At 40.2% G+C, this 72,089-nt stretch overlaps 1 long non-coding RNA gene across 1 annotated transcript; it reads right to left on the reverse strand.

Annotated features, from left to right (window-relative positions):
• Positions 1-11,358: 11,358 nt before the first annotated feature.
• On the reverse strand, positions 11,359-46,174 carry LOC114032861. The gene is made up of 3 exons (XR_003567878.1): positions 46,023-46,174; positions 13,259-13,318; positions 11,359-11,625 (listed from the first exon to the last, which is right to left on the reverse strand). It is a non-coding gene; the product is annotated as an uncharacterized LOC114032861 (long non-coding RNA).
• Between the last annotated feature and the right edge of the window lie 25,915 nt (positions 46,175-72,089).

Consider the following 72,089-nt stretch of genomic DNA (forward strand, 5'->3'; position numbering starts at 1 on the left):
AGAAAGGAATTTAATTTTTTAAAAAAGAGGTAAGGGAATCCTTTTGGCCTGCAGAGTAGTTTAGTGAGCAGAACGCTAAACTGTGAGTTGGAAGACCAGACTTCTAACCCAGCTCTGTTGCTAAGTTGCTCTTTGACCTTAGGTAAATAGACTTCCCTCCCTAGACCTCGGTTTTCCCCATGTGAAATGTTAAAATTCAGGTTCCCTCATTAATTGACTGTCTGGCTCTCTGAAGAATATTCTCTTATTTATCATAGAGCTAAGATCCTAAAAGCTATAGGGGCAGTGATTTTTCACCCCTGGTTACTTGGGTTTTCAGTTTCCAGAGGTGTTGATAATGGGCTTGTTTGTTGAAGATGCTTTGTTCGGTGCGACCAGCTTTGAGGGAGGAGGGGGATGGTGGTTAAGAAACAAGCTAGATATCAGGAGGGGCAGCTAGATGGTACAGTGGATTGAATGCTGGGCCTGGAGTCAGGAAGACCTGAGTTCAAATCCAGCCTCAGACACTGGCTAGCTATGTGACCCTGGGCAAGTCATTTTACTTCTGTTTGCCTTAATCCACTGAAGAAAGAAACGGCAAACCAATTCAGTATCTTTGCCAAGAAAACCCCACAGACAGTATGATCCACAGGGTCACGAAGAGTCATCACGATTGAATAACAAAAAGATCAGGAAACTTCATAAGCAAGCAGGGTTTGGGGGAGCTGTCAGGGATCAGCAGCTAAGAATCAGAGAATTACATACTTGTTATAAAAAAATACCTAGCATCCATTGTATCCCCCCTTATTATAGAATCATAGTTGTAGAATCCTAGATTTTAAGCTGGAAGGGATGTTGAAGGTCATCAAATTCAACCCCCTTATTGAGTGAAGAATGTTATAATGAGGTTAAGTAACTTACCAGGGGACATAGCTAGTAAGGGCTGAGGTGGGGTTCAAACTCAGGTCTTCCCAACTTGAAGTCCGCTGTCTACTCTGTTGCTCTGAATTTCATTGTACTACAAACATTCTCTTCCCTCCTCTCTCTCAGCAGATGACCTTACCTCCTACTGTATTAAAGCCATCTTCCCTGAGCTCCCTTTTTTCTTATCCTGCACATCTCAAAGTCCTTCAATGCTATCCCTCTATTTTCGCTCCTTTGTTAAGGTTTCCAAAGAAGAGGTGGCTCCTTTCTTTGCTAAGGCCAGTCCCTCTGTTTGTGCCATTGGACACATCCCTCAACTTTCTTGAATCTCCTTATCCCACTTCTTCCCTACTGTTTACTAACAAGCCACAGTCCCCTCCTCTGATCCTTAAAAACCTTGACTTGACCCTGCTGTCACCTATAACTTCTACCAGTCTATATCTCTTCTCCTTTTCACAGGTAAAGTCCTATAAAAAGCCATCTACACTTCTTGACTTCCCAGTTATTTCTCAAGCCTCTGCAATCTGGCTTCTGAACTTAATATTTGGCTGGAATTATTCTATTCAAGTCTGCCAACAATCTTGTAACTTTTAATGAAATCATCCTTTGTTTATTCGTCTATGTGCATTCTCTTGATGTAAGGGAAAAAAACTTTCTAACATCAAAAAGTTCCTAATAAGATGGCCTTTCAGTTCCCTTCCAAAGTGGAATGGATTCCTAGAGAGACAATAACTTCTTCCTCACTGGAGATTATGAAGCAAACACGAGATAACACAAGGCCACATTGGTAATAAGTAGTAGAATTTGCACCCTTTGAGGCAGTTAGGTGGCACCATAGGTAGAGTGTTGGGTTGGGAGTCAAGAAGACCTGAATTCAAATCTATTTACAGACATTTCCTAACTCTGTGACCTTGGGGAAGTCACTTAATCACTGTCTGCCTCAATTTCCTCAACTGCAAAATGCCTCACAGGACTGTTTTGAGGACTAAATTAGATAATATTTATAAAACACTCAACACAGTGCCTGGCACATAGGAGAATCTCAATAAATGCTTTTTCCCTTCCCCTTCTAATGAAATGCCATTTTTGCTACTATATGTTTGCCTCTCACTGGAGGTTATCAAGCAGAGGCTGTAATAGCAAACCTGTAAAAGGTTTGCAGAGCATTTCACCCATGTTATCTTATTTGATCCTCATAGCATACCCTGGGAGGGTGCTTGTCAGAGATGTCACGGGGGAATTCCTGTTCAGGTATAGGGTGGACGAGATGACCCCTGAGGTCTCTTCCAACAGAAATTCTGTGCTTCTGTGAAATGAGTTTGCTGCCAATCTGTTCATCCTATAGCTGCAGAAACAAATTGGTTTTCCGAAAGCATCCCAGGAAAAGAAATAAGTCTGCACATGGAGCCTTAAACTGACTTAAAGACTGGAATAAAATAGGGGAAATCATTCACCATTTGAATAGGTTTCCAGAATGAAAGTGGGGCAGCCATGGGGGGAGCCAAAAGGAGTCACCGACTCTATGGGCTCCGATTTGAAAGAGGATTTTGAAATTTCAATTGGCAGGCCATTCAAATGAGAATGGCATTGAAGAGCAAGAAATTAGATATCCCATTAAAAGGCAAGAGCCATGAGAGGCACTCTTCCCCTCCAGAGTAATGAGTGACGCCTTCTTGCCTCTTTCAAGAATGGAGAAAACTTATTTGAATCGGAAAGGATTTGCTCTTCACCTATTCCTCTGATGAATTTATTCAATGTAATGCTAAGGTGGGCTCTATTGGAAAATGAATTTTATTTGGGAGAAAAAAATCAAGGAGATTTTTCTTCAAGCTGGATTCTAAAAAATCACCCCTCTCATTTTCCAGCTATCATGTTTTAGACACACCGTGTATGCGCATGTGGATACACACACAAACACTTGCTGTTTGTATGGCACTTTTTACTGACTAGTTTCACATCTACCATCTCATTTTATCTGACCCTTCCATAAGCCCTGTGACATCTTAAGGGAGAATAATAATGATCCCAGTACAAACTCCAGTAGCATCACACTAGAGGCAATGTGGCAGAGTCGAAAGAGCACTAGATTTTGAGTCCTGAGCACCTGAATTCAAATCCCAACTCTGACACTTAATACCTGGGTGGTCTTGGGTAAGTTGTTTTATCTCTCTGGGCTACAATTTCCTCTCCTGGAAACTGAAAGGGGCGGGGTGGTGGGAGAGAGGAAAATGAACTTTGAGGTCCGGTTTAGACTTAGAAAGCAATAAATAGTCCTATGAAGCCATGTCCTTTAATATGTATGGTCCCATCCAGTACTCAAAAAACAAAAACCTTGTGAGATAGGTAGAACACAGTGAATGGAGTGTTGGACTTGGAGTTGGTAAGACCCCAAGTTCAAATTCTACCATAGGTACTAACTAGCTCTGTGATCCTGGCCAAGTTAATTTAACCTTTCTCAGCCTCAGTTTCCTCATTTGTAAATGGGGATAATAAAGCATTTACCTGATAGCATTGTTGTGAAGATCAAAGGAGATTATACACACATATACACATATGTATATGTGTATGAATGTATGTATATAAACCTGGGTAAATCAATTTAACTTTTCTCAGCCTCAGTTTCCTCATTTGTAAAATTGGGGTAATAAAACACCTGATAGGGTTATTGTGAGGATCAAAGGAGATTACACATACATATACACATATGTGTATGTTATAGCTATAATATGTATATATGTAAACATATATATAAATTTTGCAAACTTAAAAGTTCTATATAAGTGCTAACTCTAATTGTTATTGTTATTATTTTAAAGAAGAGAAAAAATGATTTTAAGTAAGCTCAGCTCTCCTGACTCTAAGTCACATGTGCTTTATAAACATGAACACACAGACACACTTTCTGTTATAATAAAATGAGGGTTCTCTGGAGAGCCCCTTAACTCACAGACATGCTTGCCTCACATCTGGATAGGCTTCTGGATTCATTTTAGTGGAATTTACTGTACTTTAACAAATCAATAAACCCTACTGCTTGACCAAAAAAAAAGTTTTATAAGAATGGAGGAAATGTCTCCTTTAAGGTCCAAGCTCTATTTTTTTTTTGGACAATTCCTATCTCTTCATCTTTGATAGCAATCTTTGGAAAACATGAATTTGATCAGTCTAAGGGAAGGTTAGTTTAAGTCTCATCAGCCAATCAGATTGTTCTTCAGGCAGACTGGCCAATATTAAGACTAGTTGTCAATCATATTAGCAGAAAGTACCATTGTATCATGGAAAATAATTAAGCTGGGAGTTCTGGAACATGGATTCTTTCTAGACCACATTTAGTCTCGAACTAGCTGTGACACTTTGAGTAAGGGACTTCATCTTTCTGAGTCCTCATTCTCTTTTCCTGTAAAATGAGAACATAGGTCTAAAGAATCCAAATGTCCCTTCCAGTTCTGGTTGAAAGGCCTTTCCAAGTCTGACCTCCAAAGTTCTAACAGTTTTTGTTCTAGGGGTCCTTTAGCTCTGACACTGAGTGTCCTCAGCTCAGCTAGCTCTAAATGTGTAGATTCTGTGTTCTAACAGGCTATGTTATACAATAAGGAGTCTTTGAGTTCTCCCATTGTATGGTCTTATGTTCCTTCTAGCTCCAATATTGTGTGTTTTAAGGTTCATCCAGTTCTGACATTCTATGCTGTTCCTGCCAGCAGAAATACATGATTTTCTAAAATTATTCTCAGCCTTTCTATAATTTTATCATGAGTTTTATGTAATGGGACTACACTATAAGGAAAACCATAGATGGGGTACAAAGTACACCCACATTACATTGGGTTCTTGTCATCAACTTACCAAAAGACCTTAATTAAGCAAGTAATTCAATCTCTTTCTCCATGCTACCTTTGGTCAACGCATCCTTTATCTACATTACTGCTCTGAGACTCAAATGGAATATTGTTGGTGAAAGTATATGAGAAGATATCAAGCACTCTATGTTGAGTTAATTTTATATGTTACTATGGTAGGATTACAGTATCCCAACATTAATAACAACTTTTTTTAAAACTATGTCTCTCAGAGGTATCTTTAATTCTGACTTCTTGTATTGCTGAGATATTTATCCCCTGCCCCTTCCTATGGAATGAGATCTAACAGAACCATGGCCCTAAAAACCACATTTGTTTTGTGCCTTTTCTTGTAGATCAGGGAGATGACATGTCTGCCATATTAGTCTTCCTAATGTACTGTGCCAAGCAGGAGACCATCTAGCATGCTCAAATACCTATGGTAGTTCCCTATGATAGTGCCCCTTTAGCTGGCATTTAAGTTCTTTCACAGCTAGAGCCCAACCCACTTTTCTAGGCTTATGTCATACTAGTCTCTTTCATGTAACCTACATTCTAGCCAACCTGGACTATTGGCCATCTTTCAAAATTGTTCCCACACTCTCCCACCTCCTTCCTCAAGCCAATTACATTCATTAAGAATTCTCCTTCTGCAATTTTTTTTCTTGTCACAACCACAACCATCCTTCATAACCCATCTCAAATGCCACCTCCTCCACGAAACTTGCTCTCATCATTTTAGGTGGAGTTGATCTCTCCTTCCTCAGATCTCATCAACTACTTTGGTCCTCTTCTGTATTTATATGTTATTTTATATTATACTTATTTATGTGCTGGTCTTATCAGCAGACTTTAGTTGCTCCACCATGGGTGAGCAGACCACTTTTCTTTCCAGTTTCCCCATTTGTGAAATTAAGGAATATAATTAAATGATCTCAAGTTCTTTCCACTTGAGTTTTTTTTCCTTAATTTTACTATTCCTTTGTCTCTGTTCTAACATTCCATGTTCTGAAGTTCTTTCTTGCTCTAATACATTATGTTCTGGGGGCCCTTCCAGCCCTAACATTCCGTGCTTTGAAATTCTCTCTTCTATGTCCTATCTCTGTTCCAACCTTCTTTCAAGGGTTTAGATGGTAATGAAATATTTTAAAGCTCCTCCTTTATACATTCTGTGAATACATTCCAATTTACTTGAAGATCAGGATCTCTTATTGGTCTGTGCTTTCCTAAGTGCTATCCAAAGAACTTTGCTTTATTATGTAATTTTACTTAATAAATGAAGGTTTGTTGATTGGCATTAGCAGGAGCCAAAGCTCCCTCCTCAGAAAGTCTACTTTCTTCTGCAAGTTTCAAAGGGCCCAACAGAGTCCTTCCCCAGTCATTGCATGGGTCTTACAAATCCTTTCCAAGAAGTCCTGAGAGCTTCAAAGAGGGAAGATCTCAGGTTCTATTTTCTGATCCCATTAATTACCCAACATATCAAATGCAAATCTCAGCCAGATCAGTTCCAAATTCCGAGCAGTTTTCATCGAATGGTGTAATAAGCAGGAGAGGATAATTCTTTCATTTGTTGCACACATGCGACTTTCTTTCACATCAGCTCCACATATCACTCACCTAGTGCTGTCTGTGACTCTCTCACTATTGACCCCCACTCTAATTTATGGTCCTTTTAAAGGAAAATTTATTCCCCTTTGAGTCCAGTGCTTTAAGTAAGCTTTTGTAGGCAAGACTGGCTCCGCAGTCCACTTTCCCCTTCATGAGTGGCCATCAAGAAAGTAGCAGCAACATCTTTACTGAACATGAAGGGAACCTGCTGAGTCCAGTGAGAGATGGGGGTCAGAGGGAGGATGGGATAACTCCCTCAGGATCAGGCAGGGGCATTCCCTGGGATGCTCAGGCATTGGGGAGTTTCCAAAGGAACACAAGCTGTTTCTTCAGTCCCTTCCTTCACACCCCTGCCAGGACACATCTTTGCTCACTTGCACCAATATAACAGCCCCCTAACTGGTTTCCCTATCTTCTCTCCCCGCCTCTGCAATCCATCCTTCACTTTGCTGTCTAAATAATTTCCATTATCTATGGGAAAATGGTGGTGGTAGTGGTAGTGTAGTTGTTGTTGTTTGTTGTTTGGTCATTTCAGTCATGTCTGACTCTTCCTGACCCCATTCGGGGTTTTCTTGGTAGAGATACTGGAATGGTTTGCCATTTCCTTCTCCAACTCATTTTACAGATGAGGAAACTGAGGCAAATGGGATTAAGTGACTTGCCCAGGGTCACACAGCTAGAAAGTGTCTGAGGCCAGAGCTGAACTCGAGAAGATGAGTCTTTCTGACTCCAGGCCCGTCACTCTATCGCTGTACCACATTGTGCACTCCTTAGCCTGGTATTCACTGTCTTTCAAATAACTTTTCCAACCTTATAACATACCATTCCTATTTTGTTCATTCTACTTTCTGCCAATCTGGACTACTGGTTGTTCCTCAGTCTCACTCTGGCTTTTCTTGGCTTTATGTAGTTTCTCACTTAGCTCCCTATGCTTAGAATGAAATCTTCTCCACGCCGTGTCTGTTGAAATTCTCTCCTTCCTTCAAAGTCCAGCTCAGGTACTACCTGCTCCAGGAATCCTACCATGTTCTCCCTCATTCTAAATTTCAAATTTCTTCATACCTTTTGGGGAAACCCATGGTAGGATTCCTGGAGGAGGTGGCACCTGGGCTGGGCTTTGAAGGAAAAAGAGAATTTCAACAGATACGGCCTGGTGAGGTTTCCATTCCAAAGTTTTTCTAAACCTGCTCTCCACTCCCTCACTCCTTTGATGGCTATTTTCTTTACATTTATCACACTCAATTATGTTGAAGTCATTTGTATATTTGTCTCACCCTCCCTCCATGCCCAGGGTATAAACTCCTCAAGAGTAGATGTTAGGTCATTTTTCATCTTTGTGTATTCTCTAGCATCTCACATAGGACTTTGCATGTAGGAGATGCTTAATAAATGTTTGTTGAATAAAATGCATAGTGGACCCATGGACAGATGCCTGGCTCTTTCCCTTAGAGAAGTGAGTTGTTCTTTAAATGTCAGCCTTCTCAAATTCAAAGATCTAAATGCTTCCCAAATTCTTGCTGGCGTGAAATCTGTGACTCTTTTTATGTATGCTACTCATTAGTGAAGCTAGATCCCAATCCTGGCCCTCTCCCTCCTCTCTCTCTGCTTCTCTCTCTTCTCTCCTCTTTCTGTGTCTGTCTTTCTCTTCTTCTCCTCTCCCAAAACAGCTTGCTACCTAGGTGATGGCAGGGCACTTGCCCTCTCCTGAACTCCATTTCCCCAAATTTAAGATGAAGGAATTAGACTAGATGTTTCCTAGGGTCCTTTCCAGCTCAAAGACCTTTGATTTTGTGAACTCCAATTTCACACAGTATCTGTATAAGAGTTCCCACTTCTCTAGGGCTTTGGAGATTATAAGGCATTTTCCTTACAAAAATTAGGTTATAAGGCATTTTCCTTACAAAAATTAATACCAGTAAGGACATGTTACATTATGTCATGGGAGTAATGCCAGGCTCAGTGTGCTAGCCCTGGTACTGAATGCATGACTTTAGGCAAGTCACTTAACATTTTTCTCCCTTATTTGTAAAATGGGAGTAACTCTGCTTGTATTTCCCATATCATAGTGCTCTTGTAAGGAAAACAGTTTGTAAACCTTAAGCTGACATAGAAATGTGAGTAATTATTATTGTCCTCATTTTCCTCCTCTAAGCATGAGGCAAATGGGGATGCATTACGTTGGCCCCATCTATCTGCCATATTTCACCCAATGTCTCATTTAATGGCAATTCAGATACAAAGAGTTTTTGTTGACTTGGCCAAGTAGACCAAAACAAGATGTGATATTGATTCTCCAAATGTGACAAAAAGAAAAAGGAAAACAAAACCTGAGAACTTGAAAAATTCAACTTGTCAATTCAATAAACATTTACTATGTGCAGAGTAGTGAGCTAAGCACTAGGACATTTTCAGATTTAAGAAAGATAAGTCACTGCCCTCAGCTGAATTTCATTAGTGGAATAAGACTCAGACATAGATAATTCTAATAAAAATAATAAAACAAATTAACTTCACTAGCATAATAGAATGTTAGGGCAGTGAGATGGTGCAGTAGATAGAACACTGGGCTTGGAATTGGGAAGACTTGTCTTCTTGAGTTCAAATCTGGCCTTAGACACTTACTAGCTGTGTAACTGTGGCCAAGTCACTTAATCCTGTTTGCCTCAGTTTCCTCATCTGTAAAATGAGCTGGAGAAGAAAATGGCAGACCACTTCAGTATCATTGCCAAGAAAACCCCAAAACGGGGTCATGAAGAGTTAGATAGGACTTAACTCAAGAACAAAAATTAAGATGTTAAAGTTGGAAAAAACTTTAGAAGACTGAATGTCAGAACTATAAGAGACCTTTTAGAACATAGAACTTCAGAACCTAGAACACAGAATTCTAAATATCAGAATTTTATGGCACCTTAGAAATTGATTCCAACCCCTTAGTTTTGTAGAAAAGTAAAGTATAGAAAAGTGACCCAGATAATAAGTTGGACAGAGGGCTCCTTGACAGCAATTGAGTAATTCTTTTGTTACACCACTCCTATTAAAGATCCTGGGAGAAAGGAAAAGACAAAATCATCACCAATGGGGGAGTATGAAAGGGTTCTTAGAGAAGAGTCATGAATATACAATGAATTATCATGACTACAATAAAAATGGAAGGAACGAAAAATGAAATCAAACACCATGTGATTATAGTGACCCAGAAGCCTGGCTCTAGAGTAGAATGAAAGAAATTCATCTCCCTTTCTTGCAGAGGTGGGGAACCATAAGTGTAGAATATCATATGTATTGTAAAACTCAGCTAATCTGTTGGTTTTGCTGAAATACTTTTTTTTCTCTTTTTTAATTCTTTGTTACAATGATAGGGAAACAGGAAGGGATGTACTCAGAATTGAAGATAATATTAAAACAAAAGATGTCCAATCCTATTTTTTCCCTAAATTCTATCAGGGGCATCATTTTGAACTAGACCTGTTATTTCACTTGTGAAGGAAGTAGTCAGTAATGAAACTCCCTCTCCCAAGGCAGATCAATAGTTTGTCAGCTATTTATAGTCCTAGAGTTACCTAGAGCACTAGAAGCTTAAATGACATGTCCAGGACCATACAAGCTATATGTGTCAGGTAAAGGACTTGAACCCTGTGTCCTTCTGACCCATGGTCAGCTCTCTATTCACTGTATCATGGTGAGGACATGTCAGGGGTATATCACCAAATGTCCTGACTAAACGCCTTCAGCCTAGAGGAAGACCAGAAGATAATGTATTCCATGAGTATAGTGACATGGGATGGACATAGGAGCCAAGTACCCTTAGGAATTCTGAATAATTAAATTCTTGAGTCAAAGCCAAATGATCGTAATACCACATGTCCAACTAAATGGATAGAGAATGGAGGCCATCTCCCAAATACCAAGAGAAACACTAGGGAGCCTAGTTTATAAGCCAGAACAAAGAATCAAATGTCCCTAAGCTTCAGTCAGGAAAAGTGGGATGTATAGGCCAAAGGCCAGTTTGGGGGAGTCAACAGAGAAGAACAAGTGGAGGAGAAACCCAGCCATTGAGTTCCTGAACCCCAAAGAGACTTAAAGACCCAATTTACCAAGTCTGTGCTAAAACTAAGAAATGTCTTGGGCTCCTACAATCAAGGAATGTTTTGAAATGTTTTTTAGTAGGCAAAGAAGATTGGAGATGGTAAGGATAATACAGATAAAAATTCCACTATAATCTTAGCACTTGGAGGTTTAACAAAGCACTTTCCTCACCATATCCTTATGGAATCCTTTTATGGATGAGGAAAGTGAGGCCCAGTATTTGTGACTTGCTGATGGTCTTATAACTGAGAAGTGTGGGAGTCAGGATTACAAGCCAAATGACCTGACCTCATGTCCAGCTCAATTTTCACTATATATCATACTATAATGTCTACAAGTCATGTCCATTTGTGCTGCAATGAACCTGAACTCCTTTCTAGAAGCAATATCCACAGGCTACAGACTTTGGTGATGAAACAGATCCCCTCTGGAACACATAAACTAGCAACAAAAATAAAATTCTCTAAACCCAATAGGGGAAAAGGGGAGGTGATGTAAATGTGAGTTATTATCATGGAGCACTTTTGAGCTCACAAAGCATTTTCTTCATTCCTCTTTGAGAAGGAAGTACAAATATCCTTATTTCCTCTTTAGTGATAAGGAAACTGTAGCTAGCTAAGGTTTCATGACATGCAGCTTCAGAGCAACCATATCTCTGGTTTAGAAGGAACATCCTAGATGTGATCAAGAATGCTATGTACAACGTGATATGGCATGGTTGTTCAGTTCTTGCTTGAAGACATCCAGTGAAGGAGAACTTGTGGGCTCCCTTAACCGTCTGTGGGTTGTGCAAGTGGGCTGAGTCAGGAATCAAAGTCAATAGCTATCACTTGGGAATTACTTAATTTGAAAAGATTCCTCCCAAGGCCGACCCAAATAGCTTTATTTGAGTTGTCCTCATATTAGAAGGATGGTGGTTGGGAGATATGTCATATCTCCCAATAGAGGTAAGGAAATAGCTTAGTTATAAAGAGTACTTCTTTGTAATGGTATACAGTGAGTTTCTTGGCATGAGAGGTATTCAAGCAAGGTTGAACCACCAATTGAGATGTTGTAAGAGGGGATTTCTGCTTCTGGCAGGGAAGTGGACAAGATGACCTCTGAGATCCATTCCAATGCAGAAATTCTAAGTCTCTGAGAGTGGAAATGGAATTGTTGTCATAACCTTCCAAGAGCCTGTCCAGCCAGCTTTCTGCAGAAGAAAAAGCATCAGGTTTACAATCAATTCAGGAAGACCCTGGGTTCAAATCCTGCCTCAGACTCTTATTAGTAGAGTGACTCTAGCCAAGTCCCTTAATCTTTCTGGGCCTCAGTTTCCTTGTTTCTAAAATGAGTGGATTGGTCTTACTGACCCTCCAAGTCTCCTCCAACTCAGAATCTTTGATACTGTGACCTGGCTCTAATACTCAGCACAGTACAGTGAAAAGTGCATTGAGTCTGAAGACATAAGACCTGAATTCCGGTATTGGCTCTGCTACATACTGCCAGCGTGACATTAGGAAAAATTCATCTGTAAAATGAGGCGATTAAGTTAGATGGCCTTTAAGGTCCCTCCTAACCCTAACTCTGTAGCCCTGTAGTGTTCTGTCTGAGCCCATTTCCTGCTCTGTGACATGGGAATGAGATCATAGATAGGATTACTGATCTAGAGCTGAAAGGAATCTTAGTCTAACCCTCTCATTTTATAGGTAAGGAAACACAGGTCCACAGAAATTTAATGACTTGCTCAGACACACAGCTAGTTAGGGAGGATCAAAACTCAAGTCTTTTTGATTCCAAATCTACAACTCTGCCTTTACTCTCTACTTTCCATGGCAGTGGAGAGAAAAATACTTACAGACTACTTTGCAAAGTGTAAAGCAATGTGTCCTGTTATTATCAAAAAAGACCGATAAGAACGAGGCAAGCTCTTTGAAATGGAAGCAGCTTTTGTTGTTGTTGCTGTTGTTTACTTCAAAGCTAGCCCCTGTACCAGCCTACCACTCCTCAAGTAAGTGCTTGCTGTGTTGGACATATTAACCTGTCACTCTCACCTTTTACAAGGTCAATAGCGGCCTTACAGTGTGATTTCCTCCTTGTCTATAAATCTCAGCTGTTCACCTTTAAATTATCAAGCTGTCTCACCACTTTCCTTCAGGATGCCTTGATTACTGTGAAGGGTGAACAAGCAGAAAAAAAATTTCTGAGGACAACTCAGGGATTATTTTCCACTTCCAGGGTTATATGTACGAGGGTGAGCTCAGTTCATTCATTCATTTAGCAACATTTCTTGAATGCTTATTGAATGCAGATCAGCCTGCTCTGTTGGGGATATGCACCAAGAGAAATCATGCAGGATTCCTGTCCCCAAGAAGCTTACATTCTACTAGAGTGAAATTACACAAGTAGGTTCAAATATCAAATATTTGTTCAGTGTAGACAGTCTCCCTCCTAAAGCAGATGGCAGTTCCTCTGAATTTACTAAGTGGACTTTGAAAGAAATTGTGGTTGAAAAAGTCAAAGACCTGCAGTCAACTTGGCGTTAGCTAAGATGATCCACAGAAAATGGACACCATTCATCATTCAAAGTGTTCTCCAGCTTGGTAGAAACTACAGGAGTTCACACTTTACTGGCATAATTTTTGAGAACTCAGGATCACTCTGTCAGAAGACACATCCTCAGAAAGCAAAGAGAAAGAGGGAGCAGGATGGAAGTCAAACATAAGTATACAAATGAGCATAACCTAAATTAGAATGTATTTAAAGGATTGTGACTTCACCGGTAGTGACCCAAGTCTACAGGTGTGCAGGCAGTCTCTGTCCCTGTCTCCCACCAGTGATCGTACCTTCCATCTACTTGGTTAAGAATTCCTCCAAGCCTTCATAGTCTTCCTGAGTCACTAGGGCTGAAAAAAAAATCAAACAAAATAAAACAAAACTCAGGCTAGGAAATGGTGGAATCAGATTGGTCAAGGGCCATAGGGGGGAGCCTAATGCCTGTCCTAAACTCTTTCTCTGTCCTACTTATACTCCCTCATTGAGGATGAGAGGAAAGGGGAATGATATGTACATCAGTAACAATATAGCACTTTACATTTTGCAAAATGTTTTACATTTCTAAGACTCATTGGAGCCTTGTGACAACCCTACAAGGTAGTTGCCATGATAATTCCCATCTTTACACATGAGGAAACGGGCTGAGAGAGATTGTGACTAAAATATTATGACAGGTGAGTGGGGCTTTCCTTCCAGTTGTTGGCATCCTGGAAACCCTGATAGAGAAGACCTTAGCTAGTTCATTTGTTCAGTCACATCTGACTCTGTGACCCTGTGAACCATAGCACACTAATACTGTCCACGGGTTTTTCTTGGCAAAGATACTAGAGTGATTTGCCATTTCCTTCTCCAGTGGATTAAGGCAAATAGAGGTTACAGGCTTGCCCGGGGTCCCACAGTTATTAAGTGTCTGAGGCCAGATGCAGACTCGGGTCTTCCTGACCCCAGGCCCACCAAGCCACCTAGCTGCCTCCAAACATAGGAAAGAAATTTCTATTCATTCCAACTGTTGATTTTAGTGGAAAAGGTAGTCATAGAAGATCTGGTCGGGCTAGAAATTGAGCAGAGCCTTGAAAGAAGGGGTGGACTTGGCAAAATATATTGAAATAGGGAGGGCATTTCAGGCAGGGGACAACCTTATTCTCAGGCACCCCAGAGAGATCTCAGTCATGTTATTAAAACTCCTGCTGAGGTACTGTGAAACTCTGCAGTTTGTTGAAACAAATTTCCTGTTTGTGGTCTGAGTGAAAGCTGTTTCTCAGTAACAGGGGGCTTTGGGATGGGCCCTGCTCTGCCTCATTTTTCTTTATCCATGATTCCTGCTCCTCTGTGAGAGTTAGTCTAGGGTTCCCTTGAGAATGCTAAAGTTTGAAATTTCTCTCTGATCTGGTAAGATGAGTGTTTGTTCCCTTTTTTGTTATTGTACATAAAAAGTAAGAAGATTCAGCTTTTTTGTTTTTTTCCCTGGAGGGGAGAAATCATTTTGTGTTCCACATTACAATAAATTAAATAGGTAATGGTTCCATGGTAGAATAAGCACTGAATTTAAAGTGAATTCAATTCACCAAGCATTTATTAGACACCTGCTAGGCACCAGACACTCAGCTTGGTGCTGATGATACAAAAACAAAATTGAAAATAGGCTTTGACCTCAAGAAATTCATGTTGCACTGGAAGTTAGAAAACATTGTTTTGAGTTTTGGTCAGAATGACTGAGTTGCTATCCTGACGTGTTTGTGGTGTGACCTAAAGTAATTTCTCTGGACCTCAGTTTCCTTCATCTGCAAAAGAACTGGTACAGATTAGACCAAGGATTGTTAACCTTTTCTGTGTGGTGGACACCTTTGGCTATCTGATGAAGTATAAGGATCCCTTCTTAGAATTATGTTTTTAAATACATAAAATAAAATAATAGTGTTAGAAAGAAAACTAATGAAATTGAATTTTTTTTAAAAAATTCGCAGATCCCAGGTTAAGAACCTCTTGATTATATGTTCTATATCATTCTTACCAGTTCAAAGTAGATGTCCATTGACTGAAAAATAGCTAAGGAGGTTATAATATGTGAATGTAATGGAACATTAATTACTGTGCCATAAAAAAGATGAATGCCAGCACAGAGAATCATGGCAAGACTGACTCATGGGTTAGCTGCTTTCAAATCATCAAGAGTTATCAAGAGAGGCAGAAAGTTCATTCCTTGCATAGCCATATTTTAAAAAATAATTTTATTGGTATCTTTTATTTTTATGTTACCTACATTTCCCAATATCTCCCAGAAATCCATCCTTTATAACAATGTATAGACAAGTGAAAAATACAATTCAACAAAACTAATTGATACATTTTAAAAGTCTGCCATTATATGCAGGCTTCCATACCCATTGTCTCCAACATCTGCAAAGAAGGATGGAATTTGCCTTCATGGTGCATGGCCATTTTAACACACCACAGCTGACCTGATCCATAGCTAATGCTTCCCTCAATCCAGGCCTCCTCCAAGAAGCTTCCCCTTACTTCCTCTTGAGTGCAGACTACTTCCTTGCTTGGTAGTGCTCTGGGTGTATCTAAGCATCTGTGCTGTATCTACTTCAACATGCTTATCATTTTTAGTTGTTTCTTATACTATTTAGCAATTAATCCCATTTATGCAGTGCAAATGCTTACGGAGTGTTCTCAGATCTATTATGCTGTTGCACTTGTACAAGCAGAAGCATGCTGGACCCATCTCACAGTGGCTTATGTGGGCCGGTTGTTAAATTTTCAGTGTAAACATTTACACCTTGGAAATCGGCAAAAGTAACAAATCAGAGCCGGGCTGATTGTTTTGTTGATCGTCTGAACTTAAGAAAGTGGTGGAGAAAATGTTAATAATGCAGATCAAACTTATAATTGTGTCATGGGGATGTTTCCCCCCCTCCCCCAAGCCGGTTGTTAAATGCTTACCACCACACTCTTCTGAGAAACACAGGGTAGGAACTATTTGCAGATAAGTAAACTTTGGCTTGGGAATGGGAAGGAGCTTGCCCAACGTTATGCAGTTACTCTTGTCAGGGAGGAAAAGTGAAAACTCCAACCTAGAATTTGTGACAATAACAAGCCCCATCTTGTTTCTATTTTACCTTCGCCTTGTCTTATGTTTGTTTTGTCTCCCCAACAAGACAATAATCAGCTTTAAGTCCAAGTGTCTTTTAATTCCTTTTGTAGACTTAGGGTGCTTTAAGAGCTAAATTGAATTAAATATCTATCTATATGTGTATGTGTGTGTATATATATATATATATGTATACACACACACACACACACACACATATATGTAAGCTATTATTATTGTTGTTGTTATTGCTATTAGTAGTAGAAATATCCCCAGGAAATCATGCGGTCTTTGTACTAGGTGCCTAAAAGTATGTACTGCATTAGGGAATGAATGAACCAGGACCAGTGGAGATTGTGGAGGAGTTAATAGGTAAGCATATTTCAACAAAACAGCAGGACAAGCTTACTGTCAGAGCTGCGAGAGAACAGAGCAGGCCCAGCTACTCGTTTCTTAGCACTGGAGATTATAGGATGAAGGACTTGGCAGGGGCGTTAGTGTTCATCTCCACTGATGACTCCTGCCCAATCCCAGAAACCCTAATAGCTAGGAAATGCTCACATATGCTTACTTAGAGGGGATAGTGAGTTCCAGGGAAATAGAAAAGTAAGTAGATACTCAAGTGTCTCTCACTCCTTTTTTTTCTTTTTTTGAGGTTAAGCTACTTGCCCGGGATCACACAGCTAGTGTCTGAGGCTGGATTTGAACTCAGGTCCTCTTGACTCCAGTGCTGCCGCTCTATCCACTGCACACACTTAGCTGCCTCTGAGTCCAACTCCCTCCTCAGGATCTGCAGCAATGCCAAAAGAAACAAAATTTCTCCAAGGGAGATAAAGTGGAAAGAGCTCTAGAGTCACAAGATATGAGTTCAGATCCTGATTACTACTTGTGTGACCTTAGACAAGTCACCTAACATCCCTGGGCCTCAGTTTCCCCATCTGGAAATTAGAAGGATTGGACTAGATATCCTCTGGGGTTCCTTCTAGTTCTAGATCAATGATCCTAATTATTTTATTTTTATTCTTATTGCACAAAAGGCAGGAGATCAAAGAGAAAAACTAAGATATAGCTTAGAATTTCTGCCATATCAGATAAACCAGGGACAAAAATGCCTTCTTTGAAACAGCAGTAAATATGTTTCCAGGCCACTAGGTGGTGCAGTGGATAGAGGCCTGAAGTCAGCAAGGCTCACCTTCCTGAGTTCAAATCTAGCCTTAAACACTTACTAGCTGTGTGACCCTGGGCAAGTCACTTCACCCTGTCTGCCTCAGTTTCCTCATCTGTAAAATGAGCTGGAGAAGGAAATGGCAAACCAGTCCAGTATCTTTGCCAAGAAAACCCCAAATGGGGTCGTGAAGAGCCAGACAGAACTAGAAAACTATTCAACACCAAAAAATGTTTCCAAGAGGCCTGAAGGATAAACCAGGATGTAAACTCCTTGAGGGCAAGAAGTTTTCTGTTTTTGTTTTCATATCCCCAGAGTTTAGCAAAGTGTCTTTCACAGATTAGGTGATTAGTAATTCAGGCAACTCATTTAATTCATTTGGGTCATTTAGTCCAGGCCCCTTTAGTTATCTGTAAAAGGAGGGCAGAGAGACTATGATTTCTGCAAGACCATATAGGCAGTGTACGTGGCATTGCTGATGTCTAAGCAAAGTCTGGAAAACCACCTGCCAGGGATGCCAGCGAGGGGTTTCTTACGAGGGGCCAGGAGGTGGAGTAGATGCCCTTGGAGCTCCTTTCAAAGTCTGAGGCTTTAGGATAATGATCATAGGATAAAAAAGGAAGAAGAGGGGAAGGAAGGAAATACGCAGACTTAATTTCAGGATTAACTCCACCACCCCTGTCATTAGGATGTTAAAGGATTGTGCTCATTAGCAGAATAATTTTACTAAGCGCATTTCAGTAGAAGATTCTTGAAAGGGTATCTCAGCATGCCATTCCTCAGGAGTGACTTGGGCTGTGATTTCCCAAGTCCATCACTACCCATGCACTTTGTTATTCAAAGAGGTAGAAGCAAAAAGGTCTTCTTTCAAGGTGGAATAAATATCATCTCATGGCAAAACGTTAGGATTGCTGTCTGTCATCATGAGGTCCAGCACCTCTGCTCTGCTCCCCACCTACCATGATCATGTAATTTTCATCTCATCATGAGCATCGTCAGGACAGGGCTGCCATCTGCGTGCCAACTGCTATCCAGAACCCCCACAGGGGAAGAGTCAGAGTAATCGCTGTCAGTCACTTTGTGTTTGCATGGAAAGAAGGAAGGAAGGAAAGAAGAGAGGGAGGGAGGGAAGGAGGGAGAGATAAAGAGAGGGAGGAAGGGAGGGAAGGAAGGAAGAAGGGAATGAAGGAAGAAGGAACAGAAAGGGGGAAGGAAGGAAGAAGAGAAGGAAGGAGGGAAGGAAAAAGGGAGGGAAAGAAGGAGGAAGAGAAGGAAGGGAAGAAGGAAGGAAGGAAAGAGGGAAGAAGGGAAGAGGGGAAAGAAAGAAGGAAGGAAGGAAAAAAGGAAGGAAGAAAGAAAGGAAGGAAGGAAGGAAGGAAGGAAGGAAGGAAAGAAGGAAAGAGGGAAGAAGGAAAAAGGGTAAAGAAGGAAGGAAGGAAAGAGGGAAGAAGGGAAGAGGGGAAAGAAGGAAGGAAGGAGGGAAGGAAAAAGGAAGAAAGAAAGAAAGGAAGGAAGGAAGGAAAGAAGGAAGAAGGGAAGAGGGGAAAGAAGGAAGGAAGGAAAAAGGGAAGAAGGGAAGAGGGGAAAGAAGGAAGGAAAGAAGGAAGAAGGGAAGAGGGGAAAGAAGGAAGGAAGGAAGGAAAGAAGGAAGAAGGGAAGAAGGGAAGGAAGAAAGGAAGGAAGGAAAGAAGGAAGAAGGGAAGAGGGGAAAGAAGGAAGAAGTGAAGGAAGGAAAGAAGGAATGAAAGAAGGGAGGGAGAGATGAAGAGAAGGAGGAAGGAAGGAAGGAAATATATTACTACATGCCAGACACTATGCTGAGCAATGGGGATACAAATATAGAAAGCAAGAAAGTCTCTGCCCTCAAGGATCTTACATTCTAATAAGGGAAAATAAAGCTGGGTATACCACATCTAGCAGAGGCATAGAAATATCTTGGTTATAAGGAAAGTATCTTTGTAATAGCATTGATGAAATGGAAGTATTAAAGTAAAAGTTGGACAACGATTTGGACATCTTATAGAGGGAACTCTTGCATTGGGAATGGGTTATACTAGATGGCCTCTGAAATCCATTCCAATGGAAAAATTCTAGAATTCTATGATAGAGGAAATGGATTTATTTCTATACCCTTAAAGGAACACTTACAACCAGCACTGCACAGAAGAGCATTGGTTTGCCATCAGAAGACCTGGATAGAGGCCAGCAGAAAATGTTTTGCCCAGGGAGGTCAGAGGGATTATGATTAGAGCCAAAGGGCAAATGATTGACATGTCCTTTCCAGGAATAGCGTTGTATGGAATTACTGATGATAAGTAAAAGAGAAAGGAAGAAAATAAGCATTTATATAGCACCTACTATATGCCAGATACTGATCTAAGTGCCTTTTACAAATATGTTAATTGTACCTCACAACAACCCTTCAAGGCAGGTGTTATTATTGTCCTTATTTTTCATTTGAGGAAACTGAGATAAACTGGGGTTAAGTGACTTGCCCATTGTCACACAGCTAGTAAGTGATAGAGTCAGGACTCTAAGTAAGGTGTCCTGATACCAAATCCACTATTCTTGTGTACTTTTTTGCAGTGTGTGTGTGTGTTTCCTTTTTAAAGAGGCCATGCAACAATAAAGAACACCCTTGATTTGGGCACAGAAGTCCTAGGTTTAAATTTTGGCTGTGCTTCTTACTACTACTATGTTACTTTGGGCAAATCAGTCAGTCAGCAAGCATGTAGTCATTTAATCTCACTGAGCCTCAGTTTCTTCATCTGTTAAATGAGGGAGTTGGCACAAATGACCTGCAAGCTCCCCTTTCCACTTCTGAGATTCTAAGATTCCAGGATGCACCTGACCTGTGACCCTGATGCCTTTTTCTCTCAACCTACCAACATGCTGGCAAAATGTGTTGCAGGGTTGTTGGTTGGAGAAATCTTTGAAATTCATTCAGATACATAGGGCAGTCAGTTTTGCCCATCCATCTGGGTGGTCATGGCAAGGAGCTATGGGAGAACATGAAAATGAATCAGAATCACTAGCCCAAAGTTAGCAATATATTTTTTCCAGGACTTGGAGATCACATAAATTCATAAATTGGGATTGGTGAATGTTTGTCTATTTCTATATTTCTGCTTTGATGAATTGTATCTATTAATATGCAAAAGAGCTGGCAATTATTGATTAACATTCTGTCAAGATTATTTCTTAGTCCAAGTTCAATATCAATAACTCAAAATCTGAAATAAAACCCAGAAACAGGGGCTGGTGTTAACTTTTAGAGGCATCTTCAGGAATCTGCATTGTTAAAAGAAACAAAGAACAAGAAATATTATATTATAAACTGATTACTTCCTATCAGAAGACATTAGCCTTCTTTTGTAACAGAAACCATGGCAGGGAAGAGATCTTGAGAGACAGAATAGAGCTAGTTCTCTTAATATCACAGAATCATGAGATGTCATCAGTAGAATGTAGGATGTCAGGGCTGGAAGGGATATTGGAACACGGGATGATAGAAATGGAGAATTCAGAACTGGAAGGAATTTCAAAGCGTGTCTAATCTAACCCTCCTCATTTTTACAGAGGGAAAAAACTGAAGCCTGGAAGGTTGATGTGGCTTCTCCACAGTTGTATAGTTAGTTAAAGATGGAGCTGAAACTAGAACCGATATCTCCTTTCTTCCACTCCGGGGCCCTTTGTGTCCTCCCCCTTGGGAATTTGAGATAATCACACCTGTTTGTCAAAAGGGAAAACAGAGTCCAGAGATGAGCTTGACCAAAAAAAATGGAGGAAGAGCAAGGCACAGATGAAATTCACACCCTGACCCCCAGCTGCCTCCTTCCTTTTTAACTTTGTTGCCATGGGCAACTGTTTTAAAGCTAGCATGAAATGAAGATTGACGTCTCTTAAGGGTGACAGTCCCAACTCTGGAGACCTGTAATAGCTAGAATAAATTTATCATCACCACAATCACACAGAGTGATGTATATAAAAGCTCTTTTTACCCATAAAGCACTATATAAAATTGAGCTATTATCATGAAAAAAATTTTCAAAGACAGGTAGAGCTGGAAAGAGACCATAAGATAGGGAAAATAAAAATATAGAATGTCAGAAGTCAAGCGGGCCTTAGATACCTCTCCCCCTTTCTTGGCAGAGGTGGGAGCCTATGGGTATGGAAGACTGCATATACTATTGATCTTTTTTGATGCATAGGTTAGTTCTGAGAAATTATATGTCCCCCTCTTTTTTAATTCTTTCTCATAATTTATAATATAATTATATAATATAATACACAATAATTATATGAGATGTTACATAATAATATAATACTTTCATATAATAATTATATAATGATACATAATAATATATAATAGTTTTATTTTAGTTATTTATTATCTCAGAGGAATGGCCTTTTGAGAAGGAGAAGGTAAAGGGATTCAGCAGACAGTTGTAATAACAAAAGATATCAATAAAATATGTTTAAAAAACAAAACAAAACCACACAAATCAGCTGATCTAACCCTCATCTTTGTTGTATGTCCAAGGTCATACTGCAAGTTAGTAGTAGAACCAGTGCATGAGCCAAAGTCTCCTAATTCCTAGCCTCATATAATTTTCTTTTTCTTTAAAAAAAATTGTAATTTTTTTAACATAGTCATTTCTGATATACTGCCCTCGACCTTGCCTAGTAAGCCCTTGTCATCATCTATGAAGATCTCAGACTGTTAGGCTTTGTAGACAATATGCACACTCATCTCTTCTATGATTTTATGTTGAGGGTTTGAAAAAGATAACATTAATATGGGTATAAAAGACCAGAAATTAAATTGAAATACACAAAACAAAACAAATCTGAGTCAATGTGTACCCACTTTAGAGAATCAGTCTGTTTTCTCCCTCTAGCTTTGTTAGGCTCAACAGTTGAACTAAGGTCCTTTCTTTTGGGAGAAGAAGAGGGGAGACCTTTGTAAACTCAAGGAAAAGGCTCCCTCTTAGAATTTACTGCAGCCCAATTTCCTTGCACCAAGTTCTCCCCCCCACTCTCATGTCAGTATTGCCAAGGCCAATCAGTTTCTCAGTTTGGTGAATCCAAATTTTCATATTTGGTGTTTGTTCAAAGTAAGACCTGCATGTAAATGTGTCAAGGGTTGATTAAAATGATCCTCCAATCAGCATGGTACCAAGGCAGGGCTCTGAGACCCTCCCAGCAAGACCCCTTTCTGGGTCCCCAGAATGCAGGTTGTAGTCCTGTGTGCTTTTGTCCATTTTTATATTTTTTGCTTTTGGAAACTGGGTTTATTCATATTCAAAAAGAGCTAGTAATTAATGATTGAATTGTTGTTCTACATTATTTCTCAGTCGAATTCAATATCTTTAACTCAGAATCTTGGATGAAGCCAAGAAGATGGGCCACCCAGGTCCAACTGCCACTGCTACCTGTATCCTTACCCCTATTTCTACTCTCAGCATGCACTAATTGCTATTAAGTTTGTTTCTCTTATATCACCTAACCCTTTAAAATTTCTCATCCATTTCCCCCATTATCATTAGACCTCTTCTGATCTCTTCAACATGTTGGGGAGGTTCCCACAGAATTTCCCAGTTAGAAGGTACCTCAGGGCTAATCTAGTCCAATCTGGAATCCTCTCTGCAACAGCAGGGAAAGTAGCTGTCCAGCCTTTGCTTGAAGACCTTCAGTGACAGGAAATCCAACTCCCTCCAGAAGCAGCCTGCTCCTCACTGAGAGAGCCCCTATAGTTCTGTTTTTTCTTCCCTTAAGCATAAATCCGTGTGTTTGTAACTTTTTTTCCTTAGGTCCAAGTTCTGCCCTCTAGGTCCAAAGAAAACATATCTAATCCCTCTTCCATGTGACAATCCTGAAAATAATTGAAGACAACTAATTCTGTCTCCTGCTTACCAGCTGGAATGACCCTAGGCAAGTAATTTCACACCTCTGAGTCTCAGTTTCTACATTCTTAAAATAAGGCAGCATAGGGTAGTAGAACATTGGAGTTCACACTGCAGTTTTGCCTCTAACAAGTCCTGTGGCATTGGACAAATTATCCTGTCCTCCCCCAACCCCCCCAACTTTTTTTCTTCCCAGGTTAAATATTCCTAACTCTAAAGTAATCTGGTTCTAATTAACTATTAGGGAATTGCTAAAGGCTTTGCTAAAGAGACTGTTCCCTCCCCCATCTGTTGAATTCCTATTCATCCTTTTAAAGTCCAGGTCATATTCACATTCCTCAGTGATACTTTCTCGGATTTCCTACTTGGTGGACCCATTTTATCATTCCTCTCAGATCTTTGTTTTGTACTTCTCCAATGCCGTTATTGTGTAGTATTTTATAATATAATTATCTCAGGTTGCTTCCTCTCCTTCCCACCCTTTCCCCCCACCCACTAGACTAAATTCTTTGAAAAGAGACTATATTTTATCAAGAGAAAGCTTGGTGCAATGAATAGAGTCCTGTGCTTTAGGGTCAGGAAGTCCTAGGTTCAATCTTATTTCAGCCTCTTATTAGCATTGTGACCTTGGTCAAATCGTGTGACCTCTCTGAGACTCAATTTCCTCATTTGTAAAATGGAGATAACAATTGTACCTTCCTCTTGACTATATTGTAAAGAATCTTGTATACTTTAAAGCATGGTTTATAAATGTCCTCTTTTGTCTAAATGTTATATTTCCCCCTAGCACCATGCTCTTGATAAATGATTATGGAATGAGTACATGAATTAACTGATGATTAGAATTCTCTCTTTTAAAAAATATCTGAACAAACTCACCAGCAGGCTATTATATAAATGCTCATGGACCATTAGTTGGCCTATGCCTAACTGGTATTTGTAAGACAGATAGTGATAACATGTTTGAATTCTTTACTCATTTATAGGAAAGGGAAGTACTGCAGGGTTACCACAGGGGTCATTTGAGCATGTGATCTATAGATCTGGGACACAGTACTGGACTACAGTCATGAAACCAATCTGGCTCTCATCCAGGCTTTGACCTGACATGTATGATCTTGGGCAAATCATTTCCCTTCCCCAGATCTGTTTCCTCATTTATACATGATGAGGTCTAAATGAAAAGATTTCTAGATTACCTTCTGCCTCTGGCATCCTACCTTCTCTGTATTATTATTCTGTATTCTCAGGGCCCTTCCAGCTCCAATAGTCTAAATTCTATACTCACTTCCAGTTCTTGCAATCTAAGTGCTGTGGATACCTCCCATATTTGAATGTGGCATATTGGTAGGTCTCGTGTCAGGGTGTTTTTTTTTTCTTTTGAGACTTTAATGTGTCTCATTTCTTCCCCTTCTAATTCATCCAGCAGATGAAGATCTGTCCTGTGATTTCTGATATTCACTTTTCTCAGTGAAGCATGAACCTTATTATGTTATGCCTCTGCCATCTCCGATGGAGCATCACTCAGGGCTGCTGGATGACTCTGTGTGTAGCTATGCCTAACATTTGCCCTCAGACCACCTGACATGCAGGAGGGAAGAGAACAATGAAAACAGAATATTCTGCTGGGAGATGATCATTCCCTCTTGTTGGGGAACATTAGGAAGTGACAGTATTATAAAGACTCAATTACCTCCATTATGAGAGTTGTATATTTGGAAAGTAATAACATGGCAGTTATAAACCCGAGTCTGCATTTTAGGGGAGATGAGGAGATTGTATTTTAATTGCTCCTGAGTTCTGACTAAGTGATGATTAGTTACTTCCAAAGCAATAAACACTTACCTGAATGGAAAGAGAAGAAAGGCAAGAAAAATGCAAACTAAATTGTTTCCAGATTCCCAGCAGGCTAAAAGAATGAAGTACTGTAGTGACAGGTAGGGTAATATAGTGGAAAGAGTACTAGATTTGGAGTCAGGAGATTGGAATCCAAATCCTAGTTCTGCCTCTGTTTACTCTTTGACCTTGAGTCAGTAATTTCATCTGTCTCCATCTTTGCTTCCTCATCTGCAGAATGAGGGGTTCAAAACTACAAGGGGTCAAAGAAAGAGAGCTGGAGTTGGACTTAGATTCTAATTCTGACTCTGCTCCCTTACCATCTGCATATGACTTTGGACAAGTCACTTGACCTCTGTAGGCCCCAATGTCATCCGTAAAATGGGAGGTTAGACCCAGTGGCCCCTCTAGAGGTAGATTACCTCTAGAGGTAATCACTAAATGTCCTTCTAGCTGTATATCTTCAGGTCAGTGCATGAAAAGACCCCCACCCCTGCCCCAGTTACTAACTCTCCAAACCCACCTCCTCCCTCCCACCTTGATGGGATATCTGAATTTCTTTCCAGCTCTGTATCTTAAGATTAGAGCACGGCTTCACCACCTTCCCATTTACTTCTTCTTCAGACTCACCCTTTTCTTTTCCACCATGATGCCTTTTCTCATGGGATGCTCCACAGTTAGAAGCTCTTCCATCCCTCCCTTTGCTTCCTCTCTCTCATCGCCATCTCAGGCTATTGAAATCCTTCCCATTCATCAGGGCCTAGTTCAAGACTCTATCTTCTGTTAAGTCTTCCCTTTGACCATAAGAACTAGATCTGGAAGAGCCTTAATCATTGAATCCAACTTTTTCCAGACAAAAGTATAGTGAGGTAAAAGATAGCATTTTTACAGGAAGAGAGAGGAGTGAGACAGAGACAGAGAGAGACACAGAGAAACAGAGATAGAGAGACAGAGAGACAAGAGAGAAGAGGAGAGAGAAAGAGAGAGAAGAGGAGAGACACAGAGACAGACAGAGACACAGAGAGAGAGAGGATTCTGTAAAGATTTAAATGTGCCCATAATTTCATCACTGTGCTCTCTCTGCCACAGCAGATCAGGTATCCATCCTCATCTTCTCATTCTACATGAGTCTTGTAAATTATTTTTGTTATGTTTGTTGTTCAGTTGCATCCAACTCTACATTGTCCGTGGAGTAGTGGTTTTTGCCATTTCCTTTTCCAGTGTGTTCCCGTTTTACAGATGAGCATATATGAACATTATATACATATATATATATATATATGAGCATTAGTCTGAAGCCAGATTTGAACTCAGATGTTCCTTATTCAAGGACAGTGCTCTATTCACTATGTCATCTAGCTGCTATCGTTTCAGTTATGTTCATGACTCCATATTCTTGGCAAAGTTACTGGAGTGGTTTGTCATTTCCTTCCCCTGCTCATTTTACAGATGAGGAAACTAAAGCAAACAGGGTGAAGTGACTTGCCCAGGATCACATAGCTAGTAAGTATCTAAGGCTGGATTTGAACTCAGGTCTTCCTCATTCCAGGCCTGGTGCTCTATCCATTTTACCACCTAGCTGCCTGTACTTGTCAATATCCTTTCATAAGCCCTTCGTGGAAGATCACCTCAAAGTGCTGGGAGCCTTCCTCTGGTTCATAGGATTATAAGATCATTTAATAATCCATGGATGTCACAATGTGAGAGACAATGTGGTGTAGTTGCTAGAAAACTATGACTATGACTAGGCAGAATTGGTTCAAATCCTGCCTCCAACACATGTTGGCCATGTGAAACTAAATAAGTCATTTAACTTCTCAGCATTTCAAGCCATCTCCCTGAGACAGTGGTTCTTAACCTGGATTCTTGGATAGATTTCAGGACATCAATGACCTAGAACGGAGGAAAAAAATACGTCTTTATTTCCACTAACTTCTAACTGAAATTTAACATTTCCTTTGGTTACAAATGGAAGCAACAAGAGTGATTGTAAGAAGGGGCCCCTAGATTTCACCAGGCTGCTAAAGGGATCTATGTTGCAAAAGTGATTAAGAACTCCTGCTCTAAAAATACAATTTCAGAGCAGGTGTTAACTTGCAGTGGTAGAAAAGAGTTTCCTCACTTGGAATTTCCCACACCATTGCACTGGCAATTCCAGTACTACACAATTACTGTAGCCCTCATGTTATTTGTGTTTTCTCTCATGCCATTTTGTTCTTTTGTTTTCTGTTTTCATTGTTGTAGTTCTTATGTGTATTTTTCTTGTTTCTGCTTATTTTACTCTTCAGTTCATAGAAATTCTCCCATGATTCTCGGTTTTCTTAATGTTTCTTCTTATGCTGCCATGATATTCTATTATATTCAGCTGTTCTCCAATATCTACTTGGTTTCCATTTCTTTGCTACTAAAGGAAGTGATGTCATGAATGGAAATATTTCAGTACATAGTGGGGATATGATTAGGAGTAGTGTTTCTGGGTCAAAGACTGTGGGTATTTTAGTCATGAAATTTAGCATAATTCTAAGTTAATAACTCACTTTTCTATGGCCCTTGAAGGTCTGTAATGTACATTCCTCACTATAAACTTATGAAGGAGATAGTGCGCATAACAGTATCCATGTTGTATAGGCTGAATTAATGGAGCCCAAGAGAATTGAAGGGATGGTGCCCCAAGTCCAGCCACAAGTTCAGCCTAGGGTCAGAAATGAATTCCAGGTCTCCTGATATCCCGGCCCAGTGTTCTTCAAATGTTGTTTTCCAGTGTCTTTCCAACATTGCTGAATTGGCAGGTCCTGTTATAGCACTATTAATGTATATACCAGGACTATATGCAGCACTATCCATTGTGGTCCTGGGCCCCCCAACACATTTAGCAGATGTCTGTGTTAATGTATTTCCTCATTTTCAGTTCATCCAGCTAGCAGTCTAATCATTTTTTCTATATTTTTCAAAGCAAACATTTAATTACAAACACAAATAAGAGATTGTTCAGTGATGAGTGGGTAATGGAAGTCTAGTCAACTCTGAGGTGGACAAAAGAGGCAACTGGGAGATGAAAATCAACAGATTGGAAAGATATTCATCTTGTTAAGAGGGTTGGTTGGCTAAAGAGCCTTCCAGATTCCTGGAAATTACTTGCAAAAAGTCACAAAGGACTATGGAGAAAAACCAGTGATCTCAATATGCTGATATGATGACAGATGATGATAGAAAATATGAAGGATAGGCAATGCCAGCCCTAGATAACCTACTAAACTTCTTCTTTACACTCTAGGTATCATAATAATAGCGGCTCACATTTCTAAAGACGGGTTATAGGTATAGTGGATAGAGAGCAATCCTCAAAGCCAGGAGGACTTGTATTCAAGTCCCATCTCTGATGTCTTGCTGTGTGACACTGGGTGAATTGAATAACCTTTCTCTACTCTAGGCAACTCTCTAAAACTCTGACAAAAAGTGATTACCTGCATTAGGGGAGGGAGTTTCCTCACCTGGGAGTCCCCTATTCCAGTGAAATCCTAGGTTCTGTGCCTTGTAGAGTACTTGCCAAATGTTTTGTGATAGTGTAATGAAAAGAGTGAGAGACATGAAGTCAGGAGACATGGGTTAAAATCCCAGCTCTGACAGTTACTAGGTATGTGATTATATTTTATTATGGCCTTTTCATATGTCATTTTTAAAGGTATAATCATATTCCCCTACATTAATATGTTACGATTTTTTCACTTCACATTCCCCAATTGTTGTAATATAGATTTTTGTGTTTTGATTTAATCAGATTTTTTTTTACTTTTACAAGTGAAGGAGCTATGAATGTTATTAATTAGAAAGGCCAATTTTTATCCTCTTTTACTGTCACCCTTAAGATGTAGAATGAGTGGTGGGATGATGAGGTCAAAAAATAGGGTCAGTTTTGTCCTTTTGTTGTATTTATCCAGAGCTTTCTCAAAAAAGACTGCACCAATTTACAATGAAAGCAGCAAAGTAATACAATGCTCTTATCCCTTTCTTTACAGCCCTACCATTATTGAATTTTATGGTTTTCAAATCATTTTGCCAGTTTTATAAAGTTGTTTTCATTTGTATTTTTCTCATTACTAGTCTGAACATTTTAAAGTTATTATTAATAATTTGTTTGCATTCTTTAAAATGAGCATTTTTGTACTTTGTCCATATATTTTTGGAGGAGTGTCAATTACTTTTGTAATAGATTCTGAATGTTAAAGTTTATCAGATATATTGATGGCAGAGTTTTTTTCACAATCTATTTCTTTTAATTTTGGATACTGTGCTTTTTATTGTGCAGTTATTTTAATTATGTGAAGTTGAATCTCTTGACTTTGCTTCTAATAATTTTTTCTTTTTTTTAGATGAAAATAGCCCCTTTTCAAAAATTGAGATAAATACATTTCATTTTCTTCCCATTCCTTTTACATATTTAGGTAATTAGTCTAATTTCTTTTAGTATGTGTTGTTTGAAGTACAGGTCTAGACTTATTTTTTATCCTGCTTCTGGCAAATTTTCCACACTCTTATTGAATAATAATTCTTTTCTTCTATGTTTTATAATACTTCATTTATCAAATACTAACCTCTTATATAATCTATATACATTACATATCACATATAGATGTATATATGTGTATACACATGCAAATATACACAACCCATATGTGTCATTTCTGTGTTAATATATTTCCTCATTTTCAGTTCATCCAGATAACAGTCTGATCATTTTTTCTATATTTTTCAAAGCAAACATAATAAGAGATGATTAGGTAATGGAAGTCTAGTCAATTCAGAGGTGGACAAAAGAGGCGACTGGGAGATGAAAATCAACAGATTGGAAAAAATATTCATCTTGTTAAAAGAGTTAGTTGGTTAAAGAGCCCACACACACACACACACACACACACACACACACACACACACACAGCATATATTGCAGGGCCCAGGGGCCATATATACCTAGGTGTGTATAGATAGATATTTAGCTCTATTTTTGTCCAGTAACATAAAATGTTGATCATTATAATAATAAGCAGAATTATGTTTTATGCTATTAATTCTCTCAGCCTCAGTTTCCTCTATCTCTAAAATATGGATGATAATAATAGTGACTGCCTCATAAGAGTTATTGTGGGGCTCATTGAGATAATGTATATAAAATGCTTTGCAAACCTTAAAGTACTATATAAATGCTAACCTTATTATTACTCTCCCTTTTCTCCCTTATCTTTAATATGCCTTTAAGTATATGCTCCTATTTCTTTATATTCTCTTTGCCCTTCTATTCCTTTTTTTAAAGTATATGTGTATGTGTATATATATATATATATATATATATATCACCAAAACAATATGGTAGTTATTTTATCTTTCCATGAAAATTCTTGTGTTAAGATTCCAACTAGTTAATTGAGAAGTTGCAGGATCACACAGTTGTCTATCTGAGCTGGAAGGGGCCGCTAACACCATCTACTCCAAACCCATAATTACGTAGATGAAGAAACTGAGGACCAGGATAGTTAGATGACTTGCTGAGCTGAAGTCACATGGATAGTGAGCAGAGGCATGATGTGGAGCTAGATTCCTTAACTCTAAGACTCATTCTTTTTCCACTGTGCCATGGTGCTCAATTCATACTCAAAGCACTCTGAGGGAAATTAGAAGCCACCTAGTCCTACCCGTACCTGAGTAGGAATCCACTTTCCAGCCCCACGAAGTGCTCATTCAGCTTTATCTTGAAAACCTCTCAAATGATTCTCCACATGCTGACAGAGGAATAATGGACTTGGGGTATAGAATGAGACAGATTAGTTTTGGACATGGCCAGTGCTGGAATGTATTTTACTTGACTGTGCATTTGTTACTATGGCTTGTCTGTTTGTTTGTTTGAATGGGAAATGGGATGAAAGAAAGAAACAATTAATTTTTGTTCATTGATTTTTTTTTTAACAAAAGGACAACCTCTAGTAAGGAGTAACCCATCACCTCTGGGGCAGTTCATTCTAATTTTTGATAGCTTTTATTTTGGTTCATCCTTTCACTAACATAAAAATCTGTATCCCTGAAATTTCTAGCCATAACTCTCCTTCTCGTCTCAAGGGCCAAACAGCACAAATATAATCTCTCTTCCATATAACAACCCTTCAAATACTTGAAGACAGCTATTGTGACCCCTCTAAGTGTTGTCTTCGTATACAGGCTAAACATCACTGATTCCTTCAACTTAGCCTTAGGCAACATGCTCTTAAGGTTCCTCATCATCTTACATGCCCTCCTTTGGGCATTCTATAGCTTGTTCATTTTATTTTTTGCCTTTCTTTCCTTCTTTCTTTCTTTCTTTCTTTCTCTTCCTTCCTTCCTTTCCTTCTTTCTTTCTTTCTTTCTTTCTTTCTTTCTCTCTTCCTTCCTTTCCTTCTTTCTTTCTTTCTTTCTTTCTCTTCCTTCCTTCCTTTCCTTCTTTCTTTCTTTCTCTTCCTTTCTTTCTTTCTTTCTTTCTTTCTTTCTTTCTTTCTTTCTTTCTTTCTTTCTCTCTCTTTCTCTTCTCTCTTTCTTTCTTCCTTTCTTTTTTGATGCCAGTAAATGAATACAGTGCTCCAAAAGGTAGCTCACCAGGACAGCATACCCTGGGACTATCATTTAACCTTAGGTAGACTCTTGTTGTTGTTTCAGTCCTTCCTGACCCCATCTGGGGTTTTCTTGACAAAGATACTGGAGTAGTTTGTCCTTTCTTTCTACAGCTCATTGTACAGATGAGGAAACTGAGGCAAAAAGAGTTAAGTGACTAGCCCAGGATCACACAGATAGTGTCTAAGGGCAGATTTGAACTCAGTTCTTCCTGACTCCAGGCCCAGCACTCTGTCCACTGCACCACATAGCTACCAAGGTAGTCACTATTCATCTCTTATATAGTCTAAGATTGCATTATTGTTTTTGTTGTTTCCATGTTTGCCCTGAATCAGGTTGAGTTTGTGATCCACTAAGACCCCCAGATCCTTTTCAGAACTGTTGTTTAGCCCTGCCTCACCACACTTGTTCTTGTGAAGATAATTCTGATGATTTGTTTCATCTAGAAATTTACATTTATCTCTATGCAGTTATATTTTATTCATTATGGATCACCATTTTAGATTATCAAGATCATTCTGGCTGCTGAAGTCTATCATTCAGTACTGGGAGCTCCATGCATGTATTATTCTGAGTCCCAGGTCACATGGCTAGTGATTAAATGAACCTAACCCCAGACTTTGGCTGCCTAAGATTTTGATTTTTTTTCCTTAAATTTATAGCTAGAAAACGTGAACTAGTAAGCTATTAGAGATTAACCACCCATATTCCATGCCTGCTACCAGGTATCATGTTAACAATCACTTAGAATGTTTAGTAATTGTCATTTTTTTAAATTTCATGCTGCCTGCACAAAATGGATTTCTGATCATGTGGCATCAATAATGCCCATTATTGAGAAAATGTGGATGTGTCTATCCTAATTGTTGTATTCTACCTAGGAGAAAGGGCAACACAGATGCCATTGATTAGGAAAAATAATAGAACTAGGGACAAGCAGTCCCCTTAGGGGCTGGGGGATAAGGATTTATTAAGGTATCTACAATGTGCCAGGCACTGCGCTAAGCATTTTTCAGATATTTTCTCATTTGATCCTCATAAAAATTCTGGGAGGAAGGTGCTATTATTATTCCTATTTTAGAGTTAAATAAACTAAGGAACACAGAAATTTAAGTGACTTGCCCAGTAAGGCACTGAGTAAGTGTCTGAGGCAGGATTTGAATTCAGGTCTTTCTGACTCCAGGCCCAGAGCTTTATCTACTGTACCACCTTGCTGCTCCTTCTTCAAGAAGAGGAAATGGCTCTGCATCAAACCACCTAAAACCAAAATGAACCATCCGAGTTCGTACTAGGATTTTTTAAGAACTTCATCATCCAATGTAGAGAAAAGCAACTGGAAAGGCAGGGATTTGAACAAGGAGACAATATCAGATCAGGAAGAAGAAGGATAAAAGGATTGTCAGGGAACTGATTGTTTGCCAGACTCAACCTGCCTTCCCAATGGTAGCCATGCTCTTCCCCTTTTCAGAACTGTATTGATATTGATATGGTCTTGGGTCAAATCTGCCTTATCCTCTCCTGATTTACACACATCAATAAGGCCATAGTGTCAGGCTTTACTGAATACTCAACCTTGTGACTGTTTCTCCAGCACAATTTTAAGACCTTTTTGAAGTGTGGCTTTTATGAATTCCTAAGATTCTCTTGGTTTTAAATATCTATCTCTGCCCCTTTATCTTGCAAAAAAATAAAATAAAGAGTCCAATTTATTGTGTAAAATTGATTCTGGAACCAAAGTCCATGTTTTTACACAGGTATGTCTTTTTAAACACTTCTCTAATATTCTACTTTCTTCAGTCATTTTGGTTTTTCTGTAGAAAAATTATATGAGTCCCTAATTTACAATCTTTTTTAAATGTAGGCTTTCTTTCTTTAATAGCAGAAAAGACTATTCTTTGTTGTTATTTTGAGGTTGGATAATGCTGTCTTTGAATGAGAAGAATTTTGAGTCTCTTTTTGTTAGAAGTCATGTAAAATCTTTCCATTTGCAGAATTTCACTTGTTTTCTGTTATACCTAAAGATTCAAAACACAGCCAGACCCACCTCTAATCCAGCTACCTATTTCTTCCTAACATGCAAATCATCCAAGAAGCATCACTCAAAAAAGACAAGATTTTTACCTCCTTGTCGTCCTAGGGTTTTCGTATTTTCTGGTTGTGGTAAATCAAACAGCAACCTAGAAAATCACCCCTACTTAGAATCACATACTGATTAGAGTAGCCAAAAGGAGTTGGGGTGCATTTGGTTTTACACTTTGGTAGACAAGGGGAACAGAATCCCTTTACAAAAAAATGTGCCAATATATGGTAAGCAGGCCTCCAGCATCTTTGAATTCAGGAATCATGAATAGGCTAGATAAGGATAGAGGTTAATAGAATTTCTTTGGTGTCAGGTGCTACACCCACAGATTCATCCATCTTTTTGGCTAATTCTGTCTCCTTATGCCACCTCTTCCCTCTGGGAGAAGGGGTCCGTTCTAACAAGCCTACATCAACCATAGTAGAGGGAAGTTTTCTTATGCAGTTTCCTGAAATAAAAGTATCTGATTCTTTTTTCTCTTTGGATATTTTTGGATTCCCAAGACTTCTAAGATTTTTCCCTATTCAATTTGTCTTCCAGCTTCTTCAGTTTACTCCCTATCTCATTGCAAATCTCAGTGGGGGCTCACCATGTTGGTGCCTGACTTAGCACACTACAGCTCAGAACTCCCAAGTTCAAACAATCCACCAGCCTCAGCTTCCTGGACAGCAGGGATTTCAGCATGCACCTGCAAGCCACAACCCACCCACCCCACCTCCATCCTCCTGGCTTGCATTTCTTCTAGATCTATTTCTTTTTTAATTGTTTCATGACCCTATTTTTCCATTTCAGTATTTTTGCCATTCAGTCTTATACTATATTACTATATTAATTGATATTGATTCATTTAGCTGCCACCATTGATATTTTCAAATTATTTATACTGTTTTCTGGTGTGCTGAGTTCCACCATCATCTCCTACTGACATTTTGCAGCTTTATTCAAATTTTTTTAGTTCTTCTCATGATTTTTTTTTTTTGCTATTTGTTTTTGTTACTGAGAGGAAGCGTAATACTGAAAGAACACTGAATCCAGGGACAAGACCTGGATTTGAAACCCACTTGAGTGACCTAGTACAAGTAACTTACCTCTCCAGGTCTAATTTTCCTCATCTGTCCAAAGAGGTTTAGTTCTCTGAATTCCCTTCTTACTCCTGATCTAAGATTCTACAATCCTCTAATTTCAGTTATTCCTTAAGGTTTGTCTGATATACATTTAATTAACAACAACAGTTAATATTTATGTAGTATTTTAAAGTTTGTGAAGTGCTTTGAAAATATTAACTTATTCTATCCTCATAACACGTAGGTGCTATTATTATCCACATTTTACAGATGAAGAAACTGAGGCAATCAGAGGTTGCATGATTTGCCTAGAATCACAAGTGGAGGCCATCTTTGAACTCAGATCTTCCTGATTCCAAGTCCCTCACTCTATCTACTAGGCCATCTAGCTGTCTGTAATTGTCTTTCTTAAGATTTAGTCATATTTTTTTGAGATTGCTATATTTTTGCTCTACTTCTGGTGTTGTTCTTGTATGCCTTTCTTCAGATGGGTTTTCCCAGCTTTTTTACTCATTTCATTGTTCCAGAGATCTGCATTTTGATTATTGTCATTTTGGTGACTTTAATTTTCTTGTGAAAAGCTCTACCAATTCTATTTCTTCTTAGTGTGTCTACAGTGATTATTGAGGGGAATTATGAGGAGCCAGGCTGTCTTGTAACATCTCGTTCTACCATTCAGTCAATTAATTGGGTATTTATTAAGAGCATGTTATGTGCCAGACACTATACCATTCTCATATGATCTTTTGAGATGCTAAGTTTAGGTAAGACACAGTCTTTTCTGTCATCTACCTTCTAGGAAGGTCATAGAGTATCACTCATCCACACAGATAGCATTATTACACAATATTGCATCAATCAATTAGTATTTGTTGAGCAGCTGCTATGTGCCAGGTACTGTGCTGGAAACTGGGGATAGAAATACAAAGAATGAACATATATTTAATCATAAGGAGTCCACATTTTAATGAAGATATGAATGCATATATGTTTGTATTATATATAATATATGCTGTTTTTATTGTATATGTATTAATATACATACACAGCATAAATGTCAAGTTAAAAATACACACATACATATATATAAACAAAGTTAAATACAGGGTACTGTGGGAGTGAGGGTATTAGCAGTTGGTAGAATCAGGAAGCCTTCATGCCCGTCCAGAGAGTGCCTATTAATTGAGGAATGGCTGAACAAATTATGGTATAGGAATGTAATGGGATACTATTGTGCCATAAGAGATATTCAAAGGAACTATTCCAGTAAAACTGGGCAGATTTATATGAACTCGTGCAGAGTGAAGTAAGCAGAAACAGAAGAACGATTTCTATAATGATAACAACATCACCAAAACAGGTGACATTCAAAGACTTGACTCTAATCAATCAGGCAGTGAAGAACCATGATTCCACAGGACCTATGATGACAAATACAGCCCACCTCCTGCCTGAGTGTGTGATGGGTTAAATATGCAAAATGAGAAGCATATTTTTGGACATGACCAGTGTAGGAATTTGTTTTGCTTCACCAAGCATATTTGTTACAAGTATTTTGTTTATTCTTTTTTCCCTTAATGATGGGAAGAAGAAAAAAATCAGCTTTTTTTTCATTAATTGAAAAACTAAAATGGAAGTTAAAAAAAATAAAGCCTTCATGCAGAAGATAGTGTCTGTGCTGCATCTTGAAGGAAGAGAGGTATGAGGTAATCAAGTGCCCTTTGACTACCCTTTTGAGGTATGAGGTAGATGTAAGAAAGGACTACATATCAGACATCATGGATGGCCAGTACAAAGGCACCAAGGTGGGGGATGGGCTGTTGTGAGTGAAGAAGAGAGAGATGGCTAGTTTCGATAGATCAGTAGTACCAACTGAGTGCTAAACTGAGACCAGCTTCACATGGTATCTTTTTTGTATGATGTGTGAATAGAATCAAGTCTAACTAAAAAGCACTGAATTTGGAGTATTCTTAGGCAAATCAGTTAAACTTTGGAAATCAGAAGGCCTAAATCTATGTTCCAGATTTGCCACAACATCAGAGTGATCTGTGAGAAGTCTCTTGACTTAACTCGGTCTCAAACTTCTCATCTGTAAACTGAGGACATGGGTTCAGACGACTTCCGTTGCCCCTTCAGTTCTATAGCCTATGATCTTTTGGCCCATTTCTGTCTTGCACTCCCTAGCTCTAGTGCTCTCAACCCAGAGAATCCGTGGTATAATGGGAAAACACACTCTTTCTGAAGTCAGAGGACCTGGGGTCAAATCTCCTCACTGATGTTTATTTTCTGGGTGGTGTTTGACAAGTCACTTAGCTCTCCTGGATCTCAGTTTCTACATCTATTAAAGAGGTGGCATCTTCTGCATGAAGGCTTTCCTCATCCTTCCCCACCCCCCAAATGCCGGTATCTTCCCTCTCAAGCTACTTTGTATTTTGCTAAGTAGTATTTATTTATAATTAGTCACTTAATATATTTATATTTTGTGTATGTTTTTGCTGTCTCCACCATTCAAATGAGAGCTCACTGCAAGTTGGAATTGTTTTATTTTTTGTACTTTCATCTCTGACACCTAATACAGTGCCTACTATATAACAAGTGTTTAATTAATGCCTATTAATTGATTAATGGGGTTGAATTAGATGGCCTCTGAGTTCCCTGCTAGCTCTGGGTCCTGTGACCCTCTCCTGGGCGAGAAAGAACTGCGACTTGAAATCCCAAGGTGGCCATTAGGCCCTTTCTACCCAAGGGCAGCTGTCTAGATGTGAGATTTCACATACATACACACACACACGCGCGCGCACACACACACACACACACACACACACACACACACACACATACACACACACTGGCCCCACCACTGTGAAACTTTAGTTTATCAAAACTGGGAAGAGAATCTAACTTGATAGTTGGGGGAGGGGAGAAAAAATCCTATTAAAAAAAAAGACCCTTAAATCATGAATATGGTGACTGCCAACTCTTCTTGTCTTCTTGGAGGTAGAAAGAGCCCTAGAGGACAAGGTTTGCTCTCAGGAACTGGGGTCGGTTCTAGTGCGAGTCCTGCCAGGTTCATTTTGCTGGCCCCATTCAAAAGTCATTAAGGTCTTTTGGAGCTAGTCCAGCCAGGAGCTGGCCTGGAGAGAATGCAGATTGTCCTTGGCTAAGAAAACATTATAAGGTAAGAAGAAAACCTTACAAGAACAATGCATTTTTAACTATGTTTTGATGATTTTTCCCCCCTTGACTAAGGGTGTAGGCTGCAAGGGTGGGGAACCCTGAGGCCCCATGTGGCCCTCTAGGTCCTCAAGTGGGGCCCTTTGACTGAATCCAATTTGTTCTGTGAAGTTTAGATTCGGTCAAACGGCCCCACTTGAGGACCTAGAGGACCACATGTGGCCTCGAGGGCCCAGGTTTCCCACCCCCAGGTAGAGATACAAACACACACACACACACACACACACACACACACACAAGTTGGAGAGGGATTTGGCTTATTCTGTGAGTAGAAGAGGGATGGTCCTAGAGGGAAAGACTGGAACCATTGGAGGGAAGATACATGGAGAAAGACTGACTTTCAATTAATTAGCAAGTGTTTACTTCACTATATTCCAGATACTGTGCTAAGTGCTGGGATTATAAAAGCAAAAGTGAAAAGTCCTTTCTGTCAAGGAGTTTACATTTGAATGATGGAAACAACATAGAGATATGGAAGTATGTACAGAATAAATGCAAGATGAATATAAGGTAGTTTGGGGATAAAGGGCCAAAGGAGAGGAGGGGATTGGGAAAAAGCTTCATGTAGAAGGTAGAACTTGGGGTGACCCTTGCAGAAAACCAGGGATTCCAAGGTGAGGGGGAGGTCCCTTCTAGGAATGGAGAATAGCAAGTACAAACGAGTGATATGTGTGTGATATGACAGGTAGGACACTACAGCTGAACTAGAGTCCATGGGAAAGAGTATTCCGAAGGAAGACTGGTAAGGTTGAAAGGGGCCAGGCTGTAAAGAATTTTAAATGGATCCAAGGCAATTTCAAAGGACCCATGATGAAAAATGCTATCAAGCTCCAGAGAGGGAACGGATGAACTCTGAATATAGACTGAAGCATACTCTTAACACTTTATTTTTCTGGGGTTTTGTGTGTTTTCTTTTGCAACATGGCTAATGTGGAAATGTGCTTTGCATGTCTTCACGTATGTAATCAATATATTGCTTTCTCAAGGGGTGGGAGAGGGGCAGGAGGGAGGGAGAGAATTTGGAGCTCAAAATTTTTAAAGATGAACATTAGAAAATTTTAAATCATAACTGGGAAATTTTTAATGAAATAAATAAAAATATATTTTTAAAAAGAATTTTACATGCCTGATAGAAGAGATATTATTTGATCCTAACAGTAATAAGGGGCAGCTAAGTGGTACAGCAGACAGAGTGTTGGGTCTGAAGTCAGGCAGATGAGTCTTTCTGGGTTCAAATTTGTCCTCAGACACTTACTAGCTGTGTGACCTTAGGCAAGTCACTTAACCTTCTTTGCCTCAGTGTCCTCATCTTTAAAATGAGCTGGGGAAGGAAATGGCAAATCGCTCCAGTGTCTTTGCCAAGAAAACCCCAAATAGGATCATGAAGCATCAGACATGACTGAAAAATGACTGACTTAACAGTAATAAGGATACATTGGAGTTTATTGAGTTAATGGAAATTTGGAAGAAGGCCTGGAGAGGGGAGAAGTTGAGGTAGGCCAACCACATTGCCATAATCCAGGTGGGAGATGATGAGAACCTAAACCAGGGTGGTTGGCTATGTGAGTAGAGAGAAGACAGATGTGAGATATGTTGTGGAAAGAGAAATGACAAGATTTGGTAATTGCCTGGCCATGTGAGGTGATAGGAGTTGAGTACGACACCAAGGTTTTACGCATGTATGACTGGAACAATGTCAGTGCCTTTACTAATAATAGAGAATTTCAGAAGAAGAGTTGGTTTAGGGGTAAAGATAATTAGCTTTGTTTTGGACGTGTTGAGTTTGAGTTGACTACATGATAGCAAGTTCAGAACATCCAATAGCCAATTCATGATGTGAGACTAGACCTCAGAAGAGATCGTGGCACGATATAGTGATATGGCAGTCAGTCATCTGCATCTAGATGATAGTTAAGCCCATAGACACTGATGAGTTTATCTAATGAAAGGGAATATAGAGAAAAGAGGGCCAAGGAAGGAACCTCAGGGTATCCCACAGATCGTGAGCATGATGAACTAGCAAAGGAGACTGAGGATAGGTAGGAAGAAAATCAGGAGAGAGAAATGTTGGGAAAATCTAGGCAGGAGAAAGCCTCCAGAAGGAGAGGGTCATCAACAGTGCCAAGTTCAATTAGTTTGGCAATTAAGAGACTGCTGGTAACATTAAAGAGAACAGTTTCAGGTGAGTTGGTTTGAAGTACTTGGCAATAATCTGCCTAGTAATGTAATGGGCAAAAAAAATGAGCTCCCTCTCACTGGAGGTGTTTGGGCCAAAGCTGTATGGCCACTGGCCAAGGGTGCCACTAGGATGGATTCGTCCTTAAGGAGGGGGCTGGACTAGGTGATCCACTTGGTGTAGTGGAAAGAATGCTTGACCTAGAACCAAAGGGTGATCTCAATTAAGTCACAACCACTTGGGGCCTCAGTTTCCTCATATTTAAAATTAGGAATTCGACTAGTTGTATTATTCAGGTGCTTTCTAGTTCTGCATCTTAGGATCTCTGAAGTGCCTTTAAATTCTAACATTTTGTAACTCTCTGAACATCCTCATCCAAAGGATTGATGAGGTATTTGAGCAAGTCATTCTACCTCACTAGGCTTCAGTTTCATCCATAAAAGAGGGATAATGATAACTGGCTTAACTATTCCACAGGGTTGTGGTGAGGATTAAATGAGATAACATAGGTGAAAGAACATTGAAAATTATATAAAGAGCCCTTCAAGGATTAAGATAGAGTGTAAGTAGTACCCAGTGGGAGAACTAAGTTCTAGAAGTAAAGAGGCCTGGGTCCAAATCCTGATTCTACCTCTTAATGGCCATGAGACCTTGGGTAAGTCATTTTACCAAATTCACTAACCCACCCTCCCCCACTGTCTTCAGTTTTTCATCATCAGAGAAATGCCAAGTGTTGTACTTACCTCAAAGACTACCTTGAGGGTCGAATGAGATAACACATAAGAATACACCTAAATATTTTAAAATAGTGTATCCATAAGAATCATCATATGAGAGATATAGAAAATGAACTAAATAAACATGACCTTTGTCCACTAGGAATTTATGACCTAAGATGTACAGTACAAAAGGAAGGAAAGAAGAAAGCAAGCATTTATAAGAATTCACTCCACTATTTGCCAGACACTGTGCTAAGTGCTCACAAATACTATCTCATTTGATCTTCACAACAACCCTGGGAGAGGTAGGTGCTGTTATTATGCCCATTTTACAGTTGAGGAAAATGAGGCAGAGACAGGTTAAATGACTTGTGCAGGATCACACAGCTAGCAAGTATCAGAGGTCAGATTTGAACTCATATCTTCCTGACTCCAGGCCCTGTGGGGTATCCTCTAGGACAACTAGCTATCTCAGAGAATCACAGAACATCAGAGCCTGATGAGATCACAGAGCTCATTTACTCTGATCTCCATATTTTATATCCTACTATTCTACTGAAGTTATTATCGCAGTTTTTTTTGCTGATTCTCTTGAGTTTTCATCATGACATTTACAAATTGGGTATCATTTTTTCTTCTCTTTGTCATTGTTTACATATTTACTTTTTTCCCTTGTTTTGTTATTGCAATAGCAATTTCTGGCATTCTATCATATAATAGTGAGGAGAGGGTCCATCTGTGCTTTACTGTTATATTTATTGGGAAAGTTCATTGTCTTGTGTCTCCTCATTGCAAGTAATATGTGTGTATGTATACATATATACATGTATGCGTATATAAACATGTGTACATAAATATTGTGTTTATTAAATGTATATATACATATCTAATATGAACTATATTAAATGTACATTTTATCATGTTAAATGAAACATATTTTATCATATTACAATGACTCATATACCTATGGGGGGTGTTAGTGTGTGGGGTTTGTTTGTTTTTTATTTGTTTTTGCAACCCTCTCATTTTAAAGAGGAGAAAAATGAGTGTTATGTAGAATGACTTTCCTCAGGCAACACAGTACATTAGTAGTAGAGTTCTGACTCAAACCCAAGTCATCTGTTTCTAAGTCCAATGTAGGTTTTAGTCCTTTATAAGGAAAACAAAATTATAAACAGAGCTGCCCCAAAGTAGAGTGTACTGACTTAGAATGGAGTATGTTGCCCATTATGAGAAGTCTTCAAGGAGAGGCTGGATTGGAAATACAATGGGTCATCCTTTTAAGGCAGGGATTATATGATTCTTTAAACTGGGTTTGTGTCAGTCTGGGACACAGAGAGTAAAGTCATAGGGGAAGAGTGCCTCTAATCAACTTTTAAAAACTATTCTTAAGCATCAAAATCAGACTTAAGAGAGGAAAGTAACTGGGGCATTTCTTTTCAGTGTATTAAGATAAACTGTTAAATTCATTGTCCAGGGGTCAGATGGTTGGTGGAGGTGCAGAAGGAAAGGCATAGTGGACACCCAGGAGGCAAGTAGGAGGTCATTAGAAACCTGTGGAGGAACCAGAGCTGCATCAACTGGGAGTGCATGGAGGAGGATGTGGCTAGGAGAAACTTCTGTGAACTACAGCTATGGCTCAAGGGAAAATGCCACAGCTTTAGAGTCAGAAGACCTGAAATTAAGTGTGGATTCTTTAGGCACGTTAGTGCCTGGTGCCTCATTTTATTTATCAATAAAATGGTGAGAGAAATTAATATTACACTATTATATTAATAACTAATGGTTAATTTGTGATTCGCCCTTTTCTTTCTACTTTTAAGATTCTACTCCTGAAAAGGTCAGATAGTCTCTGAAGGGTGTAACTGTGTAAGGCAATCTCCTCCCAGCCCCAGGGCATCTCTCTGGCAGGGATCCTTCCTTTTTGTTTACTCTTTAAACGAAAGGCAAGCTTGGCTAAATCTTTTCCCCAGGATCACATCTCCTTGTCCAGGATTACCTCCATTAAAGTTTGGGACAATCCAGCTCATAAAGGAAAAACCAGATAGAGATGTCTGGATGCTGCCCAGTTTGCTGGAGGCAGCTGAGTCTCAAGATCAAACCTCATTCTCATCAGAAAGAGCTGAGAACCTTTAGCCCACCTCCTCATTAAATGTCCACCAATCAGGGTTGAGTTTCATTTGAAAGGAGAGTTTCCTGTCAGAAGGTGTATACACCTGATTGAAGGTGTTTCAGAGTCTCCCTTGGATTCTTTGGTTACCAAGAGAAACTGCTGACCATTAATTTATTGATTATTGGCTAGCCTAATTAATGAATTGATTAATAATACCTGGAAACCTTGTTTTATTCACAACAATGGAGATAATGACATTTACTCTCATGACTTCGGGGAGGTGTTGCAACAGTCAAATGAGATTACTTATTCATTGGGCAAATCACAGAATCTATTCTGTCCCATGTAAAACAGGGCAATAATTGATGCACTGTTGTTATCAATTGTGTCTGACTCTTCTTGACCCTATTTGGGGCTTTCTTGGCAAAGATGCTAAAATGATTTGCCATTTCTTTCTCCAGTTCGTTTTAAAGAAGAGTAAAGTGAAGCAAACAGGGTAAGGTGACTTGCCCAGGGTCACACAGCTAGCTAGTTAAGTATCTGAGGCTAGATTTGAACTTAGGTCTTCCTGACTCCAGGCCTGCCACGCTATACATGGCACCACCTAACTGCCTACCTCTTAAAGAGCTATTTTGAGACTCAAATATGATTATGCTAGTGGAGTGTTTTTATTACAAAATTTTGTCAGAGGTCAGTTCTGCCTATGCTAAGCTTTTTCACATGTAGTCTGCTTTTCTTCCCTTCCTCCAGATTCTCTCACAGGAATATTATTAGTGATAATTGTCATTCACATGGTGCTTTAAGGTTTGTAAAAGTCTCTGTATGTATCTAAGTGTTAGGATGTTCCTGTGATGTAGGTACTGCATATATTATGAACCACATTTTACAATTGAGAAAACTGAGGCTCAAGGTAAGTGACTTTCCCATGATCACACAAATCAATCAGAAAGAATTAATGAAGCACTCACTATTTAACAGGCACTGTGCTAAGCATTGGAGATATTAAAAAAAAAAAAAAAAAAAGGCAAAGATCTCTCTGCCCCGGGAGTTTTACACTCTAAAGGGAGGGACAGTATGTCTGTACAAGATATGTACAAAGGAATGTAGAGGTAATCTCAGAGAAAACCAGGCAGCCAGGAAGAACCTCCTACAGAATGAGAGATTTGAAGTGAGTCTTGAAAAAAGCAGGAGAAACTGAAAGGAAGAGGTGAGGAAGGAGAACGTCGCAGGCATGGAGGAGAGCCAGTGGAAAGGGTATGTGTTCAGCAATAACAGTGGCGAGCCAGCCAATGTCAGTGGATCCTAGAGTTTATATAGGGTAGCAAAGTTTAAGAAAACTCAGAGGAGAGAAAAAAGCCAAGTTGTAGAAAGCTTTAAATGCCAAACTTTGCAAAAAGCTGATAATAAGTGTTGAAATCAGGAATCAAGCCCAGGTCTTCCTGGCTCCAAGTCCAGCACTCTCTGTACCATGCCCACACCACCTCTAATGAGTTACTCACTAATGCTTGGAATTTCCTTTTAACTGGACAACCTCAAGCATTAGCTGCTCCCCTGTTCACGGCCCTTCCCTTTCCCTCACAATATGAAGAACAACTCCCATTTGTACTACACTTTCAGGTCTACAAAACCCCTTCCTCATTTTGGTGTTGTTTAGTTGTGTCCAACTCTTTGTGACCTCATGTGGGGTTTTCTTGGCAAAGATCCTGGAGTGGTTTTGCCACTTCCTTCTTCAGCTCATTTTACAGATGGAGAAACTGAGGTAAAACAGGGTTAAGTGATTTGCCCAATGTCACACACCTAGTAAGTATCTGAGGTTGGATTGGAACTCAAGAAGATGAGTCTTCCTGACTTCAAGCCCAGAACTCTTTCTACTACTCCACTCAGCTGCCCTCCCCTTCCTCATGGTAATCCTATAAGGTAACTGGTGCAAAGATTTGTCATCCCCATTATATATGATTATATATGTTTTATTATATATTATATATCATTATATATTATATTCCCACTATATATCCCCATATATAGATGAGGGAAATGAGGCTTATAGCAAAGTAACAGAGTTACTAAGGTTTGTATAACTATGCCTCCTGACTCCACACCTGGCCCTCTTTCTAGAGTTTCTCACTGCCTCTCAGAAAGCTGCCAAATTCTTTCCCACCTCCTCCCACCCTCAGCACTCCCAGAGGTGTATAATTGCTGTCATCAGCCTGTTATTAAGCCCCTAAATCTCCACCTCTCTCCCCTTCTTTTATTTGGAAGAACACACGGCTTCATGATTGTCCTTGCTGATAACCATCTGCTATTGGAGATGTCTTGGTTGGGTTGGAGTGAGGTGGAAGCTAAAAGGGGAAATTGATGTACATTGGGATGACAGAACTATGAGCTCTTGGAAGCTGGAATTTGGGCTGTGGCCACAGGTGAAGTCTTTCTTATCATTTGACAGAATGAAAAGGAAGAGCTTAAAAAAAAATAGGCATTATCTAGTTAGTGGTTGTTAGTTAAGAAACGATCCCAAGGAAACCTGCTTCTCTTTCTGCTCTAATAAATAATTTCTTAAAAGACCATTTCAGAGTGTGCTTGTGGATATTTAAAGCCCCTTGTACTGCATTGGATGGGTTTGGATTGGCCAGACAGGATGAGGAGTTGAGAGGTGAAAACTATGTAAGAGGCTCTTGTGAACAGAGATCCAAGAAAGCCGTTCTAAAGACCTCCAGGCCCTTCTGTCTAGATTCTTGCTTGTCTTGGAGGTACTTCTTTGTGGAAGGAGCTACCAGCTACAGGAGGTTCAGCTTGATGGCTTAAAAAGAGCTCTGAAATTGTATTCAGAGGACCAGCTCTGACAATAATTAGCTAAGTCCTAGGTCCTAAGCCTCCGTTTCCCCATCTGCAAAATGAGGGAGTTGGTCTAGTTTGGGGGGGTCAACCTGGGGTCTATAATTTTTATAATGTAATAATCCATTTCTACATAATTGGTTCCTTTTGTAATCCTATGCATTTTTAAAATAAATGTTAAAATATTCTAAGGAGAACCTACCCGACAGTGTCCATGACACATGATGAAGATGAAGAATCGTGTACTGGAGAAGCTTGCCCCCTCCTCCTACCTCTGGCTTTCTGTGTGCCTCTGTAGCAGCTGTGTCTGAACGGACCCTACTCCCAAATAAGCCTCGGCATTCCCCTGACCGATCTTCAGCTGTCAAGGAAGTGGGAGCGTGAGCCTTTAGCTTTCTTTTCCTTTCATTCTCTGCCCCCAGATAACAATCAAAGTTTCAGAGCTGGAAGGGACGTCAGAAATCACCCGGTCCAACCAAAACTGAGTAGGGAATCCTGCCTTCAGTGTCTTGTTGAAAGTACCCCTCCCTTCAGCAGCTTATAATGCTCATAATATTACGTTTTGAGGAGTACGCTCCTCTCAACAAACATGCGAGGTCGTGATCGAAGAGCTCGCTGTGTCCGTTTGACAGATGACCAAAGTGAGGCTCAGAGAGGTCGTGACTTGTCCCCAGGCACCCTTTCTATTGGTTTCAAACCCAAATCTTTTGATTATGAGCGCTTATGCCTGACACACAATAGGCACTTAATAAAGGCTTATTGATTATTGATTAAGATGATAGGTCCTTTCCACTATACCGTGCTATCTCTAACATACTAAATCCATTCCTCAATCATAGACTTCCTCTTTTTAAACAGCCCTCAAAGTGTACCTAGTCTACCCTTAACCTTGAAGACATACTCACAATGGCACTTATCCCACACACTCCAGGGGATTATATATTGGTACTTCATTCAAATAAACATTAGTTGAGTGTTGACTCCCTGTTTAGTACTGTGGGTAATATTTTGTCTTCCTTCCCCTCTTGGGTCTGTGTCTTGGCTGACACACGCCTTGGGCTCCCCTCCCCTCCCATGTGGAATACATTCTCCTCTCTGCACATCTACACACATTGAAATCTCACATTTCTTTTTTGTTCTTGTTGTTTGTCTTTGTTTTTCTGGTTTTGGGGGGGGGGGTTTTGGTTGGGCAGTGGGGGTTAAGTGACTTGCCCAGGGTCACACAGCTAGTAAGTGTTATGTGTCTGAGGCTGGATTTGAACTCAGGTCCTCCTGACTCCAGGGCTGGTGCTCTATCCACTGCACTACCTAGCTGCCCCCCACGTTTCTTTCAAGAACAAACTGGGGTGATACCTACTCAGGATATACCTCCATCACTGGTAAAAAAAATATTGCCTTTCTTCATAGAGTCCCCATGACATTTTGCCTGTAAACCCTTTTCCTCCTATTCTAATTACTCTGGTACATAATAATACTAGCTAGCATTCATATAGCAATTTAACATTTTCAAAGCATTTTACATATATTATTTCATTTGGTCAACACAACAGCCTTGTAATGTGGGTGTTGTTATTATTATTGTCCCCATTTTATAGAAAGGGAAGAAGTTAAGTGACTTGCCCAGGATTATATAGCTTGTAAGAGTCTGAGGTAGGATTTGAACTCAGGTCTTCCTGAATCCAAGTACAGTATTCTATCCACTGAGTCATTTAGCTGCTTATTAATTATATTAAGTTGTAAGTTCCTTGAGAATAGAATCTCTATTTTTGTATCCCTCAGGCCAAAAAAGGGCTTGTTGTTGTTGAGTCATGTCTGACCCTTCCTGACCCCGTGGACTACTGTCCATGGGATTTTCTTGGCAAAGATACTGTTGTGGTTTGACTTTTCCTTCTCCATTGGATAAAGGGAAATAGAAGTTAAGTGACTTGTCCAAGGTCACACAGCTGGTAAATATCTAAGGCCAAATTTGCATTCAGGTCTTCCTAACTCCAAGCCCAGCACTCTATCTACTGAGCCATCTAGCTGCCCCATAGGGCCTATAGTAGGAATTTAATATGTTTTTGTTGAGTTGAATTATCTTGTTGAATTAGAAGCCCCCCTGGACTGGGTGTTAGGAGACATTTGTACCAGTCCTAGTTGCATGAATAACTAGGTTATGTGACCTTGGGCACACTTGACTCTCTGGACCCCAGTTTCCCTCATCCAGGGTCTAGCAGAATGCATTGCAAAGACATGATGCAGAATAAACATTTATTGCATTGAATTAAATGTGTAAAATAAGAGAGTTTCTAAAGCCCTTTCCCAATCTCACATCTTTTAAATTAATTCTGTAAATATGAGAAACACACTTTCAAGCTACTTTAGCTCTGAAGTGTGTTTCTCATATTTACAGAATTAATTTAAAAGCAGTGTCATGGAGGCTTTCTGCAAGAGCCTTTGTTCTAATGGGGTAAACTCATACCCTTTTAGCCTGGAACTGAAAAGGGCCTTTAGAGGAGGCAGGTAGCTCCATGCAAGGCAAAGAAAAAGATGCAAGAGCCCAGTGGAATGAATTCTTTCCTGGAAGCACCGGGGTAGAACCATCGCGGGATCTAGGTTCAAATCCAGCCTCTGCTACTTACCACCTATGTGACCTTAGGCAAGTCACTTAACCTTATGGTCCTTAGTTTTACAAAATGAGATTAGTAGGGTGAGATGACTTTCTAAGCCTTCTTTAGGCTCCGGATGTGTGATCCTATGACCTAATTCCTGACTAACCTATACCTGAAGGAAGACTTTCTCCTATGACATTCAACATTCCACTTCAACACTCTTAATTGCAGAGAACTCACTACCTTGTTAACAATTGCAATGAAAGTAAGTTTGGGTTGGTTTTTTCCTTATAGTGAGTCAAAAAAAATTGCCTTCTGGTCACTCCCACACCTGGATCATTGCTCCTAGTTTTGCCCAGTGGGGTCAAGAAAAAGAAATTTTCTGTTTCTATTTGGTAGCCCTTCAGAGCAAAATAGCTCTCATGTTCCCCCTAGGTATCCTGTTCCACAAATGAAATATTAACGAAAAATTAAATTATGCTCAGTAAAATTGTATTTTAAGTATTTTCTTACTCTTTGAAAATCAGTGATCCATGCATGGTCTGCGTGGTAATTGTCAATTAACTAGAACATTCAATTGACCAGAATATTGTATTCCCACACTATTTTCTGTGAACATGAATTTATGCACATCTCACTTGTTTGTACATAAATGGGTGCCTCTAAAGTACTTTTCTGTGCTTAGTAAACCATATCTTTTAGAATGGACCTCAGCAATGGATAGTAGAAAGAACAATAGGTTTAGAATCAGTAAATTTGAGTTTTAATTCTCATTCTGCCACTAACTAGATCTATGACTTTGAACAGAGTACTTCATGTCCCTGGTTCTCAGTTTCCACCTATCTAAAGTGGAGAGACTAGATGTGTTGGTTTTTATGTGTCCTTTAAACTCTAAAACTCTCTTCTTTGGAACTTCAGCCCATTTTCACCCTCCATTCCACCTGATATGATCGCAAATTTTTGATGAGCCCAGATTAGAGCATTACTATATTTAATCTGGGTTTATTCAAAAGGGTATAATTTACTTCATTTATAAAATGAGTGAGTTAGACTAAATCAGGAGTTCTTAGGTCCACAGATAGATTTCACGAAGTCTGTGACCTTGGAAAGCAAAAATAAATAAATAATTTATTTATTTTCACTTACCTCTAACTGAAATCAAGCATTGTCTTTAGTTATTTAAAAACAATATTCTGAGATGGCTTCACCAGACTGTGAAAGGGGCCCATTGTGTACGTACAAAAAGGTTAAGAACACCAGGACTAGAGAATTTCTAAAGTTCCTTCCATCTCTAACATTCTGTGGTCTGTAATCTATCATTCTGTTGTCTAACAGCCCTTCCAGTTCTTGTATCCTGTTCTCTATGCTCTGACATTCTGTGTTCCAAGATGCCTTTCAGTTCTGACAGTCAGTGTTCCACATGTCCTTCTAGTGTTAGTAATCCATCTCTGACAGCCCCTTCTAGCTCTGACATTCAACGTTCCAAGGTGCCTTCCGACTCTGACACTCTCTAGCCTTTTTTCAAATGCCCTATTCCAGCTCTAACTTAACCACAGACCTGACTGAGCTACTCTGAGAGCTTCAGGCTTTCACTGAACACTCTCAGGCCCCCAAAGTGAGCATAAATGGTATTTCCATGTTCCAAAAACCTTTATTATAGTTCACCAAATTAAAATAAACATTTGGTTGAACTTGTACTAGTATGATCTCTGAAGTGCTTGGCACCTCTTCATGTTCAAAATGCTTTCAAAACAAAAGATGATTTCCCACAAGATTCCTATTTGGGTGTTGTAAATGACATGCGTATTTGCACATGGTATTATAAATTTGGGAGCCAAGATGCCCCCAAGCCAACTTTAGAAATAATAACTCACATTTATACAGCACTTTATGTTTTACAAAGGGATTTACACACATAATCTCACTTGATCCTCAAAATAGCCCTGTGAGGTAGGCTGCACAAGTAATGTTATCCCCATTTTTACAGATTGGAAGATAGATGACTTGCCTCATCACACATCTATTGTGGGTTGAAGCCCAGATGTGAGCTGAGGTTTCTGATGTCAAGTCCTCTGTTCTTTCTATGGCACAGAACTCAATAAAAACAGAGTTTTTTCTCCCTCAGCCTTTCAGCACTTTCCTATTTCTGTTTTCCCAATTTGGGGAAGGTGGCTTCCTAATTTCATCTTGTCTCTAGTTAACTTCATTTTCCTAGACCCTAGGTAAGGTATTCTCAATTTTTTGTGGGTGTCATAGACCCCTTTGACAATCTAGTGGAGCCTAGGGACCCCTTCTCAGAATCATGTTTTTATGTAATTAAAAGGAAAGCTAAATTTCAGTTAGAGGTCAGTAAAAATTAAAATGTCTTTTTTTTTTTTAATCTAAGATCATGGACCCCCTGAAATCTAAATACAGATCACTTGAGTGGTCTCTGGGCTCCGAGTTAAGGACCACTGCTGTAGATGAATTACAGAATTTTTGAGCTAAAAAGAGCTATAGATTTCATCTAGTTTAGCCCCCTTAATTTTATGAACTCAGAAACTTGGAGGGCCTAGGATCACACAGCTAGTAAATGGAAAATCCAGGAAAAGAACCCAGGTCTTCTGATTTTCAGTCCAAGTCTCTTTCTTCTACGGTGTTCTCCTCTATAAAATAGATGTAAGTCAACAAGCATTTATTAAGCATTTAAAAATTAAGCAATGTGCTAAGCACCGTGGGTACCAATAAAGGCAATAAGAATTCCTGCCCTCAAGGAGCTCACTGTCTAGTCGGGGAGACAAGATATAAATAACTAGATACATATAAGGTATATGCAGAGATTTAATAGATTTGTTTGTTGTTGAGTTGTTTCAGTCATATCCATTTCTCTGTGACCCCATTTAGGGTTTTTTTGGCCAAGATCCTGGAGCAGTTTGCCATTTCCTTCTCCAGCTTATTTTGCAGATGAGGAACTAAGGCAAACGGCGTTAAGTGATTTGTCTGGGTCCCACCACTAGTGAATGTCTGAAGCCTAATTTGAACTTGGCTCCTCCTGACTCCAGGCTAGGCACTCTATCCCCTGCACCACCTAGCAGCCCAGATACATATTGATGGACGGTAATCTGATAGAAGACACAGTAGTATCTGAGGGGAGAGGACCAGGCAAGGTCTCCTGCAGAAGATGGAATTTGATCTGAGTCTTGGAGAAAGCCAAGAGGTGATGAGAAAGAGTTTTCTAGGTAGTGGCCCTGCCATTGACTTTAGCTATGGACTCTGGGCCTCTTCATTTTCCTAACACCAAAAGTAGGGAGATTCCCGCCACAGCTCAGTTCAATTCAGTAAACATCTATGGGGTAATTCCTACATGCAAAACACTGTGCTTGGCCCTGAATAATGCAAAGAATATACCACAGACCCCAGTGACTGTATGACACAAGGTAGAAGGTGACAAGGACAGGGGGCAATCCTATGGTATGAGTGCTATGAGAAAAGTGGAGAAGGACAAGATACCTTTTGGCTGAAATAACCGTGGCGCTAGGCCAGGGGTGGGTAACCTGTGTCCTCAAGGCCACTTGTGGCCCTCTAGGTCCTCAAGCGCTTTAACTGAAGCTAGGCCTTGAAGGAGAAGAGAGATATCAGCAAGTGAGGGTTCAAAGAAGTGTTTTCCAGGCATGAGAAATTGTCATGTTTTTGTTGTTCCACGGGCTGGGTAAACTCGGCAGAGAAGGCTTAACCAAAAGTGGGCGGCCAGAACTCTGGTTAGGAGAATCCTACCTCTGCCCCTGGATAACAAAGTTATTTTCTCTAAGGGGAGTATGTGCAAATGACTTTGTGGGAGCCCAGATTCATCTTCACCCAGCCACATCCAGATCAAATTTGCTCAGTTTACAAGTCAAAAGATGTTTTCTCTCTCCGCCTGGGGAGCCAGGGAGTCATGCTGTGTTCTTTCTTGCTGCTCACATCTTCACCGGTAATAAAGATTCCGCAATCAGAGCCTGGCTGACAGTCCTGTTGATGATGCATGACAGAAGCTAGGCTCTCGCCTGCCCTTCCGTACTATTAACTCTGCAGTTGTTACAGCTGTAAAAACTCGGCTGGATCAGTGAGACAAGCGGCTGTGACTCAGAGCCTTGCAAGAGCAGAAATCAGGGGGAAGGGAACGGAACGAGCTGAGCATTTTCCAAAGCCTGTTGGCCTTTCTTATCTCCACCTGGGAAATAGAGTGGGTGGAACTGGACTTTAATTGCACCAGTAGGGCTAAAAGTCGGGGCAAGAGAAATGGAGTCCTGTGAAGAGAATTAGATGGACAGCAGGAGAAATGACTTGAAAGTTGTTGAATACGTATGTTTTCAAAAGGAAGAAAGTGATTCATAGAATAATAGCTGGAAAGAGATCTGAGAACATAGAATGTAAGAAACAGGAGGGACCAGAGAGCTTAATATGTCAGAGCTGGGATTGTCCCGAGGGCCTAGGACAGGGGTAGGGAACTTGCAGCCTCAAGGCTACGTATTGCCCTTTAGGTCCTCAAGTTACAGCCCTTTGACTGAATCCGAACTTCACAGACAAGATTCACAGAATCCCTTTAAGGGGATTTATTCTGTGAAGTTCGGATTCAGTCAGAGGACCACACTTGAGGCCCTAAAGGGCCACATGTGACCTCGAGGCCACAGGTTCCCCACCCCTGGCCTAGGATGTCAGAGCTGAGAGCCTAGGATGTTAAAGCTGGGATGGACCTGAGGACCTGAGCTGGGATGGACCTGAGGACCTAGAATGTCAGGGCTGGGATGGACCTAAGGACCTAGAATGTCAGGGCTGGGATGGATCTGAGAGCCAGAGCTGGGATGGACCTGAAGGCCTGGGATGTCAGGGCTGGGAAGGTCCTGAGGGCCTAGGATGTTAGAACGGGACGAGAGTTTAAAACGTAGAATGTTAGATCTAGGAAAGGTCTTAGACCACAGAACATTAGAGAGGTAGAAGACCCATTAGAGCATAAAATATAAATGTATAAAATGCTAGAGGATGGATAAAGAGACCTTAGAATATAATACATAGACTGTGAGAGCTGGAAGAAACCTTGTAAAGATAATCTAGTCCAGTCGCCTCTTATTTCTAGATGAGGGAGGCACTTGGAGCTAGGTGGCAAAATAGATAGCGCACTAGACATGGAGTCATGAAGACCTGAGATCACATATCACCCCAGACACTTGCTAACTGTGTGACCCTGGGCGAGTCACTTAACCTCAATTTTCTCATCTATAAAATGGGGCACTTGCCTCCTAGGGTTTCCTCCTAGGGAGAATAAAATGAGGTTTTTGTAAAGCAGTTTGCAAACCTTAAAGCACTATATAAATGTTTTATTATTGTTGTTATTGTTATTGTTATTGTCATACAACAGTTAATTGTAATTGTACTAAATTATTTTGTATAAAGGCTTTAACTTTGCAGAGCATTTCTCATCTACTATTCTCTGACTTCCTCTTGGTGTTCCTCCTAATAATCCTGGCATGTAAAACAATTTTTAAAGCACTTACCACAGTATCTGCAAAGGCCTATGCCAGGCTCTGAGGAATATGCACGCATAGATGATACAGCCCCTGGAGTAATTTATAATCTAACAAAAAAGAGATGGCATTTGTGCAAATAAACACAGTGCAGAACAGAACCTATTTGAGAAGCACAAATCTGGTTCTGTGACAGTTCAGAAGAAATACAAAGTCCTTTCTGACAAAAGGAAATCTAGGAGGTCTTCATAGCGAAGGGGGCCTTTGAGCATGACAAAGAAGTGGAATTTCATGACCCAGTAACTCACTTTTGTCTATAGGTCAGAATTTGTGTAATGGCATTAGATACATTTGCCAAGAGAGGTCAAACCATACTGTGGAGGTCTTTGGAAAATAATGTATATGACAGTCCTTCTAGCTCTAAATTAAATGATTGTTCGAAATAGCTAGCCTCACTGGCCATTCTTTGTGTATTTGAGTCATTCATCTCCAGCCATCCCCGCCCTCCCAACGCTACCCCCTTCACCGCTTTTGGAGAGAGGTCCTGGGATATCTTAGATGTCATGCAACCGTCAGATCAGGCTTGTTTAATTGGAAGGCTTTATCTGAGGCCCTGAAAGGAACAGCTCTGAGCGGAGGGCAGAGCAGAATGAAATCGCCAAGAGAGCAAGGCAGGCTAGAATGCAGTGACCGGAGGACTGGACATGAAGGGATAAACTGTGGATTGATGGCCCAGTTCTGTTACCTGTCCATCATGCGGCCCTCCCTCTCCCATCTCTGTGTCTTTGCCAGGGCTGTACTCCGTGCAGGGTATGACTCCCTCCCTGCCTCCCCCGCCGCCTGGGATCCCTCTAGCCTCCTTCAAGTCACAGCTCAACCACCCCCTTCTACGGGAAGCATCTCCTGACTCCCCCAACGTCTAGTTCCCTCCCTCTCTCACTGTCTTGTATTTATTTATCTACTGTCTATTTGTTTTACTTTCATTCCATCTGTATTTATTCTGCATATACTTATATGAGTACACATTGTCTCTCCCCAGGGTAGGGATTATTTCATTCCTTGCCTTGTCTCATCTTGGCATGGCAGACATTTAATAAATGCTTGTGGACTGAATGAATGTCAAGTGGGGGAAGGGAGCTGGATTGGGAGTCAAGAGACCTGGATTTGAATCCCAGCTCTGATGTTTACTGTACCTGTCACCCTGTGCAAGGATTTAACTGCTCTGAGCCTCTGTTTTCCCATCCATAAGATGGGGATGTAGTAGATACGTGGAGTTTTTACCTATCTTTTCCTGCCTGCTTTTCTACTTCTGGTGCTCACTGTAGGAGCTACCATGCTCTTCCCGGGCACTGTAGAATCCCCAGGGTCATTTGAAGAATAGTACTTAGTTTACTAGTAAGTATTGATGATTATAAAATGTGTGACCTTGGGAATGACATTGCCCACAGATTTTTGTGCCACAGATTCCTCATCTCCAAAACAAAGGGCTTCTCAAAGTTCCCTTCAAGCTCTCACATTGGCTGGTCAAAATGAGTGGGCCAGCAAATATTGCATCTTCTTTTAGCAGCTTTTCTGCCCGGAAGTCACAGGAATTAGAGCTGGAAACATTCTTCAAGATCATCTTTTCCTCAAAATTTACAGATTAGGAAACTGAGTCTCAGAAAAGAGAAATGACCTAACCAAGGTCACACGGGCAGTAAATAACAGAATTGGAGTTCAAATTCAGGTCTCTTGACTCTTCAGTCTGAAGCATTCTCTACCACACTCTATTTCCTCTGTGATTAGCTACAAAGATCTCTCCCTCAGGAGAGAATTTAATATGTAGGGCTTGGAACTTTGATTTGTAGTAAATGGTGCCCTAGGTCTCCATAGAGAAGGTCACTTACATGGCTTCCTCCAGAGATAAGCATGCTCTGGAGACAGGAAGTAGTCCATAAATATTTTGTAGGGAGAGGGAGGAGACAGCGGGAGGCTATATCAGATCCATGAGATTTTGTGGGTCTTTACTTATCTCAGGCAAAATAATCTATGCAAGGGGATAGCTGTGGGCCAAGAGACCCCTTCAGGTCCTGTCCAGCCTATCCAAGATGGCGGTGCCTTGTAGCCTGAGAATGGTGTGAATAGTCTAATGGAGAACTAGCTCTTCTACAGATACCTGTGTGACCTGGGCTGGGGCTACCAATGAAGACTGGCATGTTCTCTGCAATATATGGTCTCAGGAAGCTGCCTAGAGCAAGAGGTTAAGTGACTTACTTGCCTAGGTTAGCACAGCTAATGTGGGCCAACAAAACTTGAACCCACAGCTTCTCTCCACTAAGTCATGCTGTCTAACTGCAAACAGTAACATTTGAAAAATGCTTAACCTCTATTATCTTGTACAAGTCCTACAGGAAGCTTATAAGAGGGGCAGCTAGGTGGTGCAGTGGGTAGAACACCAGGCTTGGTGTCAGGAGGACATGAGTTCAAATCCAGCCTCAGATACTTACTAGTTATAAATCACTTAACCCCCGTTTCCTCCAAAAAAATAATTTAAAATAATAATAAGCTTATGAGGTATGTGCTGCAGATTTCTTTTCTCTCACCAAGCCCCAGGAGGTTTACAGGACTTGCCGTTTGTCACCCAGCTAGTAATTGTTAGAGGAAGGCAGATTCTGCATTTCTCATAGCTTCACTCCCATTCAACCGACTCTTTGGGTTTCTTCCAGGATCTCAATCCACTAATCATTCATCTGCCATCTCTCTGATACCTTTGGGTTCCATAATCAAAGGACTCAGAGCTAGAAGGATCTTTAAAGATCATCTAATCCACCCCCCTTATTTCATAGCTGAGGTAACTGGGGATCTGAGAGGTTACAAGGCTTGTCTGAAATTACAATGTAGCAGATAGTCAAATTCAAGTTCAACCCAGCTCCTCCCACTCACACTCCAAGGCTCTCTCCCTTAGTCATGCCTCCCCCTCACTTCATTCCCCTAGCTCTTTACTTTCTTCATTTCTACTGGTTCTCTCACTCCTCTTCTTACACACTTATTCCAGTCTCTCCTCCTCTCAAAGCACCTTCTTTTCACCTGTCCCTCCCCTTCCACTTAGTGTCAGACTTCTCCACAGACCCCACGCCCTTTGCCTCCCTGCTCCTCACTTCATGCTCACTCCACAACCCCTTGCAATCCAGTTTTGTTTCCACCATCCATTTGAAGCCACTCTTGCAAAGATGGCCAATGATGTCTTTCCTTCCTACTTGTCAAATCTAGTGGGTCCTTTCCCATTCCCTTCGAACCAGAGGATCTTGGGGCAATCTTGACTTTTGGGCAGCCTTCAGCTCCATGGACCTTGCCTTCCTGAAACTCTCTCTTCTCTTGGTTTTTATGACATTTCACCCACTTAGCTCTCCCACTGTTTCTCTTTCTCAGTTCCTTCTTCCTGCCCTGCTCTTCTACATTTAAATCTCTCCAAGTTTCTGTTCCTTCCCTCATTCTGAAGACTTCACTATCAAGCGTATTCACAGCTCCAGAGATTATTATCTCCAGTTTTGGCCTGCTTTCCTCTCCCTCTGCCTGAGCTGTCTGACCAAAGCAGCTATTTCTCCCAAACACCTTCTTTCTGTTAATATACTACCATGGCCACCATCACTCAGGCTGAGCTCTCTCCTTGTCTTTCTCCACATCCTGAACTCTTGCTACAAAACCCAAATCTATTCTCTTCTCTCCTTTCCACTCCCATAGCCACCACCCTACTCGAAGTCTTCATTACCTAAACCAATAACTCTCAAACTTTCTGGCCTCAGGACCCCTTCACACTCTTAAAAAATTATTGAGGTTCCCCACAAAGAGCTTTTGTGCATGTGGGTGATAGTTATCAATATGTACTCTGTTAGAAATAAAAGCATTTTAGTTCAAGTACTAATTATTAGTACTATTAGCAATAATAGTACTAATACTATTCTATTAAAATAGTTTTGACTCCCTGAAGGGGTCTCAGGCATCCCTGAACCACACTTTGAAAACCTCTGACCTATACCAAATAAAATAAAATGAAAAAAAAAGATATTCCAAGGCTACGACACTAGAAAGTATCAGAATCAGAACTCTGCCTCAGATCTTCTAACTCCCAAGTCCCATGATTTTTTCCTGTTGCTTCTAAAGGAGCATTTGCTAAAAAACAGGAGTTCTAGCAGGCTTGTATGTGAAGAGCAGTGCCTCCCTGGTCCTTGTTAACACCAGGCCCCTTGGTTTCCCTGGCTTGCCAGTGGTCTCTTCACCTGGCTGCTCCCAGGTTGTAAAAGAGCCCCACCATCTTCACTGGTCATTTCCTCTTGCAGGATTTGTAGCTTTCGGTATACTAGGACAGAAGTTAGTCTTGGCAGGCCTGCTGCAAGCTTAACAACCATTGCCACATGTCATTTGTTTTTCCTGGAGGTGTTCCACAAAGGAAAGGGGTATTATAGTTGACACTGACTGTCAGACATGAACACTCAAGGACACTCCACTTCAGTTTTAATCAGTCCCAGGGATGATTCTTGGCTTGGCCAATCTGAGACCTGATTATAGAAGAAACCCAATCTTTTTTACCAGTCTCCTTCAATGCAACTCAATAAAAGCGTTGTTGGAAATATGTGTCCAATTCACCCTTTTATTCTGCTCTTGGTTTTGGATGCTTCGAGATGTTTAGAAGGAAATGCTGTGGGGGAGTTTTAATTGGTGATGGTTGGTATGTTTGACTTTTGTAGGGGGAGCAACAGTATCTATATACAATCGTAGTGAAAAAGCATCCCAGACATCAGGGAAGAAAATATGATAGTTATGCTGGTGGTCTGGGAGGGGAGATTATTTTTCTGAGCTTGCAGTTGGACCTAAACCATTCCCCGTTAGCCAACAATTTGGAAGAAAAATAATGTACGGTCAGTTTAACTGTATGGATCATGAAGAGTGTGTTTCCAATGCCCTTGTTATACTAAGATCATTGTGTCTACTGCTTGTTGGACCTCCCGGCTTGCACAGGGATGTCCAACAGAAAACTGAAAGCAAAGTGTCAGATAAATTCCTATTTTGCCTTGCTGACAATTTCAATTCCTAATTCAGTACAATCCATTTTAATTAAATAAGCATTTACTACGTACCACTGTTACTTGATTGGAAGACTGTGTGGTTGGTACCAGAGATACAAAGATTATAGGAACATAGATTGACAACTAGAAGGGACATTAACGGTCATTTATATTGAAAGGATCTCATTTTACAGATGAAGAATTGATGCCTAGAGAGGTTGTGACTTTCTCTGTGTCAGACAAAGCATGACGTAAGTGAGAGAATCAAGATTTGAATTCAGGTCATTAAACTCTTCGTCCAATACTCTTGGATTATTAAGTGATTTATCCTTCGGAGAAGTACAGAATATTAGAGTTGGATGTGATCATCCATCATTCTAAACCAATCAACTCATTTTACAGATGAGGAACCCGGGATGCAGAAAGATGTAATGACTTTCCCCAGATTACAAGGAGCAAGTAACAGAGCTGAGATTTGAACCCAGGTCCTCTGACTTCAAAGCCAATACTCTTTCCATAGCACCATGCTGCCTCCTGATGGAGAACAACATGGTCCCCATTGTCAAAGAGCTTACAGGAATATGACATGTGAAAAAATAAATATGGCATGAAGGAGAAGGTGATGTGGCAAAGGAGTGATCACTTCCACTTGAGGGGATCAGGCAGAGCTCCTTGAAGGAACTGGGCCTTGGAGGAAAGAAGATTTTCAACAAGTGATGGTGAGGACCTAGAGAAAGGCCTATCTGAATACGTAGATGAAGGAGCAGAATGTAGAGGAAGAAGTGTGAGGAGGTGCTGCACTAGCTTAATTCTACCCAACAAGGAAAGAACTGGTTGGGGATGTAGGAGTAGTGGCGTCTTTGGGAGGAAGTAGACATATCATCTGGGACTTGATAATCAACAAGGGTAGGGATGTTGGGAATAGTCAGACAGCTACCTTAGATTTGAGAGAGGCAGATTTCAGAAAGTTTAGAGAATAGCCTAGAGCATGGAAAGAAAGTCTTAGAGGGAAGATAGCTCAAGAGGATCCCTCTCCTACCCCTCAAAAATGAAATTCTTTTTTTTTTTTTTTGACTAGGCAATGGGGTTAAGTCACTTGCCCAGGGTCACGCAGCTAGTAAGTGTTATGTGTCTGAGGCGGGATTTGAACTCTGGTCCTCCTGAATCCAGGGCCAGTACTCTATCCACTGTGCCACCTAGCTGCCCCATAAAAAATGAAATTCTAACAGTACTTCAATTAGTGTGAATTATGAATCCCCTGAAGTGGTCAAGTATTTTTGAATTTGCACTCTTCAAAGTTCGGTTCAGTTGTTTTTAGGTCATGTCTGACTCTTCATGACCCCTTTTGGGGTCTTGGCAAAGATACCAGAATGGTTTGCCATTTTCTTCTCCAGTCCATCTTATAGATAAAGAACTGGAGCAAGCAGGGTTAAGTGACTTGCCCAGGGTCACACAGCTAGTAAGTGTTTGAACTCATATCTTCCTGATTCCAGGCCCAGCACTCTATCCACTGTGCCGTCTATCTTTCTCCTTCCACTGGTTTAGTCATTTCAGTAGTGTTCAACTCTCTGTGACCTCATTTTGGGTTTTTCTTGGCAAAGATACTGGAGTGGTTGGCCATTTCCTTTTCCAGTTCATGTTACAGATGAGGAACCGAGGCAAAGAACATGGAGTGACTTGCCCAGGGTCACACAGCTAGTAAGTGTCTGAGGGCTGGATTTGAACTCTGGAAGATGAGCCTTCCTGATTCCAGGCCCAGAATTCTATCCACTGTGCCTATTTGAAATTAGAACTATGTAAAATATGGTCATTAATTCTAGAGCAATGGAAATAGTGCAGATTCTAATAATGTGACCCCTTTAGGGAGAATTCTTTATTTACACTAATCAAGGCCTGGCTATAATTTCAATTTAGCAGAATTCATTTTCATTCAACCTATTGTTGAATGAAGTATCTATTGTGTGCGTAGCACTATGCTAAGCTCTTAGAGACTTATAAAGGTTAAATGAAAAAATGCTCCCTGTCCTCAGGGAGTCTGCAATCCAGTAAAGGGCTATGACTCATACACAAGTAGCTATACACAAAACAGAATAAAAGGGCAGAATGATGACACAAAGGCCTGAAGAAGATAAGATCATTTTAAACTGGAGAAGACTGAAAAAAAAATTTTGGTGGAGATAGTAGAAGCAGAAGAATGCGGAAGGGTATGGAGAATGAGATTGTTCTATTACTAAGGAACAATGTAACCTGAAAATTGGAGGTAAGAAAAGCTGAGACAGACACAGATTCCAAGGCCAGAGCATGTGGAGGGAAGGCTTGAGAATTAACTGGAAAGAGAAGTAGAAAACATCTCAGGAAACCAATGTAGCTACAGAGGGAACACTCGGATGAGTGTTTCAATTTTAAAAGAATGGGAACAAAAATCTCAAGGAAGAACACAGAACTGAACATAAACAGAAGAGGGACTGACCTCTACAAGAGTGTCACGAAAGCTCCTATCTAGAATGAGCTGATGCCTGCAAAAAAATTTTTTTAAATGTTTTTTATTCTAAACACAGTAGAAAGGTCTTACCTTTGTTAAGAGTAGGAATGAATAAGAGATGAGACTCATATTTTGGATAACATTAACAGATAAAAACAAATGAACCTTAGCTAGGATTCATTTATTGGATCATTTCCCACCTGCCCTTGTCCAGGCTGAGCCCTTCTTTCTGGTTTTCTTATGTATATAGCCTGGGAGGGAGCTCAAGTTTCCTGACTGTCAAATATCCTTGAATCAAGAGTGTTGAAGGTAAAGTGGTTTAGTGGAAAGATGATGGAACTGGGAGGCAGGCATCCTGGCTCTACCACTGACTCATGGTGTGACTGTGGGCAACTCACTTGTCATCTCTGGGCCTCAGTTTTGGCATCTGTAAAAAGAAGGGATTGATCTGGAGTTAGATGGTGCCATAGTGCATAGAACTCTGGGCCTGGAGTCAAGAAGACTCATCTTCCTGAGTTCAAATGTGGCCTCAGATGCTTACCAGATGTGTGACCCTAGGCAAGTCACTTAACCCTGTTTGCCTCAGTTTCTTCATCTGTAAATGAGCTGGAGAAGGAGATGGCAAACCACTCCAGTATCTCTGCCAAGAAAACCCCAGATGGGGTCATGAAGAGTTGGACATGAGTGAAAGTAAATGAAGAACATTAACAAGAAATTGCTTCTCAGATTGTGCTATGACAGACCTCTTCACTGTAGAATGAAGCTTGGTAGGAACTATGGATGTATAACCCTTTACGATGATTTTAGTGTCTTGGACTTACTTCAGTCCTTTGAAAAGCCATGATCCCATTGGTGTGGATCCTCCTGCCACCAATGTAGATTGGAGATATTCTATGTCTTAATTGGGGGTTTCAGAAATTGCCCTAATCAAAAAAATAAAAAAACAAATCTTGGGGGCAAACTTTATGATAATGAGCGTTTCCAATTTTCGTTAAGCTGGTCCTTAGATAAGACTGTCAATGAATCAATCAGTAAACGTTAATTAAGCACCTACTATGTACCATGCACTGTACTAATACAAAAATGAATGCAGATCAGTCCCTGTCTTCAAGGATCTTACATTCTAATAGGAGAGACAACATGTAAAAATCTAAGTAGATATATAAAATTTATCCAGAGCAGTATTAGGAAGGGATGCCCTTCATAAAGAAGGTATTTGAGCTGAGACTTGAATCAGGAAACAGTGAAATCTGGCAGACTGAGGCAAGAAGGGAGGGTGTTCCAGGCATGGGAGACAACTGGAACTAAAGTGCAAAGATAGGGGAAGGAATGTCACATGAGCAAAACAGCAAGTAGCCCCCTACTGCTGGATGGAGAACTTGAGGAGGGGAACAAAGTATAAGAAGGCTGGGAAGTTAGGAAGGCACAAGCTTGTGAGGATCTTTAAACGCCAGAGAAATTGACATTTGATCTTCAAGTCAGAGAGCCTTTGAAATTTAGGGAGTAAGTCAGTGACAGATTTTCCTGCGCTTTAGGAAAAATCACTTTGGAGAATGAATTGGGATGGGAAGAGATCAAAGAGGAGACTCTTGGAATAGCACATCCGAGGACCTCTGGCACGTCAAGCTTGTCCATTTTGATAGATTCTGCCAGAGATGCAAATCCAAGGGCATAGATTTCCATAGCTCAAGGTCACCTCCACACCACAAGGAGGCATCAGGGGAAGACTGGAGTAGAGGATGTTCACTGACGTCAGGGAGTGCCAAATAACATGAGACTGATTTTTTTTAAATCATGTATTTCAGATGGATTATATTCCAAATGTAACAATATCACAAGCAACGTTATGATAGCTTTCATGTGTATGGTGCGTTAGGGTTTGCCAAGCACATGCCTCATAACAACCTTGTGGGATGAGTAGTACAGGTATTGTTATATCTGTTTTACAGATAAGGAAACTGAGGCAGACAGAAGTTGTTATTTTACAAGGGTCACATGGTTAGTAATTACCGAAGGCAGAATTTGAACCAACTTCCTTTGTTCTTTCCATTTTTTCCACAACCTTTCTTCCAATTTAATGAGGAAAAGGTGGGGTTTTTTTTGTTTTTTGTTGTTGTTGTTGTTTTTATTTTTTTGCAGAACAGTACTGGATATGATAGCTAACTTGGTAAAAACATGGACCCATAGCATGCTAGATTTAGGATGGGAAGGAACCTCAAAGATCATCTCGTCCAACCTCCTCATTTGTCAGAGAAGGAGACTAAGATGCTTCCTAGTTGTTTCTATTTTCCTCTTTGCTTACATAGGCCAGCCTTCTGTTGTTTTAATTCTCATCACATTTTCATTTTTAAAACTGAGAGGGTTTATTTCTTTAATTTGCTGTGCTTTGAGTAAGGGGGTAAATGCTGGTATAATTTTGTTGAAACCATGAAATTATTGTCAAAACTTATATAACAGAACACAGACTATACATCAGAATAAGCAAAAGGAAGTCAAACCTCAAGATAGATAGCAACATATTCGCATCTCCTCTGTTTGGGGATTTGGTCCTCTAGCTAGACTCATGGATGTTTGTTAGATCATCACGGTCTTGGATGTTAATTCCTTTGCTTTCTTTTCTCTTCAGTCAATCAGTAAACATTTATCAAGAATCTACCAAGCATTATGCTAAGTACTAGGGATACAAAGAATGGCATAAGACAGTACTTGCCTTCAAGGAGCTTACATTCAAATGGGAGAAGACGATATCCCAAAAGAAGCAGAAAAGTAGGAAGAAAGGAAAGAAGGTATGCCACTGGGGGACATGATGGAGAAGTCTAGAGCAGAACACATAGGTAGGAAATGAAAGATGGTTTATGTGGACTCCATCCTTACATGGAAGTTTTTAGAGGAGAGATCTCTACCCTCCAATCAGAGGGAGAGAGGGGCCCCGGGAACATTGTCAAGATAATGAATTTCAGGGCTGATGTGATCTTCCAGAATGAAGAGCTTCTTAGGACATGATGGAGGGCACTTTAGAGGTGTGCAACTGGGGGCAATGGAAGAGATATATGACTTGAGGCTCCCTATTCAAGCTTTCTAGTTTTACTGAACTCCCTGTAATAGGCATTATTATGTATATCTGTATCTATGTAAAATTTTTAAAGCAAATAATAAATTTGAATATAGATTATTCTATATATGGCCTCCCAAGACAGACAGATATTCCATTATATATTACTGGGCACTTAGAGAGATCCATCTAGATCAGCAAGAATACTCCTGTTTACTCATGATCGATTTTAAACAATTTCCAGTGGCTCTCTGCATTGATTGAACGTACATGATGTGGGATGGACAGGAGCAGAATAGAATTTGGGTTTTCTGTGTTGCTTGTCTGCCATGACACCTTTTTTTCTTCACAAGTCTAATAAATCCTACAACTGTTTTGCATAACCCCAGGGTCCAGCAGAGCATGGTTTAAGAATATTTGGTCTATAATATCTCAAAGATGCTTCTAGCTCTTAAATTGTGTGATTTAACCTTGGTAACATTTCCCCTTTTCTGGCAATAGAATTTCTTGAGGGTTTTTTCTACATTGAAAGAAATTTCTAGAGCTGAAAATGACTACAATTAACCCCCAAAGAAGATCTGAACACCCAGTGCGTGCACATCTCAGGGCCTTAAGGTTAACGAGGATTAGACCTACATTATGAGCAGGAATAGCATCAGGAGTTCTACTGACAGGAAACAAGGTTCTAAATTGCAAGTTTTTTGTGGTTTTTTTTTAATCAGGATAGGTACTGGAAAATAAGCAGAACTCATCAGCTGAGATTAGTAAGAAATATACCTCCTATTGCATCTGCTTAGGGTTTGTTTGTTTTTAAATGATTTTGACTTTTAACTTTTTTTATATCAGTAGCTTGATTTTTTTTTGTCCTATTGGACCACAAATGCCTCCCCTGCAGAAGAAGTAACTAAACCCAAGCTCACTACACTTTTAAAAGGAGCTAATATGGAGTCTGATATGGAAAGAGAGGGAGTTTGTGTGCCCTGACTCATGGTTAATAACCACTTGGGAATGGTCATGGTGTTTTCTCATTAATCACGATCCCTTTTGAAGACTGGTAACACTAGTCTCTCAAAACCAGCCTCAGAGATATCTTGGATGCTGGTGATATGTGTTTACTCACTTCTTTTAATCTGACACAGGTATTACAGCATGGTGAGACATGATATTATGGTCAGGGGAGTAGATCTGTGCCTCAGTGAATCCTTCAGCCATTGTGATTAGGAATTTTCCTGCTTACTACTTGATTTTGAGAACCTGCGTGTACCCCTCCTAGGAGATTGAAACACTTAGGATCTGCTCACCTGCACTGCCCTAGGGAGGTATACATGGCATTTCTTTGTATTCTACGAAGAGTAGAATCCCCTGGAAAGAGGGATTTTTGTGTTTGTCATTGAAGAATAGGAAGGGATGGAGCATGATTTGAGCTAATCAGATTACTAGGGCCTGTAAATTGCCTATTAGAACTGGCCCTAGATTATTTAGGCTAATAAACATCTTGTCTGGAAGTATAGTTGTGTGGATCCCTTATTTCTACCCTCAAAGAAAAATCTTGAGAAAGAAGGCAGTACCCTCATACTTGGTAAAGCCCCTACATTAAGATCCCTCTGGTTGTGAGGTTTTCATAACATTAAAATCACTTTGTTTTATTGTATTGTGTATTTCTTATCTGTGTACATGTTGTCCCAACTATAGAATGTAAGCTCCCTGAGGGCAATTTTCTTTTCATCCTCAGTTCCTAACCTAGTACAGTGTCTTATGCATAGTAGTACTTTAAAAATATTTCTTGAATCGAGCTGGAAATTTAGCGAAAAAGAAGAAAACACAAGCAACGTATCATGGAAAGAGCACCTAGATACGAAGTCGCAGAACTTGTGTTTCACTCCTGGCTGAGCTACTGACTACCCATATGACCTTTGGCAAGTCATTTAATCTGCCTTGGACCTTGGTTTCTCCATCTGTGGAAGAAGGGAGATGAGCAAGGTGATCTCCAAAGTCCCTTCCAAATCCAAAACCTGTAATTGGAGATGGAATATCAGAAATTCCATAATTCTGCAGGACATTTGTGTCGATAGCAAGTGCCCCACTTAACAACCTGTTTCTCATAGGATGATAGCATTAACAACCACCAACTGCCTAGAATTTTGCAGTTTACAAAATGCTTTGCATAAATTATCTCAAAGGATTATTTTCCTCATTTTACCAGTGAGAAAAGTTAGCCTCAGAGAGCTTAAGCGATTTGTCCAAGGTTATCCAGTTAGTGATGAGGTAAAATGTGTAGAATGATGCAAAAGTACTGAAATGGTGTCCTGGAGAAGGATAACTGAGACTGTGCTAGGCAAGGATGGTGAAGGACATGAGCCTATTTAAGGAGACGGGTTGATTGTTTTCAAGTGTCTGAAGGGCCCACCAGAGGATTGTGCTGAAGTCATTTCCTATTGACTTTCTCTCTAGAGCTTATTGTTAAACTTAATAGTATGAGCATTTATACCTCAGAAATCAGCCATGGTTACAAATCAGGGCTTGATTTGTTGTTTTGCTGATTGTCTAGGCTTAAAAAAATGATAGAGAAAATGTTGGTAGTGTGAATTCAACTTAAAAATATATCAAACATACCTTTTTTTGGAGAGCTGATTGTTAAACATTTACGGGCACACCCTTGCTCTGCTAGAAGGGGAATTTGACTACTTCTGCTTGACTATAAAGGACAGAAGCCGGACTGGTGAGAGGAATTTGCAGAATTTGATTTTTAGCTCCTGGGAAGGTGAAAAAAAAAATAACCCTTTTTAACAATGAAAGCTTTCAGGTGGGGAATGGGCTACTTTGTAAGGTAGTGGTTTTTCCATCAATGTAGATTTCCAAGCAGGGGCTCAATGACTGCTTGTTGGGAATATTCTAGAAGGAATTTTTACTGAAGGAAGGGATGAACTAAGTGAGTTCTGAAGTCCTTCCAATTCCATGTATCTGTGACCGGCCCCTTTGCCCTAGGAACTGATAATAGAAGACAGATGACACTGATTTATATGGGCAGAGGTCTTAAACCTAAAAATAAATAAATGTATTTCTATCTCCTCAGCTTATTTATATCCACAGAGAGTTTATACCTTCAGCGAGGTACTGAACTAAGAGCTGTTAATTAATGACATAACATCTCCACAGTTGTGAAACCTTCCTTGGGCAGTGGGATCTGCAATTGATTTCAGATAAGGTTGCAGGGCTGGGGTCAGCAGGGCTCCTTGACTCTAGTCTCTGCTCACTCCAATGCAGCCTGATGTGGGAAGTCTAATGTCCTCAGGCTTTTGTTCAAGCTCCCTTATAGTTTGACCCAGCATGGCTCTGGAGGTCTCTGTCCCACAGCTCCCCAACAGGTACCCTATGTTCTAGTCACACTGAATTATTCATCATTGTTCAAACCTCCCCTACTCTTTCCTGATTCAATGGTTGTCAGTGAGCTCTCATTCCTATGAACTTTTCTTCAGTGGACTTTGCCTGCATCTGTTTTTTGTTTTATGTTGTTGTTGTTGTTTTAATCTGCTTACCATGTTCTCTTTTAGACTCAAGATCAATCAACAAGCATTTATTGGGTGCTTACTGTGTGCCCATCTAGGGTGGCATAGCCATAGGTTGCTAAGTGGCACAATGGATAGAGTACCAGGCCTGCAGTTAGGAAGACTCCCCTTCCAGAGTTCAAATCTGACCTCGGACACTTACTAGCCGTGTGATCCTGGGCAAGTCCCTTAACCCTGTGTGCCTCAGTTTCCTCATCTGTAAAAGGAGCTGGAGAAGGAAATGGCAAACCACTCCAGTATCTTTGCCAAGAAAACCCCAAATGGGGTCACGAGAGTTAGATGCAACTGAACAACAACAACAACAAAGCCATAGATATGGCATCGTAGATAGAGAGCCGATAGCAAATTCAGGAAGAACTTGACTCAAGTCCTGACACATACTATCTGTACAGCCCTGGCCAAGGCACTAAAACTCTGGCCAAGTCACTAAAACTCTCAGTCTCTATGCCTACGAAGTTGCAGCAAAGGTACTGCTTTAGATTAGTAGAGGGGGTTTCTTCATCGGGAGTTCCCCATCCCAATGAAATCACAGGTCCGGTAATTATCCCCATCTTGACTATGAGGCAGGCACTGTGCTATATGCAGGGGATACAGTTACAAAAGTAAAAGAGTCCTTTGCCCTCAGGGAACTTATATTCTCACAGGAAAGACAACATGTGCATATGTAATAAGTACATATAAAATACTGACAATAAGGGGGAAGTAAGTATCCATGTCATCACTCTAAGTCCTTGAGGTCATTGTCATATGTCACCATCTTGCATCTACCTCAGACCCCAGCAGAAAGCCTTTCCTGAATATATACATATTGTTGAATAATAGTAATAGTGCTTACTATGTGTCAGGCACTGTGCTAAGCACTTTATAATTATCTTAGTGATTCAAATATCCCTATTTTTCTTTCTTATTCATCACTTTGCCCCTCTCAGCTTCGGTCGCTCCATCTGAGTATTTCCACTTTCTCTCTTCTCACTCTCTTCTAAACCCTGACCTCGTCCTTCAACTAAAACTCCTCTCTCCAAAATGACCAGCAATCTTGGAACTGCCCAATCTAATGCTATTCCTTGTCCTTGACCTCTCTACAGCATTTGGTACCATTGACCATCTTCTCTTCTTGGATACTCCCTCCCTCCTATGTTGTGGAGAAGCCCTTCACTCCTCCCCATCCAAATACCCCTTCTCATAATCCTTTGCTGGTTCTTCATCTAAGGCATATTCACTAGCAGTGGGTGTCCCACAAATCCCATTCTTCTCTTTTTGATCTATGCTGTTTCACTTGGAAACTCAGTTATTGTCTATGCAGATCATTCCCAAATCTATAAATCCAGCCCTCATTTCTTTCCTAAGCTCCAGCCCCACATGATACACTGCCTGTTAGACATCTTGAAGTCAATTTCCCATAAAAATTCAACATGTCCAAAAGAAAATTCATACTCTTTCGTCCCCTCCCCCACCAAGACCCTACCTCCTTACAGACTCCCGTGTCCCATCAGGAACACTACCATCCTCCCAGTCTTCTAGGCTCACAACTTTGGTTTCAAGTTTAACTCATTACTCTCATTCACCTCACATATTGAGTCTACTACCAAACCTTGGCCTTTCTACCTTCACAGCATCTCTAGTAATGTCCCCTTTTCCTTAGGCAGCTAAGTTGTACAGTGGATAGACAGGCACAGTCTGAATTCAAATCCAAGCTAAAGACATTCACTGTATATCAGCCTCAGTTTTCTCAAAATGGGGTGTTGTGGGGCTCAAATAGATATTTGTAAAGTGCCTGGCACATAGTAGGTGCTAAATTAATCAATAAATGCATTTCCCTCCAGTCATATACCCACCACCCCTGGTGCTCCCCCTTCTCACTCCCACTTCCTGGCTTCCTTCAAGATTCAGCAAGAGTCTTTTCCCAGCCTCATCCTCTCCAAGCCCAGTTGCTAAAAGCCTTCCCCATCTCTATACATCTTGCAGGTACCTAATTATACAAACCTCAATACCCACCCACTCATACCCACCCCCATCTCCACCATCAGGAAGCTCCTTGAGGGCAAAGACTTTTTTTGTTTCCTTTTTGTTTTTGTTTTTTTTTGTTGTTGTTGTTGTTTTGTTTTTTTGTCTTTGTATCCCCAGAGCTTAACATACAGCCTGGCCTATATTAAGTGCATAATAAATACTTATTGATTGAATACAAAATGAGGATAATTTTTTTTTTTGTTTGTTTGTTTTCTGAGGATAGCATTTGTACCTGTCAACCACACAGGGTTCTTGTGGGGAAAGAGTTTTGCAAGCCTTAAAATGCTAAATAAATATGAATTGTTGTTACTACTACTACTTCTACTACTACTACTTTATTATTATTATTATTATTATTATTATTATTACTATTATTATTATTATTGAAAGGCCCTACCTCTTTTTCTCTGCCTGTGCATTTTAATTTTCATTCTGAGTGAGTGAGTCCCCTATAATGCTGTCCCGAGGCGGTTCAGTAACAGCATTTTATCATCAAAATAAATTACAGGGGCCAAGGGAAGAAACCACAAATATCAAAAGCCAAATATCAATTACTATTTTTTGTGCTAATCTTTCCATTTCCTGGTACGACCCACCCTTGGGGTACTAGGGAGGGGAAAAAAAAGTCCTTAAATTATTATAATGTCGTCTGTGTGTTTGGATTCCTTTTCCCCTGCCCCCTCCTTACAGTCTCTTTAAGGACATCTGCAAGGAATTACCTCAGTGTCTGAAATGAATTAACAGCCAAATCTACAGAAATACACCAGTACCTGCCTCAAGCAAGCCTGGGCCTGCGTGGCTGCTGTCTAATAAACAATGGTCTGCCAGTGGTGAGAGGCGATGGAGTCTATGAAACACTGGAATGCTTTTAGTGATGCAGGCTCACTGTTAGCACATTCAATAAACATTTCTTAAGTGCCTACTGTGTGTAAAGTTTGGTGCTGGGGACTAAAGGAAAATGCAATAGTTCAGTAAATTGATTTATAAAAAAAATATACATTGAGAAACTTGACCAGGCAAAGTCAACGTCTTCGTGGCCCACATAAGTTGTATAGTTTTTCACAGAGGGTCTTGGAAAAGACCCTGGTCTTCAACTCAATAGATCTGAATTTATGTCTCAGATCTTCTGTTTATCTCCTATATATCTGTGGCCAGGTCATTTCATGTCTTAGAATTTCAGTTTCCTCAATAACCCAAAAGAGAAAATAATGCTTGGACTCCCTACTTCAGTGTAAAAGATGAGAAAGAGGAGGAGGAGGAGGACAAAGAGCTAATACGTAGCCTCTGCCCTCAAGGAGCACCTTTTCCAATACCACAGATAAAAAATATATACCAATAAATATACATTAGAATATAGCTGATACCTGAAAGAAATGCAGAGGTACTATAAGGTGGGAGGATAATGGAATCTCAGAGAGGAAAGGGATTTCAAAGGTTATCTTGTCCAACTTATACATAAATAAGAATTCCACTTATAACATCCCAGGTCAGTGGACAGCCACCCCTTGGAGAACTGCATCTCAGGAGAAACTCACTACTTTCTGAGGTATCCTATTCTACCTGTGGACGGCTCTCATGGTTGTGAATTGTACCTTATCTATATTAGGCTGAAGACCTGTGAGGGGTAGTATGGTGTAGTGGATAGAGGGCTGATCCCAAAGCCTGGAAGATCTGAGTTAAGTTCCATCTCTGTCACATCTGGCTATGTGACTCTAGGGATGTTGTTTAACGTGTTTGTGCTCCCTAAGACTAGAAAGTGACTCATCTGGATCGGTAAAGGGGTCTTCCTTATCTAAGAGTTCTTAAACCAATGAAATCACAAGGTGAAATCCTGCCCCTTTGAAGACTTCTGTTGGTGAGGACCCCAGATGAGAAAAAGTCACTTCTGGTTGTCAGGATCAAGGGAGACTTCGTGGAGGAAATAAACCTTTCCCTCAAGGTGCTAACAGCCTGGAAGAGAGGAAAACAGTGTGTACACAAAAAACTCCAGCTGTGGAGAGGTCTAAGGAAAAGTACTACAGAAACAATTTAGAAAGGAGAGGTGGCTTT

Source organism: Vombatus ursinus, unplaced genomic scaffold (genome assembly GCF_900497805.2).
Source record: "Vombatus ursinus unplaced genomic scaffold, bare-nosed wombat genome assembly UNPS02005659.1, whole genome shotgun sequence".
Classification (NCBI taxonomy): Eukaryota; Metazoa; Chordata; class Mammalia; order Diprotodontia; family Vombatidae; genus Vombatus; species Vombatus ursinus.